This window comes from Salmo trutta, chromosome 16 (genome assembly GCF_901001165.1).
Source record: "Salmo trutta chromosome 16, fSalTru1.1, whole genome shotgun sequence".
In the NCBI taxonomy this organism is placed as follows: domain Eukaryota; kingdom Metazoa; phylum Chordata; class Actinopteri; order Salmoniformes; family Salmonidae; genus Salmo; species Salmo trutta.
This window is the reverse complement of record NC_042972.1, coordinates 45,439,794-45,511,241: the sequence shown is the minus strand read 5'-3', so window position 1 is coordinate 45,511,241 and position 71,448 is coordinate 45,439,794. Positions and strand designations below refer to the sequence as shown.

The window sequence follows — 71,448 nt, the reverse complement described above, 5'->3', positions numbered from 1 at the left end:
TACACTTAGGTCATTAAAACTCGTTTTTCAGCCACTTCACAAATTTCTTGTTAACAAACTAGTTTTGGCAAGTCGGTCAAGACATCTGCTTTGAGCATGACACAAGTAATTTTTCCAACAATTGTTTACAGAGATTATTTCACTTATAATTCACTGTATCACAATTCCAGTGGGTCAGAAGTTTACATACACTAAGTTGACTGTGCCTTTTAAACAGCTTAGAAAATTCCAGAAAATTATGTCATGGCTTTAGAAGCTTCTGATAGGCTAATTGACATTATTTGAGTCAATTGGAGGTGTACCTGTGGATGTATTTCAAGGCCTATCTTCAAACTCAGTGCCTCTTTGCTTGACTTAATGGGAAAATCTAAAGAAATCAGCCAAGACCTCAGAAAAAAAATGTAGACCTCCACAAGTCTGGTTCATCCTTGGAAGCAATTTCCAAACGCCTGAAGGTACCACGTTCATCTGTACAAACATTAGTACGCAAATATAAACACCATGGGACCACGCAGCCGTCATACTGCTCAGGAAGGAGACGCGTTCTGTCTCCTAGAGATGAACGTACTTTGGTGTGAAAAGTGCAAATCAATCCCAGAACAACAGCAAAGGACCTTGTGAAGATGCTGAAGGAAACAGATACAAAAGTATCTATATCCACAGTAAAACGAGTCCTATATCGACATAACCTGAAAGGCTGCTCAGCAAGGAAGAAGCCACTGCTCCAAAACCGCCATAAAAAAAGCCAGACTACGGTTTGCAAATGCACATGGGGACAAAGTTCGTACTTTTTGGAAAAATGTCCTCTGGTCTGATGAAACAAAAATAGAACTGTTTGGCCATAATGACCATCGTTATGTTTGGAGGAAAAAGGGGGCCGCTTGCAAGCCGAAGAACACCATCCCAAACGTGAAGCACGGGGGTGGCAGCATCATGTTGTGGGGGTGCTTTGCTGCAGGAGGGACTGGTGCACTTCACAAAATAGATGGCATCATGAGGTAGGAAAATGATGCGGGTATATTGAAGCAACATCTCAAGACATCAGTCAGGAAGTTAAAGCTTGTTTGAAAATGGGTCTTCCAAATGGACAATGACCCCAAGCATACTTCAAAAGTTGTGGCAAAATGGCTTAAGGACAGCAAAGTCAAGGTATTGCAGTGGCCATCACAAAGCCCTGACCTCAATCCTATAGAAAATTTGTGGGCAGAACTGAAAAAGTGTGTGCGAGCAAGGAGGCCTACAAACCTGACTCAGTTACACAATCTCTGTCGGGGGGAATGGGACAAAATTCACCCAATTTATTGTGGGAAGCTTGTGGAAGGCTACCAAAAACATTTGACCCAAGTTAAACAATTTAAAGGCAATGTTACCAAATATTAATTGAGTGTATGTAAACTCCTGACCCACTGGGAATGTGATGAAAGAAATAAAAGCTGAAATAAATCATTCTACTATTATTCTGACATTTCACATTCTTAAAATAAAGTGGTGATCCTAATTGACCTAAGACAGGCAATTTTTACTAGGATGAAATGTCAGGAATTGTGAAAAAGTGAGTTTAAATGTATTTGACTAAGGTGTATGTAAACTTCCGACTTCAACTGTACATTGTCAACTTTTATTCATAGGCTAGGTTGTCACAACCTCATGATGGGTACAGGGAACATTCTAGCATCATGTAGTAGCCTAAACCTATCGATGTTACATTGAGCTGGGTGAATGGAGTATGAATGGCAGTCATCCAATACGCTGTAATAAAAAAAATCTAATCCTCTAAATGGCACCGACCACCACTGACGTATATTAGTTCATATACAGCACCAACTAAATAAATATCAGATAAGGTCCATCATCTACTGCCTGGACTTTAAAGCCTGAGCATCTCTCACTCCACAATCTTAGTCATAAAGAACAGGCAGCTCCTTGCAGTCTACTAAATAACCAAATCCTTCTTTCCTAAGCAAAACACCATCAACAACACAGAATGCCTGAAGGGCTAAGACTAAGGTTGGAAATGTTTTAAAGATGTGTACAGAGAACGGCACCATATTATCATCGTAAAAAAATAACATGTATCTACCACCTCAGTCATACTGTATGGGAGATTCATGCTTCAAATACCTCACACATTTAACATGGGGTCCAGTCCTGGAGTTGAGATGGTCCTGTTTGCGCATACTAGTGTGAAATTCGCCTTGTGTGACTTGACATTGATTGACACAGAGGAGCCTCTTAAACAAACAACTGACACAGTAATGATTCACTGTCCATTGACACTGATAGTCTGACCCAACCCATCACAATAATCCACTCCAGTCCTAGTCAATCGATTATTCTTCATTTAACTTAATCTGCACTCAAGAGGACATCATGTTATTGACCAGAGGGAGGTGGTGTACCAAACTTGACCAAAATTATTAATAATGTGCCATTCAATTGTCTAAAAACATGGGGAAAAGGGGCAAGACTGAGAGATTAATAGGAAAAATGGCAAGACAGACAGGAACCGTTGGGTGTCCACTCCAAACAGGAACAGGTGGGTGTCCACTCCAAACAGGAACAGGTGGGTGTCCACTCCAAACAGGAACAGGTGGGTGTCCACTCCAAACAGGAACCGTTGGGTGTCCACTCCAAACAGGAACCGTTGGGTGTCCACTCCAAACAGGAACCGTTGGGTGTCCACTCCAAACAGGAACCGTTGGGTGTCCACTCCAAACAGGAACAGGTGGGTGTCCTCCTGGAGGGAAGGGGGTGAGTTGATGCCTGGAGCCATAAGGCAGGCACGTCATCTAGGAATGTTTTCTTCCACACAAACCAAATAATACACACACAGCACAGAAAGGCAGTGTGAGCAGCTAGATCTCTACTTTCCACAATCAGTTTAGAAAGTTCATAAATAATGAAGGTACGTTCATAAATAATCAAGGGAAACATGGCATGAGAGGGATGAGGAGCGGGGGAGCTGGTAAAATACAACGGGACTCCTATCTCACTGTTCTGGATTTACTGCCTTTTGAACCTAGAACCAAATAAAGCACACCTGAAAGGACTGCTGATCCCATGGTGTGAGTCAGAGGTAACTACTGGCACATCTGGAGGGCAGATGTGTTCAGAGAAACAGGTACAATAACTCAGCACTAAACTCACATTCCTGAGTGAATCCTACGGGAAAGAAAGAAGGTTTAGAGGAAAATCATCAGTCAGACCAAGTGAGGTAAGAGACAGTGAGATGAGTGGGATGATCAGAGAAACAAGAGGGAGTGAGTATTGACAGTTTAAGAACCAGATGGACACTTGGGAGACCCAGCTAGAATATGCTAGGAGTGAGAGAATGGTTATCGTGATACAGATGAGCTGTGGAGAGAAACACACTGATTAAAACATGAGCTGTGAGCGCAGGCAGGTAGCCCCTGTGCAGCTCGCATCACACGCATGCAAAATGCAAATCAGCCAGGAGTTTAATATTCAAGTCCAGGGGGGCCACATAGTCAATGCTGCAGGGCAGGCCTCTCTTTCTCTTCTACTATGTCCACACTCACAACACCACATATCTTTACAAGCTTAGCCTATTATTTGATAATATTCACAGGCCGTATAGCCCCACCACTGCAGGGCAGGCAAAAATTCATCACAGCTCAGTAAACAATGCGTCATTCCAGCCCATTATAGATACTAAAATGGTTTTCTTCTGTAGTTTGGATTGTCCAAATACGTATTCATTTGCGTATTTTCATGCATACTACTTTGAATACTGTGATGTAGGCTACTATATCTTTGCCAAATGGAAATTATTTCTTATTTATAGGAACCCAATGCTTTGATACCATATAATGTTGATGCTACTAGCAGAGACCCAGAGAAGAGCAGCTGAAACGTGTCCTTGGCTCCAGTGCAGATATACCGTCGGTGATGCTACAGTGACACACTCAATCCTGGTGGTGGCTACAACCATTGTTTACACAGCTGCTGCCTGTTCCTGTCATGAGTTGTCAAAGGACACAAACTCACCTCAACAGATATGCTATGAATATATATACTCAGCATCAGAATTTAATAATAACTAACCAATTGTATTTTTTTTTTTAAACGGACCAGCATCCTTTTAAAAGAAAATGTATAAGAGATCTCTCTCATAAGTAAGCATTGCTGTATCAAACAGATATATTGAATTTACCTCCTCTCTTGTGTAGCTCTGCCACATTTTCTCTATGTTCATTTGTGTAACTTTCCTGAATTGACTTCCGATAATAATAGTATAGTAAGTGTGCAGTACTCCTGGAGGACAGTTATGGAGACTAAACCATTAGAAAGTTAACAATATAACAGAGGAAATGTCCACACCTGGGAAGGAACTTCAATTAAAAATGCAGAGTTTGAAATGCATATATCTTCACCATATGCATTTTGGCCGAAAATATGTTTTCCGTTAAGTTAATTTTATAGTCATTTTCATTTGCGTACCCCTCTAAAGGTCCCTGACTCCTGTTGCTTTTGCAAGAGATACACTACATGACCAAAAGTATGTGGACACCTGCTAGTCGAACATCTCATTCCAAAATCATGGGCATTCATTTGGAGTTGGTACCACCTTTACTGCTATAACAGCCTCCACTCTTCTGGGAAGGCTTTCCACTAGATGTTGGAACATTGCTGCGGGGACCTGCTTCCATTCAGCCACAAGAGCATTAGTGAGGTCGGAAACTGACGTTTGGCGATTAGGCCTATCTTGCAGTCGGTGTTCCAATTCATCCGAAAGGTGTTCGATAGGGTTGAAGTCAGGCCTCTGTGCATGCCAGTTCTTCCACACCGATCTCGACAAACCATTTCTGTATGGACTTTGCTTTATGCAAGAGGGCATTGGCATGCTGAAACAGGTTGCCACAAAGTTGGGAGCACAGAATCGTCTAGAATGTCACTGTATGCTGTAGCGTTAAGATTTCCCTTCACTGGAACTAAGAGGCCTAGCCTGAACCATGAATAACAGCCCCAGGACATTATTCCTCCTCCGCCAAACTTTACAGTTGGCACTATGCATTGGGGCAGGTAGAGTTTTCCTGGCATCTGCCAAACTCAGATTCACCATTCGGATTGCTAGATGTTGAAGCATCCCTCCAGAGAACGCGTTTCCACTGCTTGAGAGTCCAATGGTGGAGAGCTTTACACCACTCTAGCCGACACTTGGTATTGCGCATGGTGATCTTAGGCTTGTGTGCAGCTGCTCGGCCATGGAAACCCATGCTCCCGACGAACAGTTATTATGATAACGTTGCTTCCAGAGGCAGTTTGGAACTCGGTAGTGAGTGTTGCAACTGAGGACAGACAATTTTTACACGCTATGTGCTTCAGCACTTGGCGGTCCCATTCTGTGAGCTTGTGTGGCCAACCACTTCGCGTCTGAGCCGTTGTTGCTCCTAGATGTTTCCACTTCACAATAACAGCACTTACAGTTGACCGGGGCAGCTCTAGCAGGGCAGAAATTTGTTAGAAAGGTGGAATCCTATGAAGGTGCCACGTAGAAAGTCACTAAGATCTTCAGTAAGGCCATTCTACTGACAATGTTTGTTTATGGAGATTGCATGGCTGTGTGCTCGATTTTATACACCTGTCAGCAACGGGTGTGGCTGAAATAGTCGAATCCACTAATTTAATAGGGGTGTCCACATACTTTTGTATATATAGTGTAAATTGATATTGATTGTTTATTCAGGTGAGTCAAGGGACTCCAAGGGAAAGTAGGCCTATACTTGTTTTGGCTCTAACTGTTCTCCTTCTATCACAACAATATAATTATTTCCTAATCTAATGCCAAAAGGATGAAGATCAAAGACGTGAAGTCAAAAAAAGCTATATTGGTGCACTAAAATTCGTAATGTTTTAAGTACACTCTTAGAAAAAAGGTTTCCAAAAGGGTTCTTCGGCTGTCCCCATGGCATAGGAGAATCCTTTTTGGTTCCAGGTAGATCCATTTTTGTTAAGAGTGTAGACAGAGGGAGGGAAGCCATTTCGTTGGGGGGGGGAGTGAGGCTTCGATTTAAAAAAATATATTGTAAATACAGTCTTCAAGATTTATTACAGTCATTCTGTCTCTCATTCAACAAGCTGCACCTGAACAGCCAGCCACCAGCTGGACCCTGTGGAGAGATTATGGAGGGTGAGGTGACCTTCCAGTATGATATCGTCTCACTCTCTGTACCTCCCTGAACTACTGATTATAACATGCTTATCAGCAAGACCCAGAGCAGTTTAGCACATGGTGGCCAATCCTATGGCCAGCGCAGTATTCCCATTTTGAAATCCTGCTCCCTTCCCTCTGCCCTTGATGGCTCGCTACCCTACACAGATCTGAAACAACAGTATAGGTGAAAGCAATCTGGTGATTCCTCCCACTACTAGATTTCTGGTAGGTTCAAGGTATAACAGAATGTAATAAAAAATGGAATGTGGCCATATGTCTATGGAGATTATTACTATACTGTTTTCCCACATGAAGGGATCTCTGTATGTATTCGAAATCCTTGCGGTGAAAATGTTTTGTCCTAATCCCCAAGCCCTTTATATTGGTTCAAATCCTCGCTGTTGGATGACACAGAGACTCATTGACACATCACAATGTGTATGATACAAGGTAACACTTTCAGCACTTTCACCTATCCAGCTGAGTCTGGATCAGTGTGTGAGTGGGTGGGACCCAAGAATATTATTGTGTAGGCTACTTTACACAGAGTGTACAAAACATTAAGGACACCTGCTCTTTCCATGACATAGACTGACCAGTTGAATCCAGGTGAAAACTATGATCCCTTATTGATGTCACTTGTTAAATCAGTGTAGATAAAAGGGAGGAGAGAGGTTAAAATAAGGATTGTTAAGCCTTTAGACAATTGAGACATGGATTGTGTACAGAGCCTTTGGAAAGTATTCTAAAATAATAAAAACATGTACTCAGCCATCTACACACAATACCCCATAATGATAAATGCTCTGGATCGACGTGTACGACAGCGTGTTCAAGTTGCCGCCAATATCCAGCAACTTCACACAGCCATTGAAGTGTGAAAACATTCCACAGAACACAATCAGCAGCCTGATCAACTCTATGCAAAGGGGATGTGTCGGGCTGAATGACAAAAATGGTGGTCATGATCCACGGCCCTTTTTCTTTAAGGCACAGTGCATTCAGAAAGTATTCGGACTCCTAGACCTTTCCACATGGTTACATTACAGCCTTATTCTAAACTGGATTAAATAAATGTTTCCTCAATCCACACACACACACACACACACACACACACACACACACACACACACACACACACACACACACACACACACACACACACACACACACACACACTAGCCCATCATGATAAAGCGACAACATGTTTAGAAATGTTTGCACATTTATAAAAATTGATTGGGAGTCCCATAGGGCGGCCCAGCGTCGCCCGGGTTTGGCCGGGGTAGAACGTTATTGTAAATAAGAATTTGTTCTTAACTGACTTGCCTCGTTAAATAAAGGTTACACACACACCACACTGACCAAAAAGTTATTTTGTTGGCATTTACGTATGTCCCCATTACCAGTAAAACATAAACAAAACCTATTTCTTTCACTTACTAGCTGTTTCGCTGTTCAGTCGTTTCATTCTCAACCAGGATTTCATCATACATATCAAGCAGTGAAGTTTCAGCTCTGTCTGTCCGTAGCCTCTCTTCCTCGGTACGCACTGTGCCCATTTCCATCTTGTCCAGCTGTGTATGTAACATTTCACGTAAACCCTGTTTCTTGTCTGCATCGAAGTAGCGGTCCTTGTACATAGCATCGAGCATGGTGGCGACACAGTGAAGAGAGAATGCCACCGAATCGCTTGTTCACAGCCTGTCGTCAGTTTTGTTGAGCAGGCGTTTCAATGCCATGAAAGGGGGTATCACATCTGCTGCAGGCACAGTTGGTGAGCTTATTTCTCGAGTCAGTTGTTCGAATGGACCTAGCTAGTGTGTTCATGTTTCCAAGTTTCAAACATGTTCTCAAATGCATTGAAATGGCAGCAGCGGTATGACAACCAGCACATTCATGATCATGAAATACAACTTTCCTCAGTATGAAATCCTCGATGACCCACTGTGCTGTCAGACTCAGCATGCTCATGGGGCTGCTATCGCTGGTCCAAATGTCAATCATGAAGCTAATAGCAGTGACGCTATTACTGTGTAACTCCGGTAGGGCAACATCTGATAAATAGCGCACTTGGTAACTTAGTGTGTACCGGTGCTCGACCAGTCGGCGAAAGCCAACATCACCCACGACAGAGAACGGTTGATTGTCAAGGGAAATGAATTCCATTATCTTGCCTTTGAGTTGTCTCGCTGAAATTTTCTTACTCTTTCAAATGACTGCTCGACTTGTTGACTGCTCGATCCACACAGCAGACATTGTGGGCTAGGTTAGGAATGCTGTGTTGCACGTGTAGCACTAAATTTTATGTGGCGTCATTACGTCGTGTACCTACGTTATATAGGTATGCACGTCAGCTTTGACATCGGTTTTGCACATCGCCGTTAAACTAGATATCGGGCCGATGTCGATGTTGGCATTTTTAGCTAATATCGGCCGACTCCGATATCTTCACCAATATATTGTGCATCTCTATTAGGAAGGTGTCCTTCGTGTTTTGTACACTCAGTGTATGTCTGGTAGCTGATAACTACATTCATGGAACATCAAGCCAGCTGCTCAAATCCTGTCAGTCCGTTCCAGTTCAACATCCAATAAATGGCATGGACATGGTGTCTCCTTGGCGTAACAGCCAATTATAATGTTTGTGTTCACCTGAGTCTGAAAACTCAATTTCCACACATTGTGAAGTGGAATTGACTGTACACAAGGTCAGAGCATGCTTTATAGAAAAGTAGAATGATAATTATACTTGATTTATATGAAACAATGACATGATGAGGGGAAGAAGGCCAAACCAACCTGCAGCTCTAGTTAACTTTGAAAACTGTGTGCACAAACGATACTCCTAGACAAGCATTCAAAAAGGTTTACTGTCTTCCGCCCACTGATTTCCAGACCATTCTTTAACTTCATGGATGTACTGTGACATCCTCTAATGGTCATGCTCAATGAACTCAAAGACCATGTGAAAAGGATAACTTCTAAAGTGACCAGCGCCAAGCATCACTGCATTTGCAACAATATAGAAAATCATTTTCTGAGAACACTGCAGTGTTTCCCAGACAGACCAAAGCGGCAGCAGCAGTGAATTACCCCGAGGCGCTGTCCGGGTGAACAGATTTGGACAAGTACCTCAGATCCTGGCAGCTCTGGATATCCTTGTTCATGAATGTTTTTATAGTAGTGTTAATATCAGTGCCGGTCAATGAGTGTGGGAACATGCACACCCTTACAGACCTTGTCTCTAACAACTCCACTGTTAAAGCTGAAATGATAAATATAAGTAACATCATTAACCATCTTAAAGGTTTAGAAAATATACAAATATTTATCCTAAATATATATAACATAATTAACCATCTTAAAGGTTGAGAAAATAAAGAAATATTTAATTATGTTGGATAGTCAGACAATAACAGGGACAGATTACATGGAAATTGCTTTTGAGAACAACAAGTAAAGGCTCTAGGTAGTAACTGTATAAACTATTGATGGGCCCAGTGTATGTATGTATGTTCCATATCATCATCATATGCAGCAACAGCTCGAGGACATTAAAGCTCCCCCATCATACATGTGCCTCAGTAAATCCTACAAACATAGAATTTCATAGTATTCAGAATAAAATCTTGACATCTTTTTGGAATTTAGTATGTGTCCAACATGATATGGGAATTCATCAATGTGTCATGAGGAAATGTCAAAATCTAAGGTACAACCAGAAGAAATCACCACCCAAAACAGGCAGATGTTTTGGTTTTTCATGTGACAGGAACACAGTGGGGAAGGATACAAAAATATTACGGTAGCAGTGGTGAGGTTGTTGAATAGAAGATATATAATTATGAAAAGTATATTTCAAAAAGAGCATGCTACATGTGGACACCTCCCCATTCAATTAAGCCCAGCTTAATAGGCTAAAAGAGCAGTAGCCTACCCTACATCTGCATAGATGCTGCAGATGGACACAGACTGGTACAGCCTAATCAAAAACAGCTGTGGGTTGATGAAGGCATCTCATATTGCATTGCGTCAGGAAAGACTTTGAATGCACGTTTTTGTTGTAAAGCAATTCTACAACATGATATTGCAGAAGGTTTTACTTGCCTGAAAGGGAACCCCGTGATGACGAAGATTTGAATCTCAAATTAATTAAGACGTGCCATGAACTCATGGCTTGAGTATAGCATTGGCTATAGGCTAATATTTTCCATGATGTACACTTGCCTATACTGTTACAACGAAGAGGACATATTAGAGCCTATAGAATCCCCATCACTGGGAGTATGACCGGTGTGTGCGGAAGTCTCCAAGGTGCTGTTCAATGTGGTAACGCCACGGGAGACGGCCCGATCAAAGCGGCCCGATATTTGACTAAAATGTTACAGTGGAGCAATCAATGGCCCATTCGCTACAATTTCACGATATTCTTCTTCTGCTTATCCAATGTGGCTCCATATTCCAATTGAAATGCATCAGCTGCCCCTTTCTCGCGCGTCTACAACCCCCATTCTCCCTTGCGTCAACGCCTTCCGCATCTCAAACGTGAAATCTGTCTTCACAGAAAAGGTTGTCCTACCTAGTGCAACCGACAAGATATAGAACGTTTTGAATAGCAGGTTTCATATCACACAGACCTATTAGTATAATTTCACTGTCGGTCATGTTTCAGAATGAAATAAATACCTGCGTTTTGCAAGCCTACATTTCCAATCCGTGGCGCGCTCCGTGTCGTCCTACATTATAGCCTATACCGTTTGCTAAATTCACAAGCCATGGTCACCACACCTTGTATGTAAATTAGTAACGTGCTCAGTCCTTGATAAAGAACCAAATAGGCTTGTAGCTAGAATACCTCGTTTTTATTTTCATACGGTCCTTCACTGCCTCCTGTTGTAGCCTGACATTTTACAATTAGTCCTATCCTGATTAAAAAAAAAATGTATTTGCCCTAAACACTATATAAATTCGTATAGTGAATCACAGCCACAATACTTCTCATATTTTCATCATAAACCACCACTTTATTTTTTTTAATAGGCTTTATGTCACCAGATTTTCCCCACTTTACAGATGCATATTTCTCCACGATACCAACAGTTATAAAGAAACCATATGGAATAACTGCCTGAAGTAGAAAAAAAAATACACTGACCAGCCTCATAGGAATAGAATTCACATGCTTCAAACAAGGGGCAATAACAGGATTTTTTTCTATCATGATAGAATAATTTCAGGGTTAACTTAAAACAAATTAAATACAAATATTACTTATGGAAATGAAATGTTTTCAAAAATAGCTGTACAGAAAACGAAATAGTGGTTACATTTTAGCACATCTGTTTTTTTCAGATGTGTATATCTGAAAAGTACATCTTCAACAGAGACCTGACTGTAGTTACATAGCAACGTTTCCATGAGCACTGTGAAAGATACAGCATAACATGCTTAATTCAAATCAAGCAAGCCATTTGGCTGTGGTTCTCTTCAGATGATGATTGACAGTGGCAATAGGAAGATAATGCTTCTGAGAATTATCACACTGTCTGTCACCCTCTAGAAGAGGTTCTGGAAGCCCTTCTCTCAAAACAACAACATTGTGTTAAATGGTTGACAATGTGATAATCCCATCACAGGAGGTTGGTGGTACCTTAATTGGAGGAAGGGCTCGTGGTAATGGCTGGAGAGGATTCAGGGAAACGGTACCAAACACAGGTTTTTGATGCCGTTCCATTCGCTCCATTCCGGCCATTATTATGCACTTTCCTCCCCTCTGTAGCCTCCTGTGAATCCCATCCATGTAGGTCTTCATTTGGGGCATTGGTTTCACATATTGATGTGCAAATCAATGATCTAATCAAACAATACTCATGTGCTAATGGTCAATAACTTGTCTGGAGGTTTCTTACTTTCCCAAGATAATCAGTGGTTTATCTACATGAGGAAATGTGGACGCACTGTGACCTTCCACATCGAGCACTAAACAGCAGAAAAATAAACAGGACACACGGCTCACATTGGACTTCAGAGAGCAGCTGAAAGCTATATCTGTATTTTGTACTAGTTCTCCAATCAACCTGAACACCTATTGGAAAAAAGCAGGCTTTAAACCCTCATGATTTGTACATTTATTTGTAAGACAGACTAACAAAATGGGAAATAAAAAACACTTTCCTCAATTTCTTAACAAATATCATTGCAAAGTCTAGTGGTAAAAGCGTAAAATACTAGACAGTCCTGGTTGTCCATCGCCAGCAGACTTGAGATGTTCTGTAAGGGCAGAGCTGTGATGCTCTGTACTGTGACACTGCTAAGTGCTGGTGACTCTTAACCCTGCGCTGCGGCACCAAATGTTCATAAGGCCAGGCACCACAGGCTGAAATGACATCACAGCATCTACCTATCAATTTTTAGATTTGTTGGTATTTTGGTCCATTAATATTAGTATTTTCAAAAAGTAAACAAAAATGACAATCTTGATAATAATGCATATTTTCTTTAGTTTATCATACTACAGTCATCAAAATGTCATTAATTTTAACCACTTTAAAATGGACATACACCCATAATTTCAAAGCCCATAGACATACACCCATAATTTCAAAGCCCACTACATTAGATTACACAATTTATAAGCCCATTTCATAGAAAATGTAAAAAACTGAACTATATGTAGTAACTTACTTTGAAGAGATGGTGATTGGGTCTAAATAGGTGATTGGTAGTCTAAATTCAGTGTACTTGTCTTTAACTGCCAATTCCGAAAAGTCAAAACTCTTCCCACACGCCAACTTATTTCCACCCGCTTTAGAAGCATCTGTATTCACCAAATAGTGCACCTTAGATATATTCTCATACTTGCCCAGAGGGAAATGTAATTTTGTATTATTCTCATTATTTTTTTATGTGCCAAAATGCATTTTACTTTCATGTCTTTAGTATTTTACAGATACAAATATTTAAAAAGTATTTGTCCACAATGCACTGAGTAAGTCCGGTCCTGGAGTGTCTTAACAATATGAAACCAAAAATATTTAGGCTGACTTAATCCAGTGTCCAGACTTTTTTTTTGTGGGATATGCAAATATTTAAATGAGATGTAACCTAATTTGTATATTTCAATAAAAAAAATCTGAAATTGTAATACAAAAAAATATTATTTGTGTCTACATTCAACTGTAGAAAGTTGATTGTGATATGATGGGGGGGGATCCCTATTACGGTGTGGCGTCTAGCCTTAATAGCTGCAGGATAAGGCCTTACACCTCGCACAATGCTCTGTTTCTTTAAGTACCAGAAAGTCACAGGTTGATGCCCGCTCAATGATGATTGGAGCCTGGCTGAATGGCTGCTCCTTGGTCGGGACCCCCTGGCACACGTTGTACTTCTCCAGATCCAGGAGCAGGTTCGCCACCTGGGGCACAGACGTCAAGCAGGATGGGTGAGCTTCATACAGCGGGTGGGTGAGGAGCAGCGGCTGGCCCTGTACACAGATCTGATAGTAGAAGCTCGGGTCAATCTGCACGGTTGTGTCCACCATGTGGGAGAGCTTGGAGCACTGCAGTAGCTGTAGTGTCGGACCCTCCACCATTATGGCAAACCAGAGTGTGGGGAGTGCAGAGCTGTGAAGGGACTTCAGTAGCTTTAACAGCTCATGTTCTTGGTCGATCCCACTTGTTCCTGCACTGTCAGCCAGACTGAAGATCTGGGTGATCTACACAAAACATAATAGGGGTAACAAAATACAGTTCGAATCAATTCCACTCCAACTCAAGTCAATTACAGATTTACTTTCACATGAAATATCCAAGCATAATTGTAATCCCTAACTTCCTGTAGTTTGAAATTGAAAGGTAATTATTGGCCTTAAATATCAGTTACAATGTTGTAAAGTGTACTTATGCACGAAAGCAGGAAGTGGTCACTTACCATAGGTGTGACCTCCACTTCTGGCTCCCCAGATGGCATTTCTACATTTGTGTCCACACTTGGCCTTCCTCCGTTCATTCCACTCTGTCTGTCCGGAGCTGCTGAGGACGTATTCTCAACTGGTGGTCCAACATATTTCACTACGGGGTCTGCCGGTTTGAACAGTGTGCAATACTGGGCAATAAGAAAGAAATACACCATTACACCGTACTCCAAGTCTAAATATTTAAAAGGTAAACACTGAAGAGCACACTAGTCATGGGATTTTATTATACTGTAAAACATTACATGCTTAAGAGAATTTCAATAAGGTAGAGAAGGGTGACTCACTGCTGGAGAACTTATAAGGTTGAGGATATCTGGGACATGGTCCAGAAGTGAATTATTTTTGACAATTTCCACAGTCTCTTTGTGAGCCTGTAAAATATGAAAAATCTGTTGAAAATATTTTGCATTGGAAAGATGAGTATTTTTAACCAATATAAAATGCCAAAAGGCAAATGCCACAAAAGTAAACCTAAACAAAAGCTTAAAGGGAAAAGCCATTGCATTTTGCACCATCATGATGTGGCCAGTGACACTTTGCTTCTTGAAAGTCCTAGATCTTGAAAACCTGACTGCTGACATAAACATTTTTTTGGGGATCAACAGTGGACTAATGAAAAAAATAAAATAAATAAACACCAAAAGATAGGTTTGAGTGGAGGTTTGAGTGGATGTTCTCTTTAAGGTTGAATCCAAATTGATTCCAACCTGGACTGTCGGTATGTGGTTTCTGAAGTTCTCATCCTGGGGTTTGCTGGGAAGCATAGGGCGCCAATGTGCCTACAACAATAACAGACACAATTAATGCACGTATCAGTATTTGCATGGAATCCTGTACTCAAGACAATGTGACGTTAAAATGTGACAGCAATAATACAACTTTTTAAACACTGCCTTTCCCTATTGTGCCATCTCCACATAGCAGTACTCACTGTTTCCATGTAGCGATAATCCTCTTCTTCCTGCAGTGGCTCATCTTCATCATCAGTGAACTCCATGTCCACTTCCAGATGCGGTGTTTTTCTTTTCTTTGGGGTTGTCTTGCGACTGTATGTAAAGTGAGGCCTAGGCCTGCCAAGCTGCACCCACCCCTCTTGGGACCCAAAATCAGTCTGGCCCAACTGAAAGGGCAACAAGTGTCTCTGTCAAACACATACATACACATAAGAGCACCATTGAAAGCGTTGTTAGAAGTCCATTCATGGCATAACAATGAGTACGGCCATTGCTTAATTCCAAACAGGGACTAATTCAAACGGTACTTTCAAAAAATATTGTCACCCTCAAAATGCTCATATGACTGACAATTATTTCAACATAGGTGAGTAATCAACCCTTACCATGGCCTGTCTCTGGCACTGCCGTAGACGGCACTTCTGTCTCTTCTTATTGCTGCCTCCAAACTTGGGTTTGTCTATGCAGAAATCACAAGTGCCACAGTCTGTCCTACTATTACAGGCTTCACATATCCCACAGGAGCGCCGCTTACGTTTCCTCACCCAAGCCTGAAAGTCAGAATGATTATTAAAATGTTTTAAAAAAAAGACAAATCATTATTTGTACTACCATCGTTAAATGTAAAAAAATATATATTTTTTAAATCCAACAAGTACATGTCACTGTCTAAATATTCAGTGGACCGATATAAGGTAGCTTGTTGGCCCAAACTGTGACCAAATTCAGATGGAGACCTCACTAGGAAGAGCAGGGTTTAAATGTGGGAGAGGTTGTAAGTGGCCAGCAGAGGGCACTCCTAGATAGAAGTGGGGTAAGATATCTTGAAGCAGAGCTCACCTCATAGTCAGCATCATCACCATCAAACTCTTCATCGTCATCTTCTATATCGACATTCACAGAGAAGTCCTCAGGGTCACTGTATTGAGGAGTGGAGTTCTGTGGGAATAATGAGATTTATCTATTCTGCCCTCTCCTCTTTATTCAATACCAAATCCAATTTTATTTGTCACATGTGCCAAATACAACAGGTGTAGACCTTACTGTGAAATGCTTACATACAATCCCTTAACCAACAATGCAGTTAAAGAAAATAGAGTTAAGAAAATATTTACTAAATAAACTAAAAAAGAAAACAAAAAGTAAAAATAACGAGGCTATAAACAGGGGGTGCCGGTACCGAGTCAATGTGCGGGGGTACAGGTTAGTCGAGTTAATTTGACTATGTAGGTAGGGTTAAAGTGACTATGCATAGATAATAAACAGCGAGTAGCAGCAGTGTAAAATCAAAAGGGTAGCTGTGCCACTAGAGATTTTAGGTTCGAGTTCAGGCTCTGTCGCAGCCGGCCGCGAATGGGAAACCCATGGGGCGGCGCACAATTGACCCAGTATCGTCCGGGTTAGGGGAGGGTTTGGCTGGCAGGTATGTTCTTGTCCCATCACGCACTAGTGACCCCTGTGGCGGGCTGGGCGCAGTGCACGCTGACACAGTCGCCAGGTGTACGGTGTTTCCTCCAACACATTGGTGCGGCTGGCTTCCGGGTTAAGTGGGCATTGTGTCAAGAAGCAGTGCGGCTTGGTAGGGTTGTGTATCGGAAGACGCACAGCTCTCAACCTTTACCACTCCCGAGTCCGTATGGGAGTTGCAGCGATGAGACAAGACTAACTACCAATTGGATACCACGAAATTGAGGGAGAGGTTGTTGTCACATTGACGGAGAGGTTGATGTCCTGGCACCACACCTGCCAGGTCTCTGACTTCCTCCCTATCGGCTGTCTCATCGTTGTCGGTGATCAGGCCCACCACTGTTGTGTCAGCAAACTTAATGTTGGTGTTGGAGTTATGCTTGGCCACGCAGTCGTGGGTGAACAGGGAGTACAGGAGGGGACTAAGCACGCACCCATGAGGGGCCCCAGTGTTGAGGATCAGTGTGGCAGATGTGTTGTTGCCTACCCTTACCACCTAGGGGCAGCCCGTCAGGAAGTATAGGATCCAGTTGCAGAGGGAGGTGGTTAGTCCAAGGGTCATTAGCTTAGTCATGAGCTTTGTGGGCACTATGGTGTTGAACGCCGAGCTGTAGTCAATAAACAGCATTCTCACATAGGTGTTCCTTTTGTCCAGGTGGGAGAGGGCAGTGTGGAGTGCGATTGAGATTGCAGATCTGTTGGGTCGGTATACGAATTGAAGTGGGTCTACTGTTTCCGGGATGATGGTGTTGATGTGAGCCATGACCAGCCTTTCAAAGCACTTCATGGCTACCAACGTGAGTTCTACGGTAGTCATTTAGGCAGGTTGGTAGTCATTTAGGCAGGTTACCTTCACTCTCTTGGGAACAGGGACTATGGTGGTCTGCTTGAAACATGTAGGTATTACAGACTCGGTCATGGAGAGGTTGAAAGTGTCAGTGAAGACACTTGGCAGGTGGTCCCGCGCATGCTCCAAGTTCACATCCTGGTAATCTGTCTTGCCCTGCGGCCTTGTTAATGTTGACCTGTTTAAAAGGTCTTGCTCACATCGACTACAAAGAGCGTGATCGCAGTCATCCGGAACAGCTGGTTCTCTCATGCATGCTTCAGTGTTGCTTGCCTCGAAGCGAGCATAGAAGGCATTTAGCTCGTCTGGTAGGCTTGCGTCACTGGGCAGCTCGCAGCTGGGTTTCCCTTTGTAGTCCGTAATAGTTTGCAAGCCCTGCCACAGCCGACGAGCATCAAAGCCAGTGTAGTAGGATTCAATCTTTGTCCTGTATTGACGATTTGCCTGTTTGATGGTTCGTGAGGGCATAGCGGGATTTCTTATAAGCGTCTGGATTAGTGTCCTGCTCCTTGAAAACGGCAGCTCTAGCCTTTAGCTCGGTGCAGATGTCGGCTGTAATCCATGGCTTCTGGTTGGGATATGTACGTATGGTCACTGTGCGGACGACACCGTCGATGCACTTATTGATGAAGCCGTTGACTGCAGTGATATACTCCTCAATACCATTGAATGAATCTCGGAACATATTCCTGTCTGTGCTAGCAAAACAGTCCTGTAGCGTAGCATCTCACCACTTCCGTATTGAGCGAGTCACTGGTACTTCCTGCTTTAGTTTTTGCTTGTAATACAGGAATCAGGAGGATAGAATTATGGTCAGATTTGCCAAATGGAGGGCGAGGGAGAGCTTTGTATGAGTCTCTGTGTGTGGAGTACAGGTGGTCTTGAGTTTCTCTCTGGTTGCACATGTGACATGCTGGTAGAAATGAGGTAAAACAGATTTAAGTTTGCCTGCATTAAAGTCCCCGGTCACTAGGAGTGCCGCATTTTCTTGTTTACTTATGGCCTGATACAGCTCGTTGAGTGTGGTAATAGTGCCAGCATCGGTTTGTGGTCGTAAATAGATGGCTACGAATAATAGAGTTTTCATCTATATCTTGGTAGATAGTGTGGTCTACAGCTTATCATGAAGTACTCTACCTCTGGCGAGTAATACCTCGAGACTTCCTGAATATTAAACTTTGCGCACCAGCTATTATTGACAAATAGACACAATCCCACCCCTCATCTTACCAGAGGTAGCTACTCTGTCCTGCCGATGCATGGAAAACCCAGCCAGCTCTATATTATCCGTGTCGTCGTTCAGCCACGACTCGGAGAAACATAAGATATTACAATTAATGTCCCGTTGGTAGCATAGTGTTGATCGTAGATCATCCAGTTTATTTTCCAATTATTGCACGTTTGCCAATAGAACGGATGGTAGAGGCGGTTTACCCACTCGCCGATGAATTCTAGCAAGGCACCCCATCCTCGGCCCCCTGTATTTCCGTCTTCACGCGAATGACGGGGATTTGGGCCTGGTCTCGGGGAAGCAGTATATCCTTCGTTTCGGACTCATTAAAGAAGCTCTTTTCGGCCATGAGACGGTAGCAGCAACATTATGTACAATATAAGTTACAAACAGTGTGAATTTTTTTTTTTTAAAGCCCCATTATTATTAACCTGTTGGGGTTAGGGGGCAGTATTTGCACGGCCGGATAAAAAAACGTACCCGATTTAATCTGGTTACTGCTCCTGCCCAGTAACTAGAATATGCATATAATTATTGGCTTTGGATAGAAAACACCCTAAAGTTTCTAAAACTGTTTGAATGGTGTCTGTGAGTATAACAGAACTCATTTGGCAGGCCAAAACCTGAGAAGATTCCTTACAGGAAGTGGCCTGTCTGACAATTTCTTGCCCTCCTTGATCATCTCTAACAAATACAGGGGATCTCTGGCATGACGTGACACTTCCTACGGCTCCCATGGGCTCTCAGAAGGCGGGAAAAAGCTGAACGATGTAATTCCATCCCCAGGCTGAAACACATTAGCGCGTTTGGCAAGTGCTCTATCAGAGGGCCATTAGACTGAGGCTCGTGCATGAGGGGATAGCATGCTTTTACTTTCACTCTCTTTGTAATAAAAAACGATTTCCCGGTCGGAATATTATCGCTTTTTTACGAGAAAAATGGCATAAAAATTGATTTTAAACAGTGGTTGACATGCTTCGAAGTACGGTAATGGAATATTTAGAATTTTTTTGTCACGAAATGCGCCATGCTCGTCACCCTTATTTACCCTTTCGGATAGTGTCTTGAACGCACAAACAAAACGCCGCTATTTGGATATAACAATGGATTATTTGGGACCAAACCAACATTTGTTATTGAAGTAGAAGTCCTGGGAGTGGATACTGACGAAGAACAGCAAAGGTAATAACATTTTTCTTATAGTAAATCTGACTTTGGTGAGTGCTAAACTTGCTGGGTGTCTAAATAGCTAGCCCTGTGATGCCGGGCTATCTACTTAGAATATTGCAAAATGTGCTTTCACCGAAAAGCTATTTTAAAATCGGACATATCGAGTGCATAGAGGAGTTCTGTATCTATAATTCTTAAAATAATTGTTATGTTTTTTGTGAACGTTTATCGTGAGTAATTTAGTAAATTCACCTGCAGTGTTCGGTCGGAATGCTAGTCACATGCTAGTCACATGCTAATGTAAAAAGCTGGTTTTTGATATAAATATGAACTTGATTGAACAAAACATGCATGTATTGTATAACATAATGTCCTAGGGTTGTCATCTGATGAAGATCATCAAAGGTTAGTGCTGCATTTAGCTGTGGTTTGGGTTTATGTGACATTATATGCTAGCTTGAAAAATGGGTGTCTGATTATTTCTGGCTGGGTACTCTGCTGACATAATCTAATGTTTTTGCTTTCGCTGTAAAGCCTTTTTGAAATAAGACAATGTGGTTAGATTAACGAGAGTTGTCTTTAAAATGGTGTAAAATAGTCATATGTTTGAAAAATTGAAGTTTTTGCATTTTTGAGGTATTTGAATATCGCGCCACGGGATTACACTGGCTGTTGAGTAGCCCATAGAGGTTAAATTACATTCATAGTTTCCTTTGCATATTAAATGATTACTAAGATAAGGATTAGAGGAGTATTATTAGAGAGGGCTGGGTATTGTTACCTGCAATTCTCTGCTGTCAATCTGCAAAAAAATGCTTTACATTCAGTTATGGGAGCTTTTCATGGAGAGGTGAAGAGAATATTCCAAATTCACATGTGGACTTGTGGGACATACTGCTCTATAATGAGTAAGCAAAATAGATATAAATAGACAATAGCCTTCTGCATTTGTCATATACATGCAAACTAGGATATGCTAGGTAATGGAGTTCTAGAAAATTACCTTAAAATTCATCATGGGATAGGAATCCAACATTTGGGGTCCATCGGGTTTATACTGAAATACACATACATAAACAATTAAAATAAACTACCACTTGGATTTCTTCAATCTCTGTCTGTTCTTTGATAAGTCTGTACCTTGAGGATAGGACATAAACATTTGCGTTTCCGACAGCGGACAAGTTTTTTGGTGTCAGGGTTCAGTGTTTTTTTGCAGTTGGCACAACTCCCACAATCTTCTGTGGTAAGGCAAGCCCTACAGTTACCACAGGGAATCCACTAAAACAGACAAGAAGAATTCTGGAGTTAGAGTATTCCTATCCATTTAGACCTATGTTGATAAATCATTGTTTAACTACGTAAAACTGAAATAAGTAAAAGGGAAAGAGTCAAAAATACGAAACGGGAAGTCGAGGAGCATGCACGTATGTTAAAAACAGAAATGGGAGTAGTAGACTCGTTAGTTGAGGAACACTTGTTTACCTTTCTGAATCTTTGATGAAGTGGAATCTTGGCTATAGCTGGATTGTTGGCTAAAAGCAAAGAGGGATACTGTTAACACAATATTAAACGTATACTTCATAAACAGTAAAAACAGGCACATTTACAATGTTTATAAACTTAAAACTATGTAAATTCTGTTCCTCTTTGAAACAAATTTGTAAAATGGTTTTCCTTTAATTAGATTGACATACCCCTGCATTTGGTGCAACAGGGATTCTTCATCTGCCTTTCATACTCAAAGCCTGTATATGAATTACCACAAATGGCACAGATGCTGAAATAAAGAGTATCGAAGCAAGTTACCTAAGGTACCAAGTGCATAATATCACAATCATCCTCAAGATATAAACATCAACCCCTTCAATCAGTCCCATGTATTCTTCGCTTATTTTACATTAAAAAAAGCTGTATCTCAGGGGAAAACACTCAAGCAGACATGCAAAAAAACATTTCCAATTCACACATGCGTATAATAGGGCAAATATAAGCAAATAAACAAATATGTACTGAACAAAAATATTCACGCAACAATTTCAATGATTTTACTGAGATACAGTAAATCTGTCAATTGAAATAAATTCATTAGTCCCTAATCTATGGATTTCACATGACTGGGCAGGGGCGCCGCCATGGTGGGCCTGGGGAGACAGCCAATCAGAATGATTTTCCCCCAAAAGGGCTTTTTTACACACAGAAACACTCAATTTCATCAGCTGTCCAGGTGGCTGGTCTCAGATGATCCCGCAGGTGAAGAAACCGGATGTGGAGGTCTTGGGCTGGCGTGGTTACATGTGGTCTGCGGTTTTGAGGCCGGTTGGACGTACTGCCAAATTCTCTAAAATGACGTTGGAGGCGGCTTAAGGTAGAGAAATTAACATTAAATTCTCTGGCAACAGCTCTGGTGGACATTCCTGCAATCCACATGCCAATTTCACACTCCTTCAAAACTTGAGACATCTGTAGCATTGTATTGCGAGACTAAACTGCACATTTTAGAGTGGCCTTTTATTGTCCCTTCACAAGGTGCACCTGTGTAATGATCATGCTGTTTAATCAGCTTCTTGATATACAACACCTGTCAGGTGAATGGATTATCTTAGCCAAAGGAGAAATGCTCACTAACTGGGATATAAACAACTTTGTGCACAAAATTTGAAAGATGCTTTTTGTGCTTATAGAAAAATGGGTTCTTATTTCAGGTCATGAAACATGGGACCAACACGTTACATGTTGCGTTTATATTTTTGTTCAGTGTATATATAGCCTAAATCATGATTATGTATGAGGAATGTGTTAAACTTAAATTCTCAGAGATAAAATTATAGGATAACATAGGAGCATTTGACTCACCAAAAGCAGGGCTCTGAACCAGCCATCCCATTGATGGAGACTGAAACTGACGATGCAGGGCTCAAGGGCAGTTTAGTTGCATTTTGCTTCATACCTTCCACATCATGAGCGACAGAAGGAGAACTAATCTTTGCGAGAGACGAGTTCGGTCTTGGGGGAGTGGTATGTTGGAGATCTTTGCTTGGCGTGCCCATAGAGCTGCGACTCAGAGGGGTCAGTCTGTGATTGGAGTCAGGACTGTCTGCCCGGTCCCCTCTGTCCTTCAAGCTGGACTCTGAGGAAAATCCACAGTCCACTAAGGGAGGAGGATCCTTCTGTATGTTTTTAACAGACCACAGGTTGGAATAGACAAGATGGTAGTTGTTAGAAAATACATTCAAATTAGTGAAGTGAAAGAAAAGGTATAATTTCTAGTAGATACTGGGCGCTTTTTTTTTTTATTATTACCGTCTTTCTCGCGCGCAAGGGCTTGGGTTGTCCAACACCCCTGAACACCCCTGCTTTGTAATCAAACATTGTCATGTCCAGAGTATCTGCCAGGACTTTGGAAAGCTCAACCCTACTTCTCACACGCTCATTACTCGGACTTCAGGTTCACAGAGAAGGGAATAAAGATAGTGTGATCCATTAGTGGCATCAATGGTTTATAAAGTTACCTTAAAGCATATAATACTGACAATGAAATGAATGCGCTGTGGGCCTGTATTATTAAGAAATTGGTTTTGCCGTGTTTTTATTTCAAACCAATGGCTTATTCAAACAGGTACAGCAAGTGAGCTCTCGTAAATAACAATGAACCTCATTTCATCAGACAATACCGATGGTTAAAAATCTAGACTGGCACTTGGTCTAAAAATGAACCGAGTTTTGCCAGAATGTTTTTACCTCATGTAATAAACGTCACTCTGGCCAACACTAGAACCTGAACGACGAACAACCGCTTTGCGCTTCCACCCCTTTCCAAGTGCCGGCCAGTCCTCCCAGCCCTCTTCAACAGTTACTCTTTTCTTCCGTCTATAAACAGAAAACCTGGCATAAAATAAAAACAAATGTCAGCAAAGTATATCAGCATAAGAGCATAAAACATACCAGCAGAGCATATCGACTGGCTAGTCTGTATAGTTTGACTGTCTACATATTTGCTACAAGAAAGAACATTACAGCAGGTTGACATTAATTGTGATGAATCTTGCCCTGGAGGCAGAACTGAGCAATTTCTGCTTGATAAAAATATGAAAATAAAAATGTGCTTTAGGTCTTAATTTAATGTTAAAATTTGATTGGATGACGTTGTGGCTGCGCCAGCTAACCTCCAGAACAAGATTCATGACAAAAAACAACAAAAAAACACTAAACTGCCCCAATTCACTGCTCCAGATAAATCCTTCTTTAAAAAAGGTGGGGTACTTATGTTGGGGAGTAAATTAGCCAACTTCTGTATTGATTTATGGGCCCTAGAAATCCTTACATGTTTTAATAACATTGATACAACAGCAGCCAAAGCTAGTCAAATCAAGTGTCACATCTCACTCAACATACAGGTTGTTGCTATTGATTTTCTTCTCAAGGCCTGCCACGCTACCGCTCCTTTCACTCCCTGCAACACTCTCCTCTTCGGCATCCCCTTTGCCATTCACGCGTCGCTCCCCCATCGCAAGGCCCAAGTTCCAACCCTGTGTATCATCTTCATAATTGTCATCCTCCAGGGGCTCAAACCAGTCTACAGGTTGTTCCTCAGCAACTCCCCCTGGGATCTTCTCTGTCTGCCCATGGCCTGTCATCACAGGAACAGAGGTGGCATGGTCCTGAATGTCAAGACTGTCCGAGGGAGCCAGGGCCTCCAGCGGTGATAGGACCTGAGAGGTCCTCTCCATCCCATTGTCCCCGACTTCAGTCCTCTCCTCCTTTTCTATAAGTAGATCATTTGTAGGTTTGAGTACCTCTCCGTTTATCTCCATGTCTTCCTCCCCTGGCCCTCTCCCGGAACCTAGGTTATCCACCAGTCCTTCACTCATTTCTGGGGCTCTATACACTCATGAACCCACAGGTCTAAATGTTCTCCAAAATGTTCTTGAACAACGACTTCCAAGGTTCACACATCCAAGACTTTGCATAACAATACAGGAGTGCTCACATCCAGTTGAGTCCTAGAGTAACTCAAGCATAAACTTTGCTTCTCTGTATATGTGCTTGCATTCCCACAGGGCTTCCCATTGATGTATAGGACCTGAAAAGACAAAGTTGAGAAATTACAGCATTGGCTTTACGCAGGCTTTTAGCAGAATTTCACATGGGTATACCCTGAATCAATGCATCCACATCATAACACCATCCCAATACAGTCAGCTGAGCTGTTCAATAAGTTTCAGCCTAATCAAGCCACTGACATTAATCATGATACTTGCTTGACTGACAGTCTGCTACTCATAATATATTTCTGTCTTGACAGTCAGTTGTCCGGTAATTGAAAGCGTGTAAGTTTTGTTAACGATTAGAAACATTATGTGGAGATATATATAAAAAATAATAGGTACTTAGTTGTATTAGTAGTTTTTATTAGTTGTATGGCTATTAGTAGTTGTACAACAACTTTATTTTGTTAAAAAAAAAAGTATTAGTATTATTTGACAGTATTTGCCATATTGTTTCTACGGGTTTTTTTACACTTGAAACAAGATGGAGCATCATTCAAGACATTGCATCCTCCATGTCAATTCCTAGCTACTGTAACGTTAGCTACAATAATCAAACCAACGTTAATCAATTAACTCTAACAATGTAACAGTTAACTAATGCTCCTCTCCTCTATGTACTGATTATTTTAGTGACGGCGTTACCAGATATTATTTGGTAAGAACGACATAAGTGTTAACTAGTAGCATCACACAGACAAGCTAGTTAACGTTAGCTAGCTAATGCTACCATACTTCGTCGCCTTTTGATTGTTAACTAACGATAGCTAGCTTGTTAACATAGCAGCTAACGTTAACAAGCAAGCGACAATTCACGACCACCATGGCAAAAAGACTAAAGTCATTTCAAACACATTCACATATTAAAACCGTGAAACAGCTACCGAGATACCACAGACAAATATATGAAACATATTAGGGCTAGCTAGATAACGTTACCTATTCATATAATCGATGTTAGCGGAAGTATAGCTAGATGAGTTAGCCACATTAGCTAGCAAAAACGTCGTTAGCGGTTTATTGGACAGAGCTAACCCACCACTTGCGAGGAGAGACATACATGTGATAAATGGACGCAGCTCCAAAACAAAACGGCAGAAATATTTTCAAAACGGCATCAAATATCGAAAACTTACCATCGACGGTTAAGAACCGGAAACGACATGCAACATAACAGGAAACACAGATTAAACGCAAAAATGGATGCTTGGGTGGTTCCTATCCTCTACCCCTTACTATTTCTATTGCTACGTTAGTTTACCCCTACCTTACCTTAACCTAAGACGGTGTGTATTACATTGACAAGACATTCGCGTGACCGCTACAACAATGGAAACTCATGTCCTCAAAGATGGAAGTCAGGCGGGAGGTGAAATCAGATGGGACCATTCTAGCCAATAAGAGGGCAGATACTTATGTGACCAACATGCCGTATAGATAGACGTTAATACAACCTGTATTTATTTTATTAACACTTTATTAACAACTATTAACACTGTATATAAACATATGACATTTGAAATGTCTTTATTCTTTTGAAACTTGCGTGAGTTTAATATTTACTGCTCACTTTTTATTTCACTTTTGTTGATCCATTTCACTTGTTTTGGCAATGTAAACATATGTTTCCCATGCCAATAACGCCCCTTGAATTGAATAAAGGACTCATCTTTGTATCTGTGACATTATAGCATCTTTAACAGCATGGGCAGGGCCAGAGACTATCTCCATTTTAAAGTAGTCAATTTTCTTCTTCATTTGCTGATTGCTTGAAAATCATAGGAATAGGAATAGGAATAGCCACGCAGTTGACTACTTTGAAATGGTGGAACCCCTCAATGGCAATGTCCATGCTAAAACAGGTTATGTACATGATGACTCAGTCCTCTATCTCAATGACAACAGGCATAACTCCAAAATAAAGTATTTTTTCAAAGTTGCCACGTGCATCCACTCATAACAACCTAGCCATTACAAAACATCTATTCAACCAATAAGCCTCACGTAGAAAATTAGCAAATCAATGTATTTTTGACGAAATTCGACACTCATTGACCTCCATAGAAAAATTCCTCACTTCATAGGCTTATTTTCGTGGCCAGATTTTGGGCGGAGTTAAACCTCTCGCTTCGCTTAACCGAACTTCAGTGGGGTGACGTCAGAGTTGGGACGTCCCAAGGATACCGTTTAGACGTATCCTTCCTCGCTCGCGTGAAACGCCTGCTTTTAGTAGCAGGTGCGTTTGTCTTTTGTTGTTGTTGGTATACTGTGTTGTAAAGTATGACTGTATATTTTATATTTCTTAATAAAAAAAGTATCTAGCTAACGACTACTAAACTAACTTGTGGTGTGAATGTGTGGAATATTCCATCTCATGACAACTTAACAGTTGACTGTGGTATAGTGCAGCTAAAGAAGTTGGGAACTACTGGTGTACCTGTTTCTTAGTGGGTGCATAACAGAATGACATTACACGTGGTGAGACAAACATCAAACCAAGATACAAAGCAAAATACTCCAAACAAATATAAATGCAACAGAAAATTATCAACTTCTTGTGTTGTTCACATAAGAGCGTCTGCTAAATGACTTAAATGTAAATGTAAATATCCTTTATTTGTTTGACTAGAGAGATACCAGCAGTGACAGTGCAGCAATAGTACTGGACACAAGGAAAAATATATTCATTTACCATTCAAATATTTCAGTTCATCAATTTCAGCACAAAGGTCTTAAAATCCTTAATAAAAATAGCCAAAGTCTCTACAAAAAGATGGAAAGGATTATATTCTAAGATATACTATAAATCTGACAAATGTACAAAAATGCCACTCAGAAATAACATGAAGATGCAGATGTGGCTGTCTATCTGTCCTTGTTGCAACGGAGATCCGTTGTCAGGGGGTCGTGCTGAATGGTTTGGTGCAGCATGAGAGCAAGTAGACCTGCTCTGTTGGTCATAGCAGTCCTCATGTTGCGCTCCTGCTCAAAGAGCTCGTCTAGTTTGTACCACTGTTCACAAATACATTTTGGGAGAAAAGCAAGGTGTAATGATTAATATACTAAAATCATTTTTGAAAACTGTCTTTGAAATCAAATGTTGTTTAAAATTCACTTTCACGATCGTATCAACTACCACTTATGAAGGTCAATTATATGTTTGTTATAACCAGGGTCTTAGTCAATTCCAATTCAAGTTAGCTAGAAATCAAAAGATGAACTGGAATTCTGGGATCTTTCTGATTCTAATCTACAGGAATTCTAATGGAATTGACCCCAACCTGGATGACGTGGCCTAAAATAAGAGATTGATGTGGTGCATTCCACTACTAACCACTCGGACACGCTCCAGGTCCACCTCGGCTCTTCTGAGCTTCTCCCAGTTGTAGTGCTTATTACATTTGCGCTTAGAAACCCTGCAGTATTCTCCCGTCACCTCAAACACATTACGGACCAGAGGACAGCCGCACACCTCATCCCCTGGGACCTACCCACAACACATGAGAAGGGCAAGAGAAGCCAAGATACAAATCATAAGTCAAACAGCAGGACAATTAGTGTGCTTTATGACAAAGTTCTTTGGATTTGACTTGCCAATCATCACTGACCTTTGGGTCCCTGGAATGCTCTGGGCACAAGACCTGAAGCCTCTTGCAGTAGGTCTTGCTCTGGGGATTGTACACATCGCAGAACAGTCTTGTTGCTCTGAGAAAACAAAAAGCACATAGAACACCTTGGTGAAACAATATGGAAACAAAGTCCACTTCTAGCAAACCCATTCAAAGTGCTTGACTCTCTTACCCTTCGATCTTAGTTGGGTACATGGAACCAAAAGAAGTCTGGCTCTCATACTGTCAATGCAAAAGAGAGCGAAATACAGAATGTTATCAGTTTATACAGTAAACAGTACACATTTCCTTGGTCCTTTTGGTAGGAGTGCATATTTGCAACTTATATATTCGTATTGTTAGTACTCTATATTAAGTGTTCATTCTGTACGTTTCATCTTCTCCCCATATAGGATGTTGCAGTAACTGCAAGCAGACACTTATCAGGCAAGTGCACTGCAGTCTGGATGTATACCACAAACGGTCAGAACCAAGATCAGAGAAACTAAACAGGAAGTCTCTGTCTGAAGCCTGTCGCATGTTTCCCAGTCAAAAACGTTAGCGCATATATTATGATGATCTACAGGCTCACCTTAGCATAACATCTCTCCATGTGTCGCAATGCCACTTTTGGGTTGATAGGGTGACTGCAGGACACACAGAAAATCAGCAGATCTGTTTCTTCGTTATCCCCTTCATTCGCCTGAAACAGGAACCAAAAGATTTTAACAAAAGAAAGATTTTAACCCAAACGGGAAAAACATATCTCTAGTTGAGGAGCTTCGACCTTACTGGATAAATACTGCAGCGGGCAACAACAATTCTTATACTGAAGGGGCTCACCTCCTCATCCTGCTGGACCACCTGCTGCTTGGCCTTGGCAATGATGCCCTCCAGCTCGTGGAAGCGTTTCTCCATGTCGGTGAGGCGTATGCGGGCGTTCTGCTGATCCCTCCGGATCCGCTCCAGTTGCTTCTTCCCCTGCTCCTCAGCGACGCAGGGGCTCTGCTGCCACTGCTGGATACGCTGAGGGAGAATCTCAAAGATCCGGCTGCACAGACAGAAATACAAAGTATTTTACAGTTGACACATTTTCTTACTGTTGCATTGTGTCAGTGTTGTAGTTTGTGTTCTTACTTGGCAGCCAGCTTTATGCCACATTCCTCTGAGCAGTATTTGGAATTGGCTCGTGCTGCCTCCACACAGCTGGGCCCGAGACACTGCCGCTGCCCTCCTCCATCTCTGGCACCGCCCTTATTGTTGTGCCTAAGTTTGTCCTTGTGCTTCTGCTTCTGTTTGTGCCGCCGTGACTCTTTCTGATGTAAATTCACAAAAACAAATCCCATTGCACACATATTATATTGTCATGTAAAATCATTGCACTTTTATGTATTTTGTCACAACAGTAATATTCCCATGATGCCATAAAAAACAAAAGCTGAAATATTCAAATATTTGGTAGATGTGGACAGCAACTGCATGGATACAAGTAACAATAATCTTTGTGTGTTTGCTAGATCTAAAAAATAAAGTTTGCTTACTTTCTTGACAAATTTATTTTCCCGTCTCTTCACATGCTTGACCTTAACAGCTTTCTTTCGCAGGACAGGGCTGAAGGGAGGGCCGTCATCCTCATTACTGAGCCATGGCTGGGTTGAACAAAAACAATAGATGAACCCACATTCAAAATACTTGAAAGTGCTGCCCAAGCTAAAGATGATCTGTGTGTATTTTGAATGCATTTCAATTTGTTGTTGTTGTTAGATAAATGAGAAACTAGGCTGAAAATTCTATTGTAATACCATGTTTTCGTCGTATCCTGCCGCCTTGTACTTTTCGTAGAGTTCTGCCTCACTATCGTAGTCATCTGAATATCGTCTTCGCCGGTGGTAGGAATTATCCCGCCTTTCACGCAAATTAAACTCTTCATCCTTTACACGCAACATTTTCTGCAGAGAATAAGAGACATTATGTCACATATTTTGCAAGACTACAACTGTATTTTGACCAGTTGAAAATAAGTTAGGAGGAAAAATAAGATTGATGGCATAGTCTCATTAACTCTCCTTCCGTGGTCTCCAACTGCTCCTAAACACAAGTAAAACTAAATGCATGCTCTTCAACCGATCGCTGCCTGCACCTGCCCGCCCATCCAGCATAACTTCTCTGGACGGTTCTAACTTAGAATTTGTGGACAACTACAAATACCTAGGTGTCTGGTTAGACTGTAAACTCTCCTTCCAGACTCACATCAATCATCTCCAATCCAAAGTGAAATCTAGAATTGGCTTCCTATTTCGCAACAAAGCATCCTTCACTCATGCTGCCAAACATACCCTCGTAAAACTGACCATCCTACCAATCCTCGACTTCGGCGATGTCATTTACAAAATAGCCTCCAATACCCTACTCAACAAGCTGGATGCAGTCTATCACAGTGCCATCCGTTTTGTCACCAAAGCCCCATATACAACCCACCACTGCGACCTGTATGCTCTCGTTGGCTGGCCTTCACTTCATAATCGTCGCCAAACACATTGGCTCCAGGTCATCTACAAGACCATGCTAGGTAAAGTCCCCCCTTATCTCCGCTCACTGGTCACCATAGCAGCACCCACCTGTGGCACGCGCTCCAGCAGGTATATCTCTCTGGTCATCCCTAAAGCCAACTCCTCCTTTGGTCGTCTCTCCTTCCAGTTCTCAGCTGCCAATGACTGGAACGAACTACAAAAATCTCTAAAACTGGAAACACTTATCTCCCTCACTAGCTTTAAGCACCAGCTGTCAGAGCAGCTCACAGATCTCTGCACCTGTACATAGCCCATCTTTAATTGAGCCCAAACTACTACCTTTTCCCCTACTGTATTTATTTATTTTATTTATTTTGCTCCTTTGCACCATATTATTTATATTTTAACTTTTAACTTTCTTCAAACTACAAATCTACCATTCCAGTGTTTTTTCCTGCCATACTTTATTTACTCTGCCACCATGGCATTTTTTTGCCTTTACCTCCATTATCTCACATCATTTGCTCACATTGTATATAGTCTTATTTATTTATTTATTTATTTTTTTTTCTACTGCATCATTGATTGTATGTTGTTTTACTCCATGTGTAACTCTGTGTTTTTGTATGTTGTCGAACTGCTTTGCTTTATCTTGGCCAGGTCGCAATTGTAAATGAGAACTTGTTCTCAACTTGCCTACCTGGTTAAATAAAGGTGAAATAAAAATAAAATAAAATTAGGAAACTGACCCTGGCTCGGACATCACACTGCCTAAATCGACACTTCTGTCTTATTTTGTTGGGACCACCAAATTTCTTCATATCCTTGCAGAAGTCGCATGTGGCACAGTCCTCAGTCCTCAAGCAGGGCTCGCACTCCCCACACATACGAGCGGAGCGCTTAACCTGAGAAACACAAAAGAGACAAAGATACAGTGCCTTCAGAAAATATTCACACCCCTTGACTTTTTCCACATTTTGTTGTGTTAGACTGAATTTAAAACTGATTAAGATTTGTGTCACTGACATACACATAATACCCCATCATGTCAAAGTGGAATTATGTTTTTCTAAATTTTAACAAATTAATAAAACATGAAAAGCTCAAATGTCTTGAGTCAATAAGTATTCAATCCCTTTGTTAAGGCAAGCCTAAATAAGTTCAGGAATAAATATTTGCTTAAAAAGTCACATAAGTTGCATGGACTCACTCTGTGTGCAATAATAGTGTTATCCCTTTGAGCATGATGAAGTTATTCACTAAACTTTGGATGGTGTATCAATACACCCAGTCGCTACAAAGATGCAGGCATCCTTCCTAACTTTGTTGCCGGAGAGGAAGGAAACTGCTCAGAGATTTCACCATGAGGCCAATGGTGACTTTAAAACAGTTACAGAGTTTAATGGCTGTGATAGGAGAAACCTGAGGATGGATCAACAACATTGTAATTACTCCACAATACTAACCTAAATGACAGAGTGAAAAGGAAGCCTGTACAGAATAAAAATATTCCAAAACATGCATCCTGTTTGCAACAAGGCACTAAAGTAATACTGCAAAAAATGTGGCAAAGCTTTTTGTCCTGAATACAAAGTGTTACGTCTGGGGCAAATCCAATCCAATACTGACAACCACTCTCCATATTTTCAAGAATAGTGGTGGCTGCATCATGTTATGGGTAAGCTTGTTATCATTAAGGACTGGGGAGTTTTTCAGGATAAAAAATAAATGGAATGGAGCTAAGCACAGGCAAAATCCTAGAGGAAAACCTGGTTGTCTGCTTTCCACCAGACACTAGGAGAGGAATTCACCTTTCAGCAGGACAATTAACTAAAACACAAGGAAAGATCTACACTGGAGTTGCTTGCAAAGAAGATAGTGAATGTTCCTGAGTAACTGAGTTACAGTTACAGACTTAAATCTACTTGAAAATCTATGGCAAGACCTGAAAATGTTGGTCAAGCAATGATCAACAACCAACTTGACAGAGCTTGAACATTTTTTAAAAAGAATAATGGGAAAATGTTGCACAATCCAGGTGTGGAAAGCTATTAGAGACTTACCCAGAAAGACTCACAGCTGTAATCACTGTCAAAGGAGTGTGAATACTTATGTAAATTAGATATCTGTATTTAATTTTCAATAAATGTGCGCAAATGTCTAAAAACATGTTTTCACTTTGTCATTATGGGATATTGTGTGTAGATGGGTGAGAGAAACATTTTATTTGATCCATTTTGAATTCGGGCTGTAACACAACAAAATGTGGAATAAGTCAAGGGGTATGAATACTTCCTGAAAGCACTGTATGTTCGCCAACAGAGTAGCTCCAAAGATACATTGAAAGAAAGTGGGGACATAACGTTTAGATGTAAAATAACTAACATTTGATCCACGGCGCTTTTCAGATGTATAATCTGGAGTGCTGTTCTGTCTTTCAAAATTTCTCTCTGGCTCTCTCTGGCTCTCTGCCTCCTTTTCACGGCTCTTCTTTGGACGGTATTTTATCTCCAATGATGGGTTGTCGTCTAATCAAAAGCAACGGACATTGTGTAAGGTTAGAAAGCACATGTGAGTAACCAATGTGAATGATAAACCATTAAAACCTCACCTTGGCATCGCAGGCAGTACCACTGCCTGATAGCTTTGGCCATCTTCTCTGTGAGATTGATGCAGTTACCATGAAACCACTCATTGCAATTGTCACAACCACTACAAGAAAAACAGATGTGAGCCCTATGAAACCAAGGTTAATGTTTCAAAGTCATTTCATGTTTACCTGTATGATCATCTGATTAAACTCACATCATGAAGCAATTGATGTCAGGTTTTCGACAAATGCAGTACACCGGTGCATTCTCCCCCTCCATACTGCTCACAAGCCCCGGTGCAGGCTCGAAGTCTGACACTTCACTGTCCTGGAAGAGATAAACATCAGAAGATCATAATCATCTTGCCAATCAGATCAAACCTCCAGTGGCTTAGCTAAACTAGGCCATTGAATAGACGGTAATATTTAACTTAAGGATCGGACCCTTTTTTTCAATTTTCGCCTAAAATGACATACCCAAATCTAACTGCCTGTAGCTCAGGACCTGAAGCAAGGATATGCATATTCTTGATACCATTTGAAAGGAAACACTTTGAAGTTTGTGGAAATGTGAAATAAATGTAGGAGCATATAACACATTAGATCTGAAAAAAGATAATAGAAAGAAAAACATGCATTTTTTTCCTTTTTTTTACCATCATCTTTGAAATGCAAGAGAAAGGCCAAAATGTAATATTCCAGTTTCGGTGCAATTTAGATTTTGGCCACTAGATGGCAGCAGTGCATGTGCACAGTTTTAGACTGATTCAATGAACCATTGCACATCTGTTCAAAATGTTGTATCAAGACTGCCCAAATGTGCCTAATTGGTTTATTAATACATTTTCAAGTTCATAACTGTGCACTCTCTTCAAACAATAGCATGATATAATATTTTTCTGAATTCTGTTTTATGGGGTTCCCCCTGAAACCGGAAACAGACATTTATAAGACACCAGTGCCTTCCAAATCGAGAATGAAGTATAGCCAACTAAAGGTTGGATGAAAATAAATGTCCCATGCGTTCAATGGACCATAGGATCGACCTCCAGACAACAAGCTTGCTGCCCCAGTATCTGTGCGATGAGTATGACGGGTTTCCAGGACACTGATCAACTATATTCATTTACTCCCGTTACGGCTGGTATTTACTTCCAAAAAAGGTCTAAATAATAATTTACAAGCAACCACACCCCCAAAAAAGTGCTTCAGCCCCTCCTATGTATTGAGCTGTTGTAGACTTCCGAACCTGTGCGTGGCAGTAATTGGTGATTTACATTGAAGGTGTCAAATAGGCATTTTTTTCAGTTGCTTGAACATAGGGCTGTGACAGTAATTGAATAACCGTGTAACTGACGGTTATGAATGAAGACGGTCATGAAAATAAAATAATCGTCAAACCATTTAAATAGGCCTACATTAAATGTTACTATTTATCTTTATTAACTTTATTTTCATGTAGATAAACTTTACCTAATAGCTGGAATGTTTACTAATTACAAGCAAACAAATACAACTAACTTATTCTGTCTGTTAAACTTTCTACATCTCCTCTTACCAACTTTCCTTTGATGCTAGAGCAGCTAAATCACTAGATGCAGGGATGAAGAGTGCTATTGGCTATGGCACTTCAGTTAAAAAAATGGTGGACTTTCTTTGATACAATGCACGTTTTCATTGCTTGATAGTATATATAAAAAAAAAGGTTGTGCGTGTCTTGACTATTCATTAATTATTCTACAGCAGTCGTCAAGGCTGTTCTGGCTCTGAGGCCTAAAATGTGCTAATGTTGTGTCAAATGGACAATTCGCCAATCCTCTCCAACCTGACATGTTATAATTTGATACGGAATCTTTTCTTAACTTAGACTAATCAACGCTGATCAGGCCCGGTCCTGGCCGATATGCGGCCCTAGACGAGGCTAAAAAAATGTCCACCCTCCTATCCCCGCAAAGTAGAATAGTAGCCTAGGCTATTCAGTGTGAAATCAAATTGTATTTGTCACATGAATCGAATACAACAGGTGTAGACCTTAACGTGAAATGCTTACTTACAAGCCCTTCACCAACAATGCAGAATTTTTTTTCAAGTAAGAAAATAATAGCAATTGACTCGGTAGCAGTACCGAGTCAATGTACGGGGCTACAGGTTAGACAAGGTAATTGAGGTAATATGTACAGTACCAGTCAAAAGTTTGGACACACCTACTCATTCAAGGACTTTTCTTATTTATTTTTTTATTACTATTTTCTACATTGTAGAATAATAGTGAAGACATAAACGATGAAATAACACATGAAATCATGTAGTAACCAAAAAAGTGTTAAACAAATCAAAATATTTCAGATTCAACAAAGTAGCCACCCTTTGCCTTGATGACAGCTTTGCACACGCTTGGCATTCTCTCAACCAGCTTCACCTGGAATGCTTTTCCAACAGTCTTGAAGGAGTTCCCACATATGCTGAGCACTTGTTGGCTGCTTTTCCTTCACTCTGCGGTCTAAACCATCTCAATTTGGTTGAGGTTGGGTGATTGTGGAGGCTAGGTCATCTGATGCAGCACTCCATCACCCCCCTTATTGGTCAAATAGCTCTTACACAGTCTGGAGGTGTGTTGGGTCATTGTACTGTTGAAAAACAAATGATAAGCCTAAACCAGATGGGATGGCGTATCGCTGCAGAATGCTGTGGTAGCATGCTGGTTAAGTGTGCCTTGAATTCTAAATAAATCACAGTGTTACCAGCAAAAGCACCCCTACACAATCAAACCTCCTCCTTCATGCTTCACGGTGGGAACTACACATGCGGAGATCATCCATTCACCTACTCTGCGTCTCACAAAGACACGGTGATTGGAACCATAAACCTCCAATTTGGACTCATCAGACCAAAGGACAGAATTCCACCGGTCTAATATCCATTGCTCATGTTTCTTGCCCCAAGCAAGTCTCTTCTTAATGGTGTCCTTTAGTAGTAGTTCCTTTGCAGCAATTTAACCACAAAGGCCTGATTCACGCAGTCTCCTCTGAACAGTTGATGTTGAGATGTGTCTCTGTGAACCATTTGGGCTGCAATCTGAGGTGCAGTTATTCTGGGTCTTCCTTTCCTGTGGCGGTTCTCATGAGCAAGTTTCATCATAGCACTTGATGGTTTTTGCGACTGCACTTGAAGAAACTTAAAAAGTTCTTGAAATGTTCTGTATTGACTGACCTTCATGTCTTAAAGTAATGGACTGTCGTTTCTTTTTACTTATTGGAGCTGTTCTTGCCATAATATGGACTTGGTCTTTTACCAAATAGGGCTATCTTCTGTATACCACCTCTACCTTGTCACAACACAACTGATTGGCTCAAACGCATTAAGAAGGAAATGTACTATTAACAAGGCACACCTGTTAATTGAAATGCATTACATGAAGCTGGTTGAGAGAATGCCAAGAATGTGCAAAGCTGTCAAAGGCAAAGGGTCCTCTTCATGCGAATGACAGGGATTTTGGCCGGGAGGAGCAATACATCTTTCACCTCCGATTCTTTGAAGAAAGAATCTTTGTCCAGCCCGAGGTGAATAATCCCTGTTTTGATGTCCTGAAGTACATTATGTACAAAAAAAAGTTACAAACAACTCAAAAGCACACAGAATAGCACAATTGGTTAGGAGCCATCCCCTCCGGCGCAATTATACACTCCCTTTCCCTTTTATGAATGCCCAGGGTCGACATTATGGGCAGTCTTTAGGGGCCTACCCTATCGTATCTCCTTGCCCATAGAAATAAAATGTATAAGTTGTTTGACCGAGACGCACACCGACAGAAAGACGCATTGATTTTAGTTAAATAATCTCTGCATGTGTACACCATGTATCTGATGCTGTCTGGATGAAAAGAGTATGATATGTCATATTATTTCTGTCCAGACAGCATCAGATATGGGCTACATATACTGCCCTACCAAGCAAAAAGGCAGTAACTGTTCATTTGGTCAAATGTGTTAATGTCATTTTTGCTACATTAATTAAATACATGCTTAACCATGCGGACAAGTATCATGCGTTTTGGAGAAAATGGGGGTCATGTTAGCAGTAACTGCATAAAGTTACAGTGAAACCAAGGTATATAAAAGAAATGTTTCATTGTTCCAAGCTTTGAGCAGTTATTGCCTTTTTGCTTGGTAGGGCAGTATTGGGGGGGGGGGGGGGGGGGGGGGGCTTTTTCTGGTGATATACAGTGACTTCAGAAAGTATTCAGACCCCTTGTATTTTTCTACATTTTGTTACGTTACAGCCTTATTCTAAAATTGCTTATATCGTTTTTTCCCCTCATCATTCTACACACAATACTGCTAATTTATAATAAAAGAAAAAACTGATATCACATTTACATAAGTATTCAGACCCTTTACGCAGTAAGTACTTTGTTGAAGAACCTTTGGCAGCGACTACAGCCTCAAGTCTTCTTGGGTATGATGCTACAAGCTTGGCACACCTGTATTTGGAGAGTTTCTCCCATTCTTCTCTGCAGATCCTCTCAAGCTCTGTCCGGTTGGATGGGGAGCGTTGCTGCACAGCTATTTTCAGGTCTCTCCAGAGATGTTTCGATTGGGTTCAAGTCCGGGCTCTGGCTGGGCCACTCAAGGACATTCAGAGACGTGTCACAAAGCCACGCGTGCGTTGTCTTGGCTGTGTGCTTAGGGTCGTGGTCCTGTTGAAAGGTGAACCTTTGCCCCACGTCAGGTCCTGAGCGCTCTGGAGCAGGTTTTAAAATCAAGGATTTCTGTACTTGGTCTGTTCATCTTTGCCTCGATCCTGACTAGTCTCCCGGTCTCTGCCGCTGAAAAACATCCCCACAGCATGATGCTGCCACCACCACCATGCTTCACCATAGGGATGGTGCCAGGTTTCTTCCAGACGTGACACTTGGCATTCAGGCCAAAAAGTTCAATCTTGGTTTCATCAGACCAGAGAATCTTGTTTCTCATGGTCTGAGAGTCTTTAGGTGCCTTTGGGCAAACTCCAAGCGGGCTGTCATGTGCCTTTTACTGAGGATTGGCTTCCGTCTGGCCACTACCATAAAGGCCTGACTGGTGGAGTGCTGCAGAGAATGTTGTGCTTCTGCAAGGTTCTTCTATCTCCACAGAGGAACTCTAGAGCTTGGTCAAACTTCTTCCATTTAAGAGAGATGGCGGCCACTGTGTTCTTGGGGACCTTCAATGCTGCATAAATGTTTTGGTACCTTTCCCCAGATCTGTGCCTCGACACAATCCTGTCTCGGAGCTCTACGGACAATTCCTTCGACCTCATGGCTTGGTTTTTGCTGTGACGTGCACTGTCAAATGTTTTAACTTTTTATAGACAGTTGTGTGCCTTTCCAAATCATGTCCAATCAATTACATTTACCACAGGTGGACTCCAATCAAGTTGTAGAAAAATCGAAGATTATAAATGGAAACAGGATGCACCTAAGCGCAATTTCGAGTCTCATAGCAAAGGGTCTGACTACTTATGTAAATAAGGTATCAGTCCATTTTTAAAAAATAAAATTTGCTAAAATTTCTAAACCTGTTTTCGCTTTGTCATTATGGGGTTGTGTGTGTAGATTGCTAAGGATTTATGATTTATTTAATCCATTTATCCAATCCATTTTAGTAATTAACATTACGTAACAAACTTTGGAAAAAGTCAAGGGGTCTGAACACTTTCTGAAGGCACTGTATACTAAACAAAAATATAAATGCAACATGCAACAATTTTACTGAGTTAGTTCACATAAGGAAATCAGTAAATTTAAATACATTCATTAGGCCCTAATCTATGGATTTCACATGACTGGGATTACAGATAGCTTTTTTCTTTTTTTTAAGGGCGTGGCTCATAAAACCAGTTAGTATCTGGTGTGACCATCATTTGTCTCAGGCAACGCAACATCTCCTTCACATAGAGTTGATCTGGCTGTTGATTGTGGCCTGCGGAATGTTGTCCCACTCTCAATGGCTGTGCTAAGTGGAATACGCTGTCATACACGTCGATCCAGAGCATCCCAAACATGCTCAATGGGTGACATGTCTGGTGAATATGCAGGCCATGGAAGAACTGGGACATTTTCAGCTTCCAGGAAGTGTGTACAGATCCTTGCGACATGGGGCCGTGCATTATCATGCTGGAACAGGAGGTGATGGTGGCAGATTAATGGTACGACAATGAGCCTGAGGGTCTCATCACGGTATCTCTGTGCATTCAAAATACCATCAATAAAATGCAATTGTGTTCACTGTCCGTACCTTATACCTGCCCATACCATAACCCAACCACCACGGGGCACTCTGTTCAACCGTTGACATAAGAAAACAGCACGCCCACACAACGCCATACACGTGGTCTGTGGTTGTAAGGCAAGTTGGAATTACTGCCAAATTCTCTAAAATGACAGAGGCGGCTTATGGTAGAGAAATTAACATTAAATTCCCTGGCAACAGCTCTGGTGGACAATCCTGCAGTCAGCATGCCAATTGCATGCTCCAGGATCATTAGCTTCTTTAAAAAAATAAATAGCTGTGGGTTGTTTCAAATCACAAATGTGTAGGCCTATGCCTATTTGGGAAGGCCGCAATTTGGGTAGTGCCGGTGGCAATAGGTCTAGCTAATTGAGTTGCAGCTGTCAGTGAAAGAGTTACAGTTCATATAAGGAAATCAGTCGATTGAAATAAATTAATTAGGCCCTAATCTATGGATTTCACATGACTGGACAGGGGCATAGCCATAGGTGGGCATAGGCCCACCCATGGGGGAGCCAGGCCTAGCCAATCCAAATTCAGTTTTTCCCCACAAAAGGGCTTTTAACACACAGAAACACTCCTGAGTTTCATCAGCTGTCCGGGTGGCTGGTCTCAGACGATCCCGTAGGTGAAGAAGCCGGATGTGGAGGTCCTGGGCTTGTGTGGTTACACATGGTCTGCGGTTGTGAGGCTGGTTGGACGTACTGACAAATTCTCTAAAACGACGTTTGAGGCATATTATGGAGAGCAATGAACATTAAATGTTCTGGCAACAGCTCTGGTGGACATTCCTGCAATCAGCATGCCAATTGCATGCTCCCTCAAAACTTTTGACATCTGTGGCATTGTTGTTTGACAAAACTGCACATTTTAGAGCAGCCTTTTATTGTCCCCAGTACAAGATGCACCAGTGTAATCATCATGTTGTTTGCAGCTTCTTGATATGCCACATCTGTCAGGTGGATGGATTATCTTGGCAAATGAGAAACTCTCACTAAGAGGTTTGTAAACAAATTTGTGCACACAATTTGAGAGAAGTAAGCTTTTTGTGCATATGGAAAATTTCTGGGATCTTTTATTTCAGCTAATGAAAAATGGGACCAACACTTTACATGTTGCATTTATATTTTTGTTCAGTATGTGTGTGAAGATGTGTCTTGTGTGTCATTTAAAATATTGCATCAATAAGATGGAGGGGTGTGTGGCAAAGATATGGTGTGTCTCTCCAGAATGCATGCATATGTAGGAAAGTGACATTGTCAATGTCTGTCTTAAAATCCCCACATACACCACTAATAAATTGAGCTTCTCAGTCATTTTCTCTTCCCCTCACACAAGTAAATAAAGTCTGTTTTTTAACATCCATTGAGAATGATAGTTCCTCAGTATGTGAAAAATCTTTCCAACACTGCCGGCCTCGATAAATCAACAAGCCTTGTGTGAAAGAGAAAAATATCATGATCTGATGATCCCACATATTTTATTTATTTATTTTACCTTTGTTTAACCAGGTAGGCAAGTTGAGAACAAGTTCTCATTTACAACTGCGACCTGGCCAAGATAAAGCAAAGCAGTTTGACACATACAACAACACAGAGTTACACATGGAGTAAAACAAGTCTATATACAATGTGAGAAAATGAGGTGAGATAAGGGAGGTAAAGGCAATAAAAAGGCCACGGTGGCTAAGTAAATACAATATACAGTGGAGGGAAAAAAGTATTTGATCCCCTGCTGATTTTGTATGTTTGCCCACTGATAGATAAAGAAAGGATCAGTCTATAATTTTAATGGTAGGTTTATTTGAACAGTGAGAGACAGAATAACAACTAAAATATCCAGAAAAACGCATGTCAAAAATGTTATAAATTGATTTGCATTTTAATGAGGGAAATAAGTATTTGACCCCCTCTCAATCAGAAAGATTTCTGGCTCCCAGGTGTCTTTTATACAGGTAACGAGCTAAGATTAGGAGCACACTCTTAAAGGGAGTGCTCCTAACCACAGCTTGTTACCTGTAAAAAAGACACCTGTCCACAGAAGCAACCAATCAATCAGATTCCAAACTCTCCACCATGGCCAAGACCAAAGAGCTCTCCAAGGATGTCAGGGACAAGATTGTAGACCTACACAAGGCTGGAATGGGCTACAAGACTATCGCCAAGCAGCTTGGTGAGAAGGTGACAACATTTGGTGCGATTATTCGCAAATGGAAGAAACACAAAATAACTGTCAATATCCCTCAGCCTGGGGCTCCATGCAAGATCTCACCTCGTGTAGTTGCAATGATCATGAGAACGGTGAGGAATCAGCCCAGAACTACACTGGAGGATCTTGTCAATGATCTCAAGGCAGCTGGGACCATAGTCACCAAGAAAACAATTGGTAACACACTACGCCGTGAAGGACTGAAATCCTGCAGCGCCCGCAAGGTCCCCCTGCTCAAGAATACATATACAGGCCCGTCTGAAGTCTGCCAATGAACATCTGAATGACTCAGAGGACAACTGGTGAAAGTGTTGTGGTCAGATGAGACCAAAATGGAGCTCTTTGACATCAACTCAACTCGCCGTGTTTGGAGGAGGAGGAATGCTGCCTATGACCCCAAGAACACCATCTCCACCGTCAAACATGGAGGTGGAAACATTATGCTTTGGGGGTGTTTTTCTGCTAAGGGGACAGGACAACTTCACCGCATCAAAGGGACGATGGACGGGGCCATGTACCGTCAAATCTTGGGTGAGAACCTCCTTCCCTCAGCCAGGGCATTGAAAATGGGTCGTGGATGGGTATTCCAGCACAACAATGACCCAAAACACACGGCCTAGGCAACAAAGGAGTGGCTCAAGAAGAAGCACATTAAGGTCCTGGAGTGGCCTAGCCAGTCTCCAGACCTTAATCCCATAGAAAATCTGTGGTGGGAGCTGAAGGTTCGAGTTGCCAAATGTCAGCCTCGAAACCTTAATGACTTGGAGAAGATCTGCAAAGAGGAGTGGGACAAAATCCCTCCTGAGATGTGTGCAAACCTGGTGGCCAACTACAAGAAACGTCTGACCTCTGTGATTGCCAACAAGGGTTTTGCCACCAAGTACTAAGTCATGTTTTGCAGAGGGGTCAAATACTTATTTCCCTCATTAAAATGCAAATCATTTTCTAACATTTTTGACATGCATTTTTCTGGATTTTTTTTGTTGTTATTCTGTCTCTCACTGTTCAAATAAACCTACAACTAAAATTATAGACTGATCATTTCTTTTGTCAGTCAGCCAGTTCAGATGCAGGAGGGGTTCACCAAAACAGCTGATTATAACCCAGAGGATTTAGGGAGAAGGGGGAGAGGGAAGAACTGAAGAAGGGACTATTGTGTGTGTGGTCTCACAGTGGCTACAGAGTACTTTATGCTGGAAAACAGACACATGAGGACAAACAATAGAAGATAATGTCAATAGAAAATACTGTATGTGAGTCTGGAAGGAGAGTTTAGTCTAACCAGACACCTAGGTATTTGTAGTTGTCCACATATTCTAAATCAGAACCGTCCAGAGTAGTGATGCTGGGCGGGCGGGCAGGTGTAGGCAGCGATCGGTTGAAGAGCATGCATTTAGTGTTACTTGTATTTAGGAGCTGTTGGAGGCTACGGAAGGAGAGTATATATCCAGTGGCTGTCTTGAGCTCACTGGCACATCAAACTCTGAGGGCCCTGAATAGGCTAGTTAATACAATGTTGCAATTTAGCTAGCTAGCAACAGGCCCAACCCAGTGATAATTTGATACGTTGCACTCACTAGCAATAGCTCAAATCAAGACAGATTGAGAGGCAGACAGGCGTAGTAGAGAGATGAATGTAATGGAAGGAACACGAATTTTTACCAGGATATTTTCTACTGTTTTTATTTTGTCGACTTTAGGTCCATGTATTTCAATTAGTTGATGATGGAAGGTATAGGCCTACTGCTGTATTGGCCATATGCTATCTCTGAGTTCCTTGCTCTCATTTCTTTAACCGCCAATTGATCACAGTGTATTAATGTGTCCATAACTAGGCTGGTGCTCTCGCCTTAGTTGAATTCCAACTTTTAGCACAAATACGGGGGCAAAGTTTTCAGCCATTAAATTCGCCCACATTTGGCTCCATGTACACTACAATTACGACACTAGGTTTTAATTTATTTTTAATTGGTCCGTGGGACATTTGCCCATCCCTGGATTAGACCAAGCCTCTGGGCTCTTAACAAAACACACCGGGTCAGAATATACTATCGTGGGGTGGTGCAAAGCTATCTATAACGCTGGAGTTTCGATCTGATCGGCTAATCATTATTTTTATTTTTAACTACCCTGATGGCAAACACAAGATAAACATTTTAAATTGTGTCATATCTACTATTTTACTTAGTCTCTACATCGAGTCGTACTAGTCTGCGCAATGAGACATTTGTTTACAAACGAATTCTGCCGCGTTCCAGATGACAAATTCGTTAGTAATATGGCTCTTGATAATACCACAGACGAAAAAGGAAACGAGACAACCCACTCGATGTTTTTTTCTGGTTCATTGCATTGGTGCCTATGGGAGACACACCCAGTTAAGTTGACCGGAACTTACCTTTTTTTCAATGGTGAACTATAGTCCTTTATCCACCATCTTTGCTTAATAACCAAAATTGCTGGCTAGCTAACTACCTACCTTAGCCAGGAAAAAGCACGATTCTACCTCAATGCTAGGCAACTAACCGTGAAATTCACATTAAATAAAACGCCTCTCTTTAATAATTTAGCCAACCAAAATTACCATTTGCGATGTCTTTGCAATCCTCGATCAAATTTCAACGATAGTAAACAACTGCACAGAGTCAAAATCTTGTTCGACGACGCCGGAAATCATCGGCTGAACTCGGATGGATTCGGTATACAGCTGGCCAACCATTGGTTGGGTCTTCTTCTTCTATGATGTCATGGCGGTCCGCAAATAAACGTTTAATGTGCATGCCCCCGCGTACTGTGCTGGAGTGTGCGATCAATCATGGCGTGCCTAATTCTGTACTACTAAGAAAATAAAATGTAAAAACCAGATAAATCCCTACTAATTTATACCCCCCCAAACAAAAAACCTCCCAAGCCCCCCAACCATTAGACTTGATATCATGCTGAAACAATCCCCCCTAAGGATTATTCAGCATGTCAACAACCATTTCGGCAGTAGCACCTGTTACCCTGAATAACTATTTTGCCTTATCCACAATAACCTTCAATTTCTGCTCTCCACAACCTGAGGCATGTTGATAAAATGAAATGAAAGCTATGAAGTTGACTTTATTTCACTATCAAAGTGTCCTTTGACACAGCACATTCATGAGCACAAGATTTCTGAACAGGTCTCGAAACCATGCCAGGACCAGCAGAAGCACCAGCCACCACATTAGGTCCACTTAGTACACGAGCAGCCATGGAAGCTCCATCAGCCTGCACTGTAGTTCCACCAATCTGTCTTACAACCTTTGCATATGATACATCATGACTGATTCTATATCGCTGAGCCTCTCTAGATTCTCTCTGCACCTGACATCAACTAAATTCTGCACTGTCGTCGTCGTCCCCCCCCCCCCCCCACACACACACACACACACAATTACAACACTTAACCTTCACATTGCTCCCACATTCACCATAATCATAATTCCCTCCACACTTGACACAAGTCTTTCCTTTACACAGAACATGTCACATTCTTTGGCATTTAAAACACTGCAATGGGAACAGGACAAATTCTCTGATATTGAAACTAAGGAATCCTATTTGTACTTTTTCCCAGGCAAAATCTTATCAAACCTCAGCAGCAATGATAAGCTTTCCCTTTTTTGACCCTCATCCCAACTGATCAACCTTTTGGCCTCAATCACTCTGCCTCCCTTCAAATTTTCTTTAATATCATCTGTGGACATAGATATTGGGACCCCAGTGATGACTCCCCTCAACCTAGCATACGCACCAGGGACGTGGCTTTTAATCTTCTTCCCATTAAGCTTTTCCATTTGCAGAATCTTCCCTTGCTGAGCCTGACTACAACAAAATATTAACAATCTACCATGTCCAATGAACCGGGCTAGTTTGACTTCACCTCTCTTTCTCTATGGCATTGGTTAGTCGGATAGGGTGTAAATGAGGCCCTGTGGTCTCAAACACCATCACTACTCTCCACTCCGGCACATTATTACTCTTGCTTCCTACCTTGGTCCTCTTTATGCTTTCTTTACTAGACACTCCACTGCTTTCTCATGATCTCTTTTCTTCGTATGTCTTTCCACTACCGACCATTCCGGTCCTCAACCCTCATCCTCCCACTCCACACCATCAGAACTGACACCCATATTGTTCACAATCCAGCACAGCTCTTTCTTCTCCAACCTTTTCTCCATTTCCTCCATTTCGTCCACACTACTCGCCGCCATTTTCAACCAACTTCATCAAACCAACAATCACGCTTCCTTTTTTCCTCCAGCCATTAGTTGGTTCTTCTTCTTCTTTGAGGTCTATTGGCAGACTACAACCGATACGGTCTATTGCCGGCACCGACTGTATGGTATAGTAAACTATAGAAAAACAATTATTTGCAGGAAAGGGAAGGTTGAGGGCTGGAGACATCATGCAAAATAGAAAAATAGACACGTTAAAAAAATCCTCCCACTCCTTCAGTCACAGTCCAACTCGAATCACATCCCAACAGGCTCAGGGGCCTGTGAGGGTGGAACATTCTTCAACAGGATTCCTTGCAAGGCCTCAGTTGTAAAACATTTAGTCCTAAAAAATGTTCAGCTGATACCAATGTTTTCAGATTTCATCTCTGTTTACGCTGTGCATTTTTTGACCTTTGCAATAAATGACACAAAGTCCACCTTTTTAACATGCATTATATTAGCATCCCTCAGATGCTTAGAAACATTCACTGGTGCAGGCTCTACTACCATTGCATGATCAACATTACTCAATCCTTCGACTCTTTTCTTCGCTTCCAGATAGGAGATACGCTGGCCAGCCCTTACTCTTGTCACATCTTTCTACTTCACCCTAACAGGGCAATCAGGAAATTCGGGTGCATGTTCGTCACCACAATTGCAACATACAGTATAACCTCCGCTGGCACTCAATACTCTTCCCGTATGCATGCACTTCCCACATTACCAAATCTTTTGCACTTATGACACTGAAAGGGTTTATGCACAAAAGCTCTTAAAAAGCCACTGAACACACCGACTAGCACATGTGCTTTTCTGTTGCTCATTAGAAAAACAAAATTTCAGTCTTGGATGTGTGTTTCCTGACCGATTCTGCATTTGGTTAATGATGTTTGTTCCCCATGAGACACTAGATGCGGAAGCCTATTTCCCTTCTTTAAAATCCCTCTAGAGTTTCCCTTCTTTAAAAGGTAACTCAAGAAATCTGTAATTAATGTTGAAGTTTTTGCCATGTTTTAGTTGCACAATTTTACATCTAACTAAGGTGTTTGGTGCAGTATTTCTCAAGTTAAAAAATATGCAACGTGTTGTCTTAAGTAAACAAAGTCAGAGCTTCTGGGCAGGTCTGTCTCACTGTCTATGCATAGAGAGCAATCAGCGCAGCTGTTCACCTCATGTTGGTGGGCAAATGGACATCGTCAAGTCAAAACCAAACCTTCATTTACCCGTTGTGACACACGGATGTTCCAAACGTCGTTTTAGACGATACTGACTTTATGAGAAAACACGTTGTAGTAAATTTTGACACTAGAATAACTGTTTCTGACTTATATTGATGCCACATAGGCCGTTTTCAAAGGGATTCGTTGGCAGTCACTCTTTAAGGGTATCTCATAACGCCTATTTTTAAATGAGATGGGAGACTCTTCATCAAAGAACAAAAGTATGGATGAAGTGAATTTGTTCAATCCATCCACCATATGGGTCAAATGACGGGTCACCTACTTCCTCATGTATTTAATCTGCATGCACTTCATGCGCTAACCCCCTTGATAGGCACTCTGCTCCCAGATAACACTGGTCCAGAACCCTCACTCTGACTAAAAACACATCTAGACTAGGCTTGGATTTCCTAATTTCCAGCGCAACTTTACTTCTCTTGTTTACTTTCTTTTTCGCCACTGTAGCCCACTCATTCTCATTCTTTGTGCTCTTATCTTCACCCGACATGCTGTCAGTTTCAAACAGAACACCTGTGCAGTCAAGTCAATCTGCTACGGTGATTCATCAAGGTGTCACTTAATCAGGTGCATTCAAATGTAAAACATTTTACAGTGTTTGGCTGGGTAACATTCAAGATGGCAGCATTACATTCCATATATTGTTTCTGAATCCAGTATCTAGAAATATTAGTCTCTAATCCCACTTTATGTCATTTCTTATTTCATCTCATCAGTCACTTCTCTCGCACAAACACACACACACACACACACACACACACACACACACACACACACACACACACACACACACACACACACACACACACACACACACACACACACACACACACACACATAAACGCATGGGAGGGAGGGGAGAGGTAGTCCTCAGTGTTGTTTAGGTTGTTAGTACAGTAAGCTGTATCCACTTTCAACTACAATGCCAGAGAGCTTCTATCCATGCCAAGGCTTCTAATGTAGGTACATTTCATTATTGCAGAATATGTAATTACAGTGGTTGCATTGCAAAGTTTTTATTAATCTATTAGTAAAATTCATTGCCGTGTGTGATACTGCTGTCCCGTACAAATAAATTATTCTCAATCTATTTACAAATAGATTCACAATAAGTAAAATATATTTGCTATGCATTTGATAAAACCAATATGCTTTTCAATATTTAATTTAGTATACTTTGGGAGTATGTCTTGAAAAACATGAAAATAGAATTGCTTCTGAATGTGATGTGGATTCTACTCTATCGTTCATTGTAGTCAAAGCAAATTGATTTTCCTTTGACTACAATGAATACATGTTTTACATTTTTTTTAATCAATGACATGCACAGATTAAGTTTGCTGGCTGATCGGGCCATATATTGGGCCTGGTGGTCAAGACTCGTACCTCAAAAGAGACTCTTGGCCAGGGAAGGGGGTTGTGCTGATGTGACGGTCAATTATTACACTTACAGAACTCTCAAACCCTTGCTGATTACTAGCAAAGGCAAATTGTGTGCTCTTATACTTTCATTAGGATGTCAGCATTTCCTCATCCTGGCCAGTATCCAGATGTATTTTTCAAAATGTAGATTAATAATAGATTAACTGTGCTATTTGTTGCGTATCTGTGCATTTCCACCAGGTCCTGATTGTAAATTAAAGTACCTGAAACTGCTGCCTCCAACCAATTTAGTGAATAGCTGAAATATCCTTTGTCTCTTTCATGCCTTTTAGATTTAAAATTGATTGAGCTGCTTTGGAGACAGCAAATGTTTCATGACTGATGCCATGGATGGGAACCTTGAGTCTGGAGATGAGAACAAAAAGAGATCAGAGTTGTGCTATGTAATAGACGACCTAAGTGCACAACATGCTCCTAATGGATTGGACCACACAGGTACTTCATGTGCTTCATGTGTACAGATTGCTAGCCTTTCAAAGTGAATGTTCAGTATTTCTGGGTGTATTGTAATTTCATAGCTATGTGTTATGTTCCCCTCACCCAGGAAACAAATATTGCATGTTGTATGTGGTCATTTCTTCCCAATCAAAGAATCTTTGACTTTGTCAGACCAGATGCACAATGACAGTCAACAATCTTTGACTGAAGTGTCTGCCAATGAGAGCTCCTACCTGCTACCTATTTATTCTGTATTACCAACAAAAAGATTAGGTATCACTTTGAATGAAGATCGAAACAATCTGTACATTGCATTAGCTGAAAACGTAACTGACCACCACTTATGTCTTGATCTAATTTCATATCAGGTCTGTCACATTCAGAAACTCCTATTGATGAGAATTCTGAATTTCATCACCAGAACATCCGTATAACCTTACCAACAGACGACATGAATGAAGCCCAACAATGGCCGGTGGTAAAATACCAACCACAGCTTACTTCCCCACAGTTGACCCCCACAAAGCATTGCCCACCATACCAAATGAGACAGCCATCCACTTCAATCAGCAAGAGCAGCCACAAATCTTCTGCTGCACAGATCCACCAAGTGGATGGAGATGGTGAGAGCCTATTCTGAATGTGAAGAAATTAATTACTTATAGATTTAGATAGTATAAATCAAGTTTTTTATGTATAGTGTTGTACTTTCCAAATGCCTCTGCCCTTCCAATCCATGTTTCCCTGCTTCTTGTCTTATCACACCTTTAGGCCTGTGTGCCTCCATCCTGTTGGCATGTCTGTTCTGCCAGCCTTGGGACTGTTTACTGGCCACAGGGAAAGGATGCCATGTCTGTGCCTCGTCCCTGTGCTCTTCCCTATGCTCCACAGTGTGCTGCTGTGAGCCTGATTCCCTGGAGCCTCTGCTGGACACGTCCCATCACTGTGGCTGCTGTGGGTGTCTGGATGCCCACTGTTGCCTGTGTGGAGGTCCAGGATTTGAGTGCTGTGTCTGTGATACATGCATACATGCCACAGAGTGTCTGGATCTAGGCATGGAGATCTCACAAATGCTCTTCCACTAACCAGATCAGTGTCAAACGAATGTGAACACTGTAAAGAGTCAGATATTGTAGAGATTGTGTGGGCCAAACTCAAAGGACAGTAATGAATCCACTAAATCATCTAACAAATGTAGCTGTTGTACAGTGGAGGCTCATAATAATGTCCGGAACAGAGTTCATGGAATGGCACCAAACACCTGGGAACCATGTGTTTGATGTATTTGATACCATTCCACTGATTTCGTTCCAATCATTGCCAGGAGCCCGTTCTCCCCAATTAAGTTGCCACCAACCTCCTGTGGTGTTGCATTTAGATCTTGGGGTAACTGACAACGTCTACTTGGTTCTTTGTATTTCTTAGTCTGCACTGGCAACTGTATTTTCTAACCAATGACTCAAGGTGAACCACAATGTAAAAGAGAGCTCACTGTAACCACATACAGACAACTCTGTGATCATTTATTGCTGTTTATAAGCTGTCTCGATATTGGCAGCAGAGAGAAAGGATAGGAAGTGAGTGTGACTATTGAGAGGGTACCGCTGCACTTTAAATTAATTGAGGTTAGTGATGAACTAAATCATGAATCTGCTCATATACAAGTGTACATTTAATTCAGAGCATAGTGGCCCTAAGTGCTGAGTGAGTTGGGGGTGGGGTAAATGATCTGGAATTCTTAGCTGCAAGGAAAACATCAGCATTTAGAAAGACAACTGAGAATGAAAAATTAACAACAGCATGGTAATATTATTATGGACAATAAAGAGTATGAATTCTACAAATGTAATATATTGGTAGTATTGGGCACATTTTCAGTATGGCTTGATATTCAGAAGTTTCTTAGGTATACTGTATACATTTATAGAAAATTAGTGTTGATATTCTTAGTGTTCAATAAAAAATATTTATAATGGAATTAAAGTTATTAAAATGAACCCACTTACACAGAAACAGTATCTCTAGACAATTGCACTCATGTATTGAATATCTGTATTTTTGGAGCCAAGGACCATAGTTGAAACTCCCATCTGATTCTGGTTCATTTGACGTGAGCAGTAGGACCTTTTTCATTTTATGAGCAGTTCTAAAAACCCAGCACAATACCTCATATAACCATTATGGGTGGTAACTGTAACATATTACACTATATCGCAGCTAAAGCCCGTTAAGGGTGATAGACTGTAACAAGGCTCAAGATAGAGGGCTGCGGCCCCGACAGAGATCTTTGCGGTGCGGTCAGCATATTGCGGTGCGGTCAGAATATTTCATGCTGCGGTTGGGATGTCCAGCAGATTATTTAGAAACGGCTTTGTATGCATTAGCCTACCTATTGTATTAAGAACACATCTTTGTTGCATTATTCACTCCCTCAGAATTTGCTGCTTCAAGTGAAGGAGCCTACCTCTCCTAGTTGGGCATGCAAGATCAAGTGTGCCTAGAACACTGAGTGTACAATACATTAAGAACACCTGCGCATTCATTGACATATACTGACCAGGTGAAAGTCATGATCCCTTATTGATGTCACTTGTTAAATCCACTTTAATCAGTGTAGATGAAGGTGAGGAGACAGGTTAAAGAAGGATTTTTAAGCATTGAGACATGGATTGTGTATATGTGCCATTCAGAGGGTGAATGGGCAAGACAAAATATTTAAGTGCCTTTGAACGGGGTATGGTACTAGGTGCCAGGCACACTGGTTTGTGTCAAGAACTTCAACATTGCTGGGTTTTTCACGGTCAACGGTTTCCTGTGTGTATTAAGAATAGTCCTCCACCCAAAGAACATCCAGCCAACTTGATAAAACATTGGGAGTCAACATGAGCCAGCATCCCTGTGGAAAGCTTTCGACACCTTGTAGAGTCCATGCACGCAACAAACTAAGGCTGTTCTGAGGGCAAAAATTATATTGATAACCCATATTTGTCTCCATCTGAAAATTGTCCCACTCCTAAAAGGCAGGCTATAAAACATGGCTCAAGAGAAAATGCAAGTCTCTCCAACTCAGCTCTCTTTAAACTACGTCTAGCTTATTCGTCGATATAGTCCAGTACTGATAATATCATATAATGGGCCACGTGAGAATTTCTGGTAATTTAACCTACACTGAGTGTACAAAACATTAGGAAAACCTGTTCTTTCCACAACATAGACCAGGGCTATTCAACTCTTACCCTAAGAGATCTAGAGCCTGCTGGTTTTCTGTTCTACCTGATAATTCATTGCACCCACCTGATGTGCCAGGTCTAAATCAGTCCCTGATTAGAGGGGAACAATGAAAACAAGCAGTGGAACTGGCTTCGAGGTTCAGAGTGGAGTTTGAGGGACATAGACTGACCAGGTGAATCCAGGTGAAAGCTATGATCCCTTATTGATGTCACTTGTTAAATCCACTTCAATCAGTGTAGATCTTCAACCAAATCCACTCCAATCAGTGTAGATAACGTGTCAAACTCATTCCACAGAGGGCTGAGCGTCTGCAGGTTTTCGCTCCACCCTTGTTCTTGATTAACGAATTAAGGTCGTTAATTAGTAAGGAACTCCTCTCACCTGGTTGTCTGGGTCTTAAAACCCGCAGACACTAGGCCCTCCGTGGAATGAGTTTAACACCACTGCAATGGCAACCCGTCATTCAGGGTAGGTAGGCCAGCGGAAAATACGGAGCGTAGGGCTTGGTAATGTTCTCTAGTTGGGCCGTGATTGGCTCAGTGTTCGATCTGTCATGGGGACATTACATCACCGCGAAATCTACGGTGAGAGTTAAAAAATGCAAGCCTCTTAGGCACTGTCATGAACCACGTTGACAATCTACTGGCAAATCCTTTTCAATCCTTGTCATATAAAGAGAAATTATAAATAGAACATATCGGTGCTCATCAGCCATTGGACATAAACATTACACAACAAGTTGGAAATAGCAAATTCAACAATGAGTGGTTTGGAAGGAATCTGTGGCTATTTAAAAAAAATATGTATTAAATTGCCAATGGCTGGCAAGTGAGCTGTGTCATCACATACGCCTAAAACAACATTGGTGGACTGCGGTTGCCTTCGGGACCAGTTGCAGTAGGAGATAGGAGTTGGACAGAAAGCCAGCGGGTGTGGCCAACCGAGTGGATCAGCGGTCTAAGGCACTGCATCGCATGCAGTGCTAGAGGCGTTACCATAGACCAGATTTATTTCCAACCGGCCGTGGCCGTGAGTCCCATAGGATGGCGCACAATTGGCCAAGCGTCATCTGGGTTAGGGGAGGGTTTGGCTGGTGGTGCTTTACTTGGCTCATCACGCTCTAGCAACTCCTTGTGGCAGGCTAGGTGACTGCGGGCTTACCCTGGTTGCCAGTTGAACGGTGCTTCCCCTGACACATTGGTGCAGCAGGCTTCCGGGTTAAGCTGGTGGGTGTTAAGGAGCGCGGTTAGGTGGGTCATGTTTCGGAGGATGCATGACTCCACCTTCACCTCCCCCGAGCCCGTTGGGAAGTTGCAGCGATGAGACAAGATAAAAAAAATTGGGGAGAAAAAGGGGGTATTTTTTTTCCTTCAAAATAAACAAAAAATAATGCCAGCGGGTGTTGTATGAAATCAGTCGCACGCAGACATCTAGCTCAATATTCAAGGCCAATTATTTCATGTTCATTAATGTTTCTTTTTACCTAATGAAACCTATAGCGGGTGGTAATTGTAACAAAAGCCCTTCAGGTTTAAGAGATTACATGTTACCCCAGGAATCCCTGGCCAAATTAGGAGAGGACGTCAAGTCATTATTATTCTTGGTTTGCCATTATAGTTAAGATCAAATGATGGTTATTGGCGAGAGTGGAGATGGGCTCTATCTGAGGGATCAGGACAGGGGAGTTTTGAGGTCATTGGACACTTCCCTGAAGTATGTGTGGTGCCTCCACTCATCTCATTTCGGTCTCTCGGTGGACCCAATCTCCCCAAATAAAGCCCCACCTGCCACTATACTTTAATTCACAAGGTTTTACAAACTGACCACTGTATTTAAGTGGCAGTCTTTCTTCAATGTATTTACAATGACATAAACCACAGATTCTTGGTACGTTAGAGGAGTAGGATCTTTAAAGTCCTAAAAAGGCATAGCCCATCAAAGAACAAAGAAGTACTTGCTTTATGTTTTTTTGTGTGTTTCTGTTAAATGTTTACTCAGCCTACATGTTCACATGTTTTATGTATGTAAAGTATGCAATATGTATTCATACTTTGACTCTTCCATGTCCACTGTCCTCATGTGACATGTCTTCTAAAATGTTTTATCTGGTCCTACAATAACAGATGGAACAGTAAATGTTGACTTTGATTCTATTCTATACAAGTTAATAAAATCCAACTTATTATATGGAACGTGCACAGGCTTCATGATGGCAAAAAAAAGCAAGGTTCTTTAACATTTAAAGAGATTGTCAGCAGATGTGGTTTTCCTGCAAGAGCTACACATGTATGTCTCTATGTCTACAAATATAGACATAGAGAACAGAGAATAGCTGACCTCTGATATCATTTAGGATGTTTTTAAGGCGTACATTAGGGGAATTATAATATCATACTCAGCTAAAGTTAAATCTGAGTTTAAAATGAAAAAGAAATCACTATCTTAGAAAAAGCCCATAAAAATCTTTACAAGGTAAAGATGATAATACAATTTCTGAACTTAGGCAGGAATATGGCCTTTAACTTTTGAAGAGAGCCAACAACTACAGGTTAAACTCAAATAAAGCATACTCCTTAATGGCAAATAAACCTTGCAAATCCTTTCGCATTTCTCACAAAACGAATACACACCAAACCAGTTATAATTTTAAAAGATAAGGATACAAATGCTTTAATAAACCAGAATTAATCAACCAGAAAATCTATATAAACCAGAATTGGACTGATCTTACAGCCTTCTTAGACTCAATAACCCTGAAGCAGATTTAAAAACAAATATCACTAAACATGGAAATAACTCAAAAATAAATATTAGACACTGTTAAAAACATTTGTGTGGAGAAAAGCACCATGGATGGACAGCTTTCTCATAGAATTTTATTTTAAATTCTGTATCTCCCCTATTTACTCAAATGACAACACGTCACTAAATTCAGTGCTTCCAAGTCCCATATATCTAACAGTTATTTCAGTTTTATTAAAAACAGGAACATCTGGAGAGTCCCCTTGAAATTACAGACCCATACATTTAATAAATTGCAACAATAAAATAGTAACAAAACTCTTTTTATAGCATTTTTTTGTCATTTTTACCCCCTTTTTATCCCCAATTTCCTGAATACGATCTTATCTCATTGCTGCAAATTCTCCAACAGGCTCGGAAGAATCCTCCGAAACATGACCCGCCAAACCGCACTTCTTAACACCCGCTCGCTTAACCCAGTCGCCAGCTGCACCAATGTGTCGGAGGAAACACCATTCAACTGATGACCGAAGTCAACATGCAGGTGACCGGCCCGCCACAAGGAGTCGCTAGAGCGCGATGAGCCAAGTAAAGGTCCGCCGGACAAACCCTTCCCTAAGCCGGACGACGCTGGGCCAATTGTGCGCCACCCTATGGGACTCCCGGTCACGGCCGGTTTTGACACAGCTTGGGTTCGAACCCTAGGCTGTAGTGACACAGCAACACTGCGATGCAGTGCCTTAGACCGCTGTGCCACTCAGGAGGCCCTTTGAGTGGCCTTTTCTATTCAAAACTCTTTAACCTTTCATAATTAAGAACACTAACATCATGTAAGAAAATGTAATGGATTCTACAAGAACCAATATCACTGCTTAAAAACACACCTCTATGGAACAATCCTTGGATAGCATTTCAGAATTCACTGATAACTTGGTCCACATGGAAAACTGAAGAAATAGAAACTGTAACGTGGTAATAGGATAAACAGTTGAAGTCAGAAGTTTACATACACCTTAGTCAAATACATTTAAACTCAGCTTTTCACAATTCCTGAAATGTAATCCTAAGTAAAAATTCTGTCTTAGGTCAGTTAGAATCACCACTTCATTTTAAGAATGTGAAATGTCAGAATAATAGTAGAGAGAGTGACTTATTTCAGCATTAATTTCTTTCATCGCATTCCCAGTTGGTCAGAAGTTTACATACACTCAATTAGTATTTGGTAGCATTGCCTTTAAATTGTTTAACTTGAGTCAAACATTTCGGGTAGCCTTCCACAAGCTTCCCACAATAAGTTGAGTGAATTTTGGCCCATTCCTCCTGACAGAGTTGGTATAACTGAGTCAGGTTTGTAGGCCTCCTTGCTCACACATGCTTTTTCAGTTCTGCCCAAACATTTTCTATGGAATTGAGGTCAGGGCTTTGTGATGGCCACTCCAATACCTTGTCGTCCTTAAGCCATTTTGCCACAACTTTGGAAGTATGCTTGTCCATTTGGAAGACCCATTTGCGACCAAGCTTTAACTTCCTGACTGATTTCTTGAGATGTTGCTACAATATATCCACATCATTTTCCTTTCTCATGATGCCATCTATTTTGTGAAGTGCACCACAGTCCCTCCTGCAGCAACGCACCCCCACAACATGATGCTGCCACCCCCGTGCTTCACGGTTGGGATGGTGTTCTTCGGCTTGCAAGCCTCCCCCTTTTTCCTCCAAACATAACGATGGTCATTATGGCCAAACAGTTCTATTTTCATCAGACCAGAGGACATTTCTCCAAAAAGTATGATCTTTGTCCCCATGTGCAGTTGCAAACCGTAGTCTGGCTTTTTTATGGCGGTTTTGGAGCAGTGGCTTCTTTCTTGCTGAGCGGCATTTCAGGTTATGTCGATATAGGACTCGTTTTACTGTGTATATAGATACTTTGTACCGGTTTCCTCCAGCATCTTCACAAGGTCCTTTGCTGTTGTTGATTTGCACTTTTCGCACCAATGTTCGTTCATCTCTAGGAGACAGAACGCGTCTCCTTCCTGAGCGGTATGACAGCTGTGTGGTCCCATGGTGTTTATACTTGGGTACTATTGTTTGTACAGATGAATGTGGTACCTTCAGGCGTTTGGAAATTGCTCCCAAGGATGAACCAGACTTGTGGAGGTCTACAAATTATTTTCTGATTTTCCCATGATGTTAAGCAAAGAGGCACTGAGTTTGAAGGTAGGCCTCGAAATACATCCACAGGTACACCTCCAATTGACTCAAATTATGTCAATTAGCCTATCAGAAGCTTCTAAAGCCATGACATAATTTTCTGGAATTTTCCAAGCTGTTTTAATGCAGTCAACTTAGTGTATGTAAACTTCTGACCCACTGGAATCGTGATACAGTGAATTAATCTGGCTGTAAAAATTGTTGGAAAAATGACTTGTGTCATGTACAAAGTAGATTTCCTAACCGACTTGCCAAAACTATAGTTTGTTAAGAAATTTGTGGAGTGGTTGAAAAACGAGTTTTAATGACTCCAATTTAAGTGTATGTAAACTTCCGACTTCAACTGTACAATCATTTCCATGACAGAATTTAAGACATTTTGGACTGATCAATGTAGACATTTTCAAATATATTGTCCTTGTGATGTACTTGTCTGTTAATGTTATGCATTACCTCATGTTTTATGTTTTGTGTGGACCCCAGGAAGAGTAGCTGCTGCTTTAGCAGATACCAGTCTGAGAAAGCAGTGGGTATGCAAGGCAAGGGTGTTTGGAACGATGAAGCCCAACCATTGAGACACATTGCACTCTGAAAACCCTTTACTTTGTCCATTATGAAATATCATGATCAACAAGAAAAGCATGGAACTGAAATTTCATCACTGTAGTGAAAAGCATAAAACAAGGGCAAAAGTTTTCTAATGTTTTATTTTGGTTAAAATAAAACATACCAGAAAACAGTAAAGAGTGACAGTGCTTAATATTGCCGAGTATAGAAAACGCAAGAAATTCAATACACTTTCAAATATAATTCAAAGCGGCCAACAACAATATATTCCCTTTAAAGCTGTTAAAGGTTTGTGTTCCAGGAAACGCAGAACCATAAGTGAAAATCAGAACAGCAATATATATTTTTCTAAATGATTCAAAATAGAGGATCTCATATCAAACCACAGCCGCAGTTCAAGTAACACTAAACTGCAATAAAAAAAAAAAACATTCAGATAATCAGACATATTGCATTGTTTGAGTTTGTCAAACATTTCTCTTTTTATGTTTAAAAAAAAATAAAAGCCTGTTAGGAGAATAAACTCTGCATCCATCTTCCTTGACATGGAGGAAAGGCACAAATGTTTCAACAGTGAGAAGCATCAATTGACAACACATAGAAAAACAGAGTTCCAGACGTGTAAACAGATCCCTAACATATACTGCTAATGAACGTACTTTTCTTTGAAAAGCTTGTCAATACAAATGAAAGAGAGACTGAGAGCTAGAGGAGTGATGCACACTAACCATGCACGGATTTCAGTCTCTTGGAAAAACATGTGGAATGTTACACATTTTCAGATTAGATGACTCAGAAAAAGGTAACTTTATGTCTAGAGCTAGAAGTCTATGTGACAAGGCCTTGGAAAATCGCTATATACATCTTAGTCAACATAATCATATTATTATCATCACAAATTACCATATGATCGTCTAAGAAATATACTACATAGCCCAGTACCTTTCTGCAACACACACAGCATGCAGTGTTTCAGAGATTAGTGGCAAACGTTAAAGCTATACTTCCATTGACTATAAAAAATATATATATAATGCACCCGTATAAAGACTTAAATCTATGATCATTCTGTGAAAGGTGGCCTGCTTTGGCTGACTAGCTGCAGCAGCTTTTGCTTTACTTCTATATTCATTTTGTTCATTGTAAGTTCAGTTACATACCGGCTGTACAGCCATTCAACAGACAAAAGCTTTTTAAAAATGCATAGACAACAGGAAAAGGTGCAACAAACATGTTTTGAAAGTTCACAAATATTTTTAAATGTAAGATACAGTAAATATATATTTTGGTTTTTAGAGGTTATCAAATCTTTTCATATCACAAACTATGTGCCTTATATATTTAATAAAATATCCCTTTGGTACATTTTGTTAGACAAACACGAGATCTGTAAAATGCATTCACTTGTGTACTTTAAGCTATACAAATCCTGATTTTCAACTAGTCAAAAAAAAACAACTAAATTCAATAAAGCACCGGTTATGTAGTTCATGCCAATTTCACTAAATAGACAAGAACCTTTCCACAAAAGTTACAAAGTGCACAAAGTATATACTCTACAATGAAGCAATAATATACTGTACTTAACTAAACCACCACTCTATTTCCTCTTTAATGTCTATGCAGGGAAATCTTGGTTGAGTTGAGGCTTGCAAGAAAAAGTTTTAATCAGTGTCCATATCCTAATTGTACTATGTTCCATTTGAAAATGATTGCATTTATCATTGATAGTGTGCTGAAAAAAAGGGGGGGTTCTAAGTTCAGGGACCAATATTAACTTGGTAAGGGAGGAAAGGATAGCCATTTATTTTGGACTAATGCATGATTCAGATCAAAGTCATTTTTTGTGAAACCATTGGCTGTTTGTTTTAAAGCAGAGTCCAGTGCCATTAGCAGTGTTCTAGCTCTTATTTTCCAGTGCTCCTCCTCCTTTCCCCAACCCTCTCATTACCCAACTCCCTGGTCTCTCTCTACCAGTTTGACCCCAGTATGTCCCTGCTACAAGTCCTCCTCCATACTGAAGCTGCTCCTACGACTGCTGGTCTTTGAGGCACCTGGTGACACGAAAAACAGTGGGTCCACCCTCTCTGGGGACAGTGTGTACCCCTCGTCCATGATGATATCCCCCAACCCCACGTCTAGGTACAGCCCAGCATTGGACGGGTCATCCAGCTCGGTGAAGCTGACACTGCCCAGGTCCAGGGGGCTGCTTATGTTCACAACCACAGGGGAGTCAGAGGAAGGTGGGGAGGAGGTAAGGACAGGCTGCGCCATGGCTGCTGCCCCCAGGCTGAGAAAGGTTTGGGAGCAGGCCTCTCCAGCGCTGGGCCCCAGTTTATGGTCTCCCTGCTGAAGGTGCTGCTGCTGAAGGAGGGAGGGGTCTGAACTCAGGCCAGGGGACATCGGGCTGGAGAGGCCATGGAGCTGAGCCTGCATCTCCAACTCCTTCACATAAGAACAATAAAAAAATAATCATCATCTGTAAATATATTGTATGATAACATTTCTAGATTTTTTCTCCTTATATTCATGATAACTATAGTACCTTCAGAAAGTATTCACACCCCTTGACTTTTTCCATATTTTGTTGTTACAAAGTTGGATTTATATTGATTTAATTCAATTATTTTGCCAACGATCTACACAAAACACTCTGTCAAAGTGGAAGAAACATTTTTACATTTGTAAAAATAAAAATATATTAAATAAAATATATAAACTCAGTGACCAGTTTATTAGGTACCCTCATCTAGTACAGGGTTGGACCCTTTGCCTCCAGAACAGCCTGAATTATTCAGGGCATGGCATTCAACCGTTGCTCAATTGGTATCAAGGGACCTGAAGTGTGCCAGGAAAACATTCCACACACCAGTACATCACCGCCACAAGCCTGTCTCGTTGACACCAGGCAGGATGGGTCCATGGACTCATACTGTTGACGCCAAATCCTGACTATCAGCATGACACAACAGGAACCGGGATTTGTCGGACCAAGGCAAGCCAAGGCCACGTGACTCACGATCTGTAGGAGTGATCCATTTTTGTGAATGGTGTGGATTCAAAAAATGTGTGATTACATTTAAAAAATATATATATATTTAAGAATCACCTTTGGCAGTGATTACATATATGAGTCTTTCTGGGTAAGTCTAAGAGCTTTGCACAACTGGATTGCACAATATTTGCACATTATCCTTTTTACAATTCTTCAAGCTCTGTCAAGTTGGTTGTTGATCATTGCCGCTTAACAGCTATTTTCAAGTCATGCCATAGATTTTCAAGCTGCTTTTAGTCAAAACTATAACTAGGCCACTCAGGAACATTCAATGTTGTCTTGGTAAGCAACTCCAGTGTAGATTTGGTGAATGTCTCCCAGTGTCTGTTGGAAAGCAAACTGAACCAGGTTTTCCTCTAGGATTTTCTGTGCTTTAGCTTTATTCCGTTTCTTCTTATTCTAACAAACTTCCTTGCCGATGACAAGCATACCCATAACATGATGCAGCCACCACCATGCTTGAAAATATGAAGAGTGGTTCTACGTGATTTATTGTGTTGGATTTGCCCCAAACATAACACTTTATATTCAGGACATAAAGTTAATTTATTTTAGAGCCTTATTGCAAACAGGATGATTGTTTTGGAATATTTTTAATTCTGTACATTTTTATTCTTCTTTTCACTCTGTCAATTAGGTTAGTATTGTGGAGTAACAACGTTGTTGATCCGTCCTCAGTTCTATCACAGCAATTAAACTCTAATGGTTTTAAAGTCACCATTGGCTTCATGGTGAAACCCCTGAGCGATTTCCTTCCTCTCCAGCAACTGAGTTAGGTAGGACATCTGTATCTTTGTAGTGATACACCATCCAAAGTGTAATTAATAACTTCACCATGCTAAAAGACATAATCAATGTCTGCTTTTTTATTTTTACCCATCCACCAATAGGTGCCCTTTTTTGTGAGGCATTGGAAAACCTCCCTGGTCTTTGTGTTTAAAATACATTGCTCGACTGAGGGACCTTACAGATAATTGTATGTGTGGGGTACAGAGATGAGGTAGTCATTCAGAAATAATGTTAAACACTATTATTACACAGAGTGAGTCCATGCAACTTATTATGTGACTTGTTTAGCAAATTTGTTGCCATAACAAAGGGGTTGAATAATTATTGACTCAAGACATTTCAGCTTTTCATTTTTAATTAATTAGTTAATTTTGAAAAACAATTCCACTTTGACATTATGGGGTATTGTGTGTAGGCCAGTGACAAAAAAAAATCTAAATTTAATCAATTTTAAATTCAGGCTGTAACAACAAAATGTGGAAAAAGTCAAGAGGTGTGAATACTTCCTGAAGGCACTGTATGTCCAATAACTGACCTGGATGCGCAGCATCAAGCTGTGGTTAGCATGTTCCAGCTTCTTCTGACGCATCTCTACCTCCTTGGCTCTCTGCTGCTCCTTCTGCAGCTTCCTGATGTAGTCCACCGAGGCCTTCAGAATGGTGCCCTTATTCCAGCGCGCCTCCCTACAGCCATGAGAAAAAGAGAGAAGGTTGTTAGAGAGGAATATCAAATCTGATACAAATTGAATATTGCTTTTCATTCCCAAAATGTAAAATCTGATTGAGATTTAATTTGTGTCAATACCACCACTGATCAAGTCATCCAAAGTAAATGTCCTGAATAAGAGAAGAATAACGACACAAACTCACGGGTCATTTGACTTGGGTATTATGGCCCCCAGCTCCGTTATGCGGTCATTGATGTTAAACCTCCGCCTCCTCTCAACTGTCAAGAGAAACAATGGGGAAAGAGATTTAGAAATGAAACTCACTGCAACTCCAAGAGGAACAAGAGCTGTCAAGCATCATATAAAGAACAATACAGAATTGAGCAAAAATAAAAAAGGTATGACTCACTGAGGTTATGGTTGTCCTTCTTCTGTCTCTCTTTCACCAGCGCTTTGGTATCTGCATATTGAACATAACATATACTTGAGGTGCTGCTGTGCAATCTAAATATCCAGTCTTACAATTTAACAAAATGGAAAGTTACCTAGGACATTACATAAGAAGTTTATAATCCCCCCCCAAAAAAAAATTATTATCTCCAGAGCAATATAAAATAAGGAGGAACTGGACAGTGAGGATCATGGACCTAGTAGAGGGAAAGGAACAAGGCCATACCAGAGTATTCCCTTTTAATATTGGTCAGATCCGCAGGGCAGGAGTTGCTGACAGTGAGGGTAGGTGCTGCCATTCCAGGACTATGGTATATATCCAGGAGGTTCCCAGGGAGCTGTAAGAGGCAAGGGAAACCACTGCATTAACATCAAAGCAAACAAAGTTTAACACTGACAACCTGGACAAGCTTCCAGGACAAACTATTGAAACATAAAAACTCAACTCAATATATTTTCTATTGTCATACGTTTTCTTGTTCTACATGTATCAGAATACTCATTTAACTGTCATAACTTTCAAAACAGGCTGTCTCGTAGCCGTCGGCGATCAGGAGGAACTGACTGCAAACTGGTGTCGTCTGCAAACTGCAGTTGTGTACAGGGAGTACAGGAGCAGGCTCCGAGACTGCTGAATAGCTAACTCTAGTGGTCTCCCAACAGAGACCTGCACCTTAGAAACTATTTGCACTGACTACCCACACAAACACACACTCAACGCTGCCGTTCTATTGTTACATTTTAGACAATTAGCAGATGCTCTTAACCCTAATTGCTCCTGTAAGTCGCACTGGATAACTGCCTTTCTCAAGGGCACAGAGATTTTTCACTTAGTCGGCTTGGAAATTCAAACCAGCGACCTTTCGGTTAGGGGGCCAACACTAACCACTAGGCTACCAATAAACTATTTATTCCACTGTGTGATCCAAGTCACTACCCACTTTATATTTGTAAATACAGTGTAATACAGTCCATTATTACTATGCATACTATCTCTCTTATTACTTGTCATTTTTGACTTGACCCTTTGTTATTATTGTTATTGACTAATGTACAGCCTTGTTGAGGGAGTTAGCACATAAGCATTTCACTGCGCATTTTATACCTGCTGTAAACTGTGTATGTGACAAATACAATTTGATAATGGGAATTCAACATCCTATATTTCCAATAACTCAAATTTGTATCTATCCTGGTAGAAGTAGAACATTTTTAAGATAAGCTACATTGTAGTACTGTACTATATTTGACCTTTAATGACTGTACACAAGGATACTAAAAACCATACGGCAGGTTGGCTGGCTTATATGGAAAATAATTTCAAGCAAGTCATCACAATTTATTACAAGCCTAATACCTTGTTGAACCTTCAATGAAGGAAAAGTTATCCAAAAGCATTAACGCATTTGAAACAAATCTGACATGTGTTGCGGTAGGCTATAAATCCTTATAAATGTGAGAGAAATTGCTAAATGTCTATTCCCCTTATTAAAACCTCTTAATAAGGATTGGCCCCCTTTTTTTTCTTCAATTCGCCTAAAATGACATACCCAAATCTAACTACCTGTAGCTCCGGCGCTGATGCAAGGATATGCATATTCTTGGTACCATTTGAAAGGAAACACTTTGCAGTTTGTGGAAATGTGAAAGGAATGTAGGAAAATATAACACATTAGATCTGGTAAAAGATAATACAAAGAAAAAAAAAAAATTGTACCATCATTTTCGAAATGCAAGAGAATATATTATTCCACCCAAGCATGTATTATTCCATCCCAGGTGCAATTTAAATTTTGGCCACTAGATGGCAGCAGTATGTGCAAAGTTTTATACTGATCCAAGGAACCATTGCATTTCTGTTCAAAATGTTTTATCAAGACTGCCCAAATGTGCCTAATTTGTTTATTAATAACTTTTCATGTTCAAAACTGTGCACTCTGCTAAAACAATAGCATTGTATTATTTCACTGTAATAGCTACTGTAAATTGCAGTGCCGTTAGATTAACAAGAATTTAAGCATTCTGCCAATAGCAGATATGTCTATGTCCTGGGAAATGTTCTTGTTACTTACAACCTCATGCTAATCGCATTAGCCTACATTAGCTCAACCGTTCTGCAGAGGACCCACCAATCCTGAACCAATTTTAACATGGCCACTTTGCCATGTGCTGCCAAACAACACGATTGATTTACCTCAAAGTTCTTTCTTTTCTTTTCATGCTCCTGAAGCAAAACCAAAATCCCAATTCTCTGATGCGGAACGCAATCTCTTCAATCTCTTTCCCTCTAACAACTCAACTGTTAAAAACGTATTTTGAGCACCCTCTGAATTGTCCACCATTCCAACTTCACATACTGCCATGCCCTGCATGCGTTGTCCTCCTCTCCCATTTCCCCTGGTTGCTACCCCACCCAGACAACACTGGCCTGACGAGTCTTAGTTAAGTGCCAGAAGAGTCTTAGTTAAGTGCCAGAAGAGTATGTTTACTCCTACAGCACCAGTGAATTCCAGTTTGAGAAATTCAACCAAGACAAAACAGATATAGCAAGATAATTCCAAAAATGATAGGCTAGTTGTTAATTGAATTCCACTGCATAATTGTCACTAATTTGACAGATCCATACATTTGTCCATACTTGTGTTTTCAGATTAGCCCAATTGCAAAATACACATTTCCAAATGTCCACATACTGTACTAGGCAGCTGTAGACCCAAGTCAATTAACGTCATGAAGTCATCATTGAAACTTGATTCAAGGCTGATGATGTCGTCAATTACGCCATCTATCTGGAAAGACACACAGACACCCAACCAATGCATAGAATAACTTAGCTTTACATGAATAGAACTGCTAATAAAATATTTTTTTTTTAATGTGGAAAGTTAAAGGACAGCTTGAATTTAACTGTATTACATTACTTACTTGAAATGTATATATATGAAAGGTACAATGACACAAAGTAATTATCTTGCCCTAATGAAGCATGATTTCAAAAGCAAAGGCATGTGTCTAAGAGAGGTGCAGATATAATTAAGCTGCCAGTGTAGTATTTAACAGCAGACTGCAACTAAGCCAACAATGGCAACATGACAAGAGGCATTACAGAACAAACAAAAAAGTAATTAAGTGATCAGTAGGTTAGGCTTTCAACCTAAACTTTCATGGAAAATATGTCTGGGAATAGGCAATGAGAAGCCATTCAATTGTGAGCTTTATCCATGGACTTCCCATAGCTTTATTCCACTTAGACTAACCAAAACGTCTGTAAATTGCGGGAGTTTAGATTTGTAACTAATTTGATGCCTGCCGCAAAAGGCAGTAGGTCCATACAAACTGTAGCATGATAACATCCCACTTAAGACAACAAGCCAAAGTGAGTGGTGTATTGCAGTGTAATGCGGTCTTCAGTCATACCACATACCTCCTCTTTGTTGGATCCCAGGTTGAGTAAAGCCATTGGGCTGTTTGGAGCACTGAGGGCTGTGGGAGTCATCTCAGGTGCAGAGCTAGACGGTGGCAAGGGAGATACACCTAGGATTTGAGGAGCCACCTTATTGCCGAGGGTGGTGGAGAGATACTCCTTCACCTGCTGCCTCTGAGACTGCTGGATGTGATACTTGGTGGGGTTCTCCAGATGGGTCTGCACCTAACGGATTTAAAGAACATGTCAGTCAAACAGCATGCAACTTGTAACATGCCAATTTAGTATGGAGGTTATAAGCTACCATTTCATGATGTGGCATGCCATGCTAGTGTAGTTCCTCTGGAGAGAAGCCTTTAGAAGTGGAGTCTCACCTTCAACACCTCCACGGGCACCTGTGCGGGTGGAGGGCGAGCAGCCATTGGGGGCAGAGTGACATAGATGGCAGGGGTGGAGTCAGTTGCCCTGAGCTGAGCCACAGAGTCCTGCTGCTGGGCCTCCCGTCTCTCTTGTTCCTGGGCTTGTTCCCGCATCAGCTGCTGCCGAAGCAGCACGCGCGACGACATGGCTCAGTTTGGTTGTACACCTCCATTCAAACAGAAGAGAGAGGTAAGAATATATACATGTACGATATGGCCTGGCTGTATAGGCCTACCTCATCCTCAGATAGCAAGCCCTGGAAGTCAGACTACTGAACAAGATTATATTTCCAACACCCAGATGAACCAGCAGAATAAATTGAAATGGGATTTATTTCAACATTCTCACTTGCTGGGCTCCTTTCATTGATCCTGCTTTGTGGTAAGGCATGCAGTCATTGGTGCAGGGTCTCATATGGTTAGTTCGCTTACTCTAGTTCTTCCTGACCAATGACTTAATTTATGGGCCTTACTTCCGTCAACCCCTTTTGGCTCCAGATACATGCCCCCAGAGCTGTGGTATTCAAACTTGTTCAGCGGGGACCCCATTTTTTTCCAGTCAGAGTTTCTGGGGACAGCATTTTTTCCACCCAAAATCTAATGACTCAACAAATAACCTTCAATTCATTACATGTTCATCAAAGAAACCAATAAATACATTTACTCATTAACATTTTATTTTTCAAATGATCTTTATCAAAAACGTTTGTATATTGCCCCTTTAAAAAATCTGTACTCTAAATGTTGTTACACGACCACGACTTTGAATACCACTGCCCCAGAAGCAAAAGGTCAGAACAGCCATGCCAATAACTTAAAGAGCATGGATATACTGACAAGATACACGTCTCTCCGCCCTAACAATGGGAGACGTTGTCCACAGCGGCGCGGTGGGCTGTCTAGTTCCCGCCTATCCCTTCTTAAGATTGGTGGATACGTCTCATTGTAATACTTAAAAAAAAATATTCGATGAGGGTTGTTGGCGTCAACCGCCGGTATTCAACGGCGAGAAAAGACACTATGCTACTATCCTCATGACATCAATATGCATAGCCATCTCCGATAAACGTTTTCACCAACGTTGCTTATATCAGCACACTCGTAACAACTTAAACATTACAAAACTTGTATTCGATCAAATAAACCTCACGTAGCAAATAAGTCATTTATTTTTTGTTGACCAAATTCGACACTCATTGACCTCCATACAAAAACAACTTCCTTGGTGGGCGAAAGGAGGGACAGATTTTCCGACGAGTTGGGCCTCTCGCTTCCTCTCTGCTGATTACAAAACATATTGAGTCCAGTTCAAGAATTTAACCATCTGTAATGGAAATGGAATTCACCCCAACTGTTAATCCGATTAAAGCCTGTACACTTCAGTTTTCTTACTCCTTTTCTATTAAAAGGCAGTGGATAGCTAGACCATGAGGTTGGCTAGCTAGTTACACAATAATGACGACTTATGTAAAGATGTGTGGACATACTAGCTAGCTAGCTGCTAACGTTACGGAGAAACCAGCTACGCTTCCAAAGTGTTGGACAACAAACAAGACAAGTTGGTCAGTGTGGCCACTATAATACGATTGTGTTACCACTTCAACACTTTAAAAACAAGACAAAAACATACCTTTACTTCAGTTCAAATAATTCAGAATGAGGCACCTGTGTGTGAGCAGCAGTAGCCAACGTTAGCAGGGAGTTTTTTTTGGGGGGGGGGGCAGGAAGTTGTCAAACTAGACAATTAGTTTGTCAAAATAACAACTGGAGAATTCGTGTTCCCTGTCATGTCTGCATTTAGCGTGACATTTAGAATTCTGGCGAGCTAAATACAGTATCTAACTAATAATGTGCCAATTGCTGAAAATGCCTCCAAAACAATCGATTCCCCCACTCCTTGCCCGTCTACTCCCATTTCCCGGTGTCAAGCTTCAATCGACTCCTACGATTCAGTATTTTTGCAACGACTAAAATATTTTCCGTAGTCTCCTTCGAAAACACAAGCTCTCGCATCTTTCACAGCAAAGAAAGAGCGAGTGAGAGAGATGGGAGGGGCACAGCTTGTGATGTCGGCCACTAATCAAATAAAATAGTATTAGTCACATACACGTTATTGGCAGATGTTATTGCGGGTGTAACGAAATGCTTGTGCTTCTAGCTCCGACAATGCAGTAATATCTAACAAATTACACAACATATACGCAATACACACAAATGTAAGTAGGAATGAATTAAGACTATATACACATAAGGACAAGTGATATCAGAGCAGAACCAACTAAGATACTGTAGAATAGTATAGAATACAGTATATACATATGAGATGAGTAATGGCAGATATGTAAACATTATTAAAGTGACTAGTGTTCCATTCCTTAAAGTGATCAGTGATTCCTAGTCTATGCCTATAGGCAGCAGCCTCTAATGTGCTAGTGATGGCTAGGCAGACAGACAGAACTGTGCATCAGTAATCAACAGATGTAAGCTATAGCAATGCTGCATTTAGCAATTTCTTGGCCTACAATGTCTTGAGCAAGTTCACTAAAGTAAAGTAGGGGTTATCAATGAGTAGGCTGAGCTATTCAACACACAATAGACCAAACACACACTAGCGTTTTTTTATAGCGAAGAGAAAGAGGAGCAGGCGAGGGATCAGAACCGTGCGCATAGGCTATATCTTGGTAGTCTGGTAATCTAGCAATGCCTCGTAAATTCACCTAAAGTATATAATAGGTTATCAATATGTACGGTTAAGCTATTCTTCATAGCGCCAGTGAATTGAAGTTGAACATTGTCAAATGCATCAGTTTAATATAGTGTAGGATGCCACCCTTCCAACAAGTCAGTTCGTGAAATTTCTGCCCTGCTAGAACTGCTCCAGTCAACTGTAAGTGCTGTTATTGTGAAGTGGAAATGTCTAGGAGCAACAATAGCTCAGCCATGAAGTGGTAGGCCACACAATACCTGTTAGGAGCTTATTGAAATGGGTTTCCATGGCCGAGCAGCCGCACATAAGCCTAAGATCAACATGCGCAATGGCAACCATCGGCTGGAGTGGTGTAAGGCTTGCCGCCATTGGACTCTACCTGCCCCAATGCATAGTACCAATTGTAAAGTTTGGTGGAGGAAGTGAATACCGGAACAATATTTCTAACATAATGTGGGATATGGTCAATGGGGAACTATGGAAAAAAGAATGTAACATTGGTTTTCATTTTGTGATGTCATTAAACACTGTATGGATGAAATACTTTAACTTGGAAAGTATATCCCCTTTATCAAGTTTCCATCCAATACGTTCTGCATATGAAAAATGATGAAAGTATTTTTGTTAAGATCAGATGTGATTTTAGGACGTATAAGAGAATCTCCTATAAAAACTGTAGCCACGGCCCGAGTGAGGTCGGAGAGCTTGTCAGGCGAACAGAGCTGTCCCCTTTGGCCAGATTGCATAAAAAGCCTTGGTAACGAAATTAACATTAGACCAGGAAACGAGGCGTTAGCTACATGTTTGAAATGGTTAAAACTTTGAACCTCAACACAAGGTGAAGAAATAAACTCACCTTCCTTTAGACCAGAGAGACGACGAGCTGCAGCTCATGTCCATAGTGGTATGAATCCTTAACCTTGAATAATCAACGAGGGAGAAAGGACAAACACCCCTCTGAGACAATCACTGGTACAGCTGATTAGCTGTCCTGAGTCAAATATCTTGAATTCTTCAAACCATCCCATCCTACTACGAGTCTCAAATCACCCCACTGGAACCATCGGCACGGCTGGCTTATCTTCAAATAAGCAGCTTCAGAAGGGAATGGAAGAGTGAACTCTGTAGTTCTGTTCAGGACAAAGACACCCATACGTAAATACAGTTGAAGTCAGAAGTTTACATATACCTTAGCCAAATACATTTAAACTCAGTTTTTCACAATTCCTGACATTTAATTCTAGTAAAAATTCCTTGTCTTAGGTCAGTCAGGATCACCACTTTATTTTAAGAATGTGAAATATCAGAATAATAGTAGAGAGAATGATTTATTTCAGCTTTAATTTCTTTCATCACATTCCCAGTGGGTCAGAAGTTTACATACACTCAATTAGTATTTGGTAGCATTGTCTTTAAATTGTTTAACTTGGGTTAAATGTTTTGTGTAGCCTTCCACAAGCTTCCCACAATAGGTTGAGTGAATTTTGGCCCATTCCTCGTGACAGAGCTGGTGTAACTGAGTCAGGTTTGTTGGCCTCCTTGCTCACACATGCTTTTTTAGTTCTGCCCACAAATTTTCTATAGGATTGAGGTCAGGGCTTTGTGATGGCCACTCCAATACCTTGTCGTCCTTAAGCCATTTTGCCACAAATTTGGAAGTATGCTTGGGGTCATTGTCCATTTGGAAGAACCATTTACGACCAAGCTTTAACTTCCTGACTGATTTCTTGAGATGTTGCTTCAATATATCCACATAATTTTCTTCCCTC

General features: G+C 41.0%; 4 protein-coding genes across 11 annotated transcripts; 1 reads left to right on the top strand and 3 right to left on the bottom strand.

The window, feature by feature from the left end:
- Positions 1-11,176: 11,176 nt before the first annotated feature.
- Positions 11,177-26,210, bottom strand: LOC115150848 (uncharacterized). 5 transcript variants are annotated; one of them, XM_029694582.1, is made up of 17 exons: positions 26,006-26,210; positions 24,217-24,904; positions 23,563-23,706; positions 23,125-23,263; positions 22,678-22,991; positions 21,519-21,601; positions 21,307-21,356; positions 20,962-21,102; positions 20,825-20,878; positions 20,603-20,623; positions 15,947-16,045; positions 15,493-15,657; positions 15,085-15,273; positions 14,861-14,932; positions 14,438-14,524; positions 14,108-14,281; positions 11,177-13,892 (listed from the first exon to the last, which is right to left on the bottom strand). In XM_029694582.1, the coding sequence occupies exons 2-17, from the start codon at positions 24,690-24,692 to the stop codon at positions 13,416-13,418; spliced, it is 2,685 nt and encodes an 894-aa protein (XP_029550442.1). In that variant the 5' UTR covers positions 24,693-24,904; positions 26,006-26,210; the 3' UTR covers positions 11,177-13,415. The 5 variants fall into 5 exon arrangements, with proteins under 5 accessions (XP_029550442.1, XP_029550437.1, XP_029550440.1 ...); XM_029694577.1 differs by having other exon boundaries at positions 15,085-15,294; positions 26,006-26,206; XM_029694580.1 differs by lacking the exon at positions 26,006-26,210 and adding an exon at positions 25,909-25,982 and having other exon boundaries at positions 15,085-15,294.
- Positions 26,211-27,459: 1,249 nt separating this feature from the next.
- On the bottom strand, positions 27,460-44,752 carry LOC115150850 (CXXC-type zinc finger protein 1). 3 transcript variants are annotated; one of them, XM_029694584.1, is made up of 14 exons: positions 44,636-44,752; positions 33,793-33,905; positions 33,599-33,699; positions 33,373-33,515; positions 31,737-31,892; positions 30,280-30,426; positions 30,019-30,126; positions 29,615-29,793; positions 29,321-29,528; positions 29,070-29,180; positions 28,671-28,720; positions 28,478-28,574; positions 28,204-28,356; positions 27,460-27,881 (listed from the first exon to the last, which is right to left on the bottom strand). In XM_029694584.1, exons 1-14 carry the CDS (start codon positions 44,636-44,638, stop codon positions 27,735-27,737), a joined length of 1,716 nt encoding a protein of 571 aa, XP_029550444.1. In that variant the 5' UTR covers positions 44,639-44,752; the 3' UTR covers positions 27,460-27,734. The 3 variants fall into 3 exon arrangements, with proteins under 3 accessions (XP_029550444.1, XP_029550445.1, XP_029550446.1); XM_029694585.1 differs by lacking the exon at positions 44,636-44,752 and adding an exon at positions 44,450-44,629; XM_029694586.1 differs by lacking the exon at positions 44,636-44,752 and having other exon boundaries at positions 33,599-33,646; positions 33,767-33,850.
- Positions 44,753-48,413: 3,661 nt separating this feature from the next.
- Positions 48,414-50,677, top strand: LOC115150847 (myoD family inhibitor domain-containing protein 2). The gene is made up of 4 exons (XM_029694576.1): positions 48,414-48,495; positions 49,252-49,414; positions 49,786-50,040; positions 50,189-50,677. Exons 2-4 carry the CDS (start codon positions 49,294-49,296, stop codon positions 50,500-50,502), a joined length of 690 nt encoding a protein of 229 aa, XP_029550436.1. The 5' UTR covers positions 48,414-48,495; positions 49,252-49,293; the 3' UTR covers positions 50,503-50,677.
- Positions 50,678-58,182: 7,505 nt separating this feature from the next.
- On the bottom strand, positions 58,183-69,012 carry LOC115150845 (transcription factor E3). 2 transcript variants are annotated; one of them, XM_029694573.1, is made up of 9 exons: positions 68,603-69,011; positions 66,928-67,139; positions 66,554-66,778; positions 65,823-65,918; positions 63,356-63,467; positions 63,089-63,139; positions 62,882-62,957; positions 62,548-62,695; positions 58,183-60,613 (listed from the first exon to the last, which is right to left on the bottom strand). In XM_029694573.1, exons 2-9 carry the CDS (start codon positions 67,117-67,119, stop codon positions 60,167-60,169), a joined length of 1,347 nt encoding a protein of 448 aa, XP_029550433.1. In that variant the 5' UTR covers positions 67,120-67,139; positions 68,603-69,011; the 3' UTR covers positions 58,183-60,166. The 2 variants fall into 2 exon arrangements, with proteins under 2 accessions (XP_029550433.1, XP_029550435.1); XM_029694575.1 differs by lacking the exon at positions 65,823-65,918 and having other exon boundaries at positions 68,603-69,012.
- Positions 69,013-71,448: the final 2,436 nt, after the last annotated feature.

Excerpts from the sequence above, each read along its gene's own strand:
- LOC115150850 (XM_029694584.1), bottom strand. Across the intron at positions 33,700-33,792 it reads GACATCAATTGCTTCATGAT|TGGTTGTGACAATTGCAATG; the intron begins GTGAGTTTAATC and ends TTTTTCTTGTAG. Across the intron at positions 28,357-28,477 it reads AGCATTCCAGGGACCCAAAG|GTCCCAGGGGATGAGGTGTG; the intron begins GTCAGTGATGAT and ends TGTTGTGGGTAG.
- LOC115150845 (XM_029694573.1), bottom strand. The coding sequence starts at position 67,119 with ATGTCGTCGCGCGTGCTGCTTCGGCAGCAGCTGATGCGGGAACAAGCC. Across the intron at positions 66,779-66,927 it reads TGCCCGTGGAGGTGTTGAAG|GTGCAGACCCATCTGGAGAA; the intron begins GTGAGACTCCAC and ends TAAATCCGTTAG. Across the intron at positions 63,468-65,822 it reads GTCTACAGCTGCCTAGTACA|CTCCCTGGGAACCTCCTGGA; the intron begins GTATGTGGACAT and ends TGCCTCTTACAG.
- LOC115150848 (XM_029694577.1), bottom strand. The coding sequence starts at position 24,692 with ATGAGTGAAGGACTGGTGGATAACCTAGGTTCCGGGAGAGGGCCAGGG. Across the intron at positions 20,624-20,824 it reads ATCCCATGATGAATTTTAAG|ATTGACAGCAGAGAATTGCA; the intron begins GTAATTTTCTAG and ends ATTTTTTTGCAG. Across the intron at positions 13,893-14,107 it reads AAGTGGAGGTCACACCTATG|ATCACCCAGATCTTCAGTCT; the intron begins GTAAGTGACCAC and ends TGTTTTGTGTAG.
- LOC115150847 (XM_029694576.1), top strand. The coding sequence starts at position 49,294 with ATGACTGATGCCATGGATGGGAACCTTGAGTCTGGAGATGAGAACAAA. Across the intron at positions 49,415-49,785 it reads TAATGGATTGGACCACACAG|GTCTGTCACATTCAGAAACT; the intron begins GTACTTCATGTG and ends ATTTCATATCAG. Across the intron at positions 50,041-50,188 it reads CCACCAAGTGGATGGAGATG|GCCTGTGTGCCTCCATCCTG; the intron begins GTGAGAGCCTAT and ends TCACACCTTTAG.